Source organism: Silene latifolia, chromosome Y, assembly GCF_048544455.1.
Source record: "Silene latifolia isolate original U9 population chromosome Y, ASM4854445v1, whole genome shotgun sequence".
Classification (NCBI taxonomy): domain Eukaryota; kingdom Viridiplantae; phylum Streptophyta; class Magnoliopsida; order Caryophyllales; family Caryophyllaceae; genus Silene; species Silene latifolia.
In genome coordinates, this window is record NC_133538.1 from 56,420,301 (window position 1) to 56,492,389 (window position 72,089).

Below are 72,089 nucleotides of genomic sequence, written 5' to 3' on the forward strand. Positions count from 1 at the left end.
TGGTACTAATAGATGTGTTCACAAGACTTCTCATAGTCTTAGGATCATCACACCTATGTAGGTGGCTCAAGTGCTTCTCAATAGCACTTCTAGCATGAGCCATTAAGGACATATGTCCAACCTTGTGTCTGATTCATCAAGTGCATCTCAAAAGCACCACCATTTAAGGCTATGAATCAAATAATGCCATAGGAATGGAAACTTTAGGCCTAGTCACTCTTGACTTAAGGACTTAATCCCCATTCCCCTCGACGTTTCAATGACTAGTCTCCTAGTCAATCCTTTAGTAAAGGGATCAGCCAGATTACTTTCGGACTTCACATTGTCCAAAGTGATCACTCCATTATCAAGGAGTTGTCTAACTGCAACGTGCCTGATTCGAATGTGCCGTTTCTTCGCATTATAGACAATATTCTTAGCAGCACCAATAGCTGCTTGTGAGTCACAATGTAAGGAGACCGGTGTTTGCCGACCTCCCCACACTGGTACATCTGCTAATAGGTTTTTCAACCAATCAGCCTCTTGTCCTGCCAACTCAAGAGCTATGAACTCCCGACTCCATGGTAGAGCGTGCAATACAAGTCTGTTTAGTAGACTTCCACGATATAGCAACTCCACCCATGGTGAAGACATAACCACTAGTAGAACAGATCTCATCGTTACCTGAAACCCAATTTGCATCACAATATCCTTCTAACACAGCAGGAAATTTAGTATAATGCAAGCAAAGGTCAACTTTTCCTTTTAGGTATTTTAGTAAACGACGAAGAGCATTCCAATGTTCACTGCTAGGGTTATGGGTATAACGACTCAATCTACTAACTGCATATGCAATATCTGGTCGAGTACAGTTCATAAGAATATCACACTACCTAATATTTTAGCATAATCTTCTTGGGATACACTCTTACCCAAGTTTTTACATAAATGTATATTGGCATCGTAGGGTGTCCTACCAGGCATATCATCAAAGCAGTTAAACTTTTTCAACACTTTTTCCACATAGTGAGATTGACTTAAAGAAATTCCATTAGAGTTTCGAATAACCTTAACTCCTAGGATTACATCAGCTTCTCCTAAGTCCTTCATCTCAAATTGTGATGACAAAAATTCTTTGGTTTTAATTATTACCTCCAAATTATTACCAAGTATTAACATGTCATCAACATAAAGGCATATAAGCACACAATCAGATTCTATTACTTTTGAATAAACACATGAATCAGAATTGTTAACCATATAGCCATTACTTATCAAAGTGTTGTTAAATTTCTCATACCACTGTTTAGGTGCTTGTTTCAGACCATATAGTGAGTTATTCAGTTTACACACCTTATTCTCTTGACCCTTTACCACAAACCCTTCAGGTTGCGACATATAGATCTCTTCCCTTAGCTCACCATTCAAAAAGACAGTTTTGACATCCATCTGATGTATAAAAAGGTTATGAATAGCAGCTAAAGCGACAAGAGTTCTAATAGTCGATATTTTGGTCACAGGTGAATAAGTATCAAAATAATCAATATCTTTCTTTTGTGTAAACCCTCTAACCACAAGTCTAGCTTTGAACCTTTCTATTGTACCGTCAGATCTCAGTTTCTTTTTAAAGATCCATTTACTCGTAATGGGTTTACTACCTTTAGGTAAATCAGTCAACTCCCAAGTCTGATTAAACACAATAGAATCAAGTTCACTTTTAATAGCATCTTTCCAAAAGTTAGCATCAATGTATTTCATTGCCTCACTATACGTTTTTGGGTCATCTTCTATTAAAAAAGCTAAAACAAATTCATCACTAGCACAAACAGTGTATCCATGTTCAGACAGCAAAGTTGAAACAAAATCAGTTCCAAAGTTCTTTGGAGATCTAGGTCTCTTAGTCCTTCTAGGTTCAACAACATGATCAATAGAAGTGCTACTACTACCATGTGAAGAGATATCAATAGATGTAACAGGTAAACTAGGAGGTGAATCAACATTCTTCTGTAATGGAAAAACATGGTCAAAAAACACAGCGTCTCTAGCCTCAGATATAGTACGATCACTCAAAGACATGAATCTATAAGCAGAACTGTTTTGAGCATAACCTATAAAAACACAATCATAGGTCTTTGGTCCAACGGTAGGTCTCCTAAAGTCTGGTAAACCCACTTTAGCCAAACACCCCCATACCTTAAGGTAACTTAGGTTAGGAGGATAGCCCTTCCAAATTTCGTAGGGTGTCTTGTCAAGTTTCTTATGAGGTACACGGTTAAGAATGTGACAAGCCGATAGAATTTCTTCCCCCCACATATCGTCAGATAGGCCAGAACTTAAAAGCATAACATTCATCATCTCTTTTAAGGTTCTATTTTTTCGTTCAGCTATACCATTAGATTGAGGTAAGTAAGGTGGACTAGTCTCATGTATTAAACCATTAGCATCACAAAAGTCGGCTAGATAACTAGATTTATACTCACCACCTCTATCAGACCTTACCCTTTTAATTTTTCTGTCGAGTTGATTTTCGACTTCATTTTTAAAGTTTATAAACGATTGTTCTGCTTCACCTTTAGTCTTAAGCAAATATACTCGGGTGTATCTCGAACAGTCGTCTATAAAGGTGACATAATAATTCTTTCCACCTCTACTTGCAACATTTTTGAAGTCAGCTAGGTCGGTGTGAATTAGCTCAAGAAGACTCGTATTCCTAGTGTTAACTGGTCTACTAGGTTTCTTTGTGAATTTAGCTTCTACACAGCTAGCACATTTAGAGAATTCTTGACTCGTCAAACTTGGAATTAAACTCATAGTTTTAAGTTTTTTAATATAGTCAATATTCACATGACCTAATCTACCATGCCAAACATCAATAGACTCAGCGATATAAGACGAAGTAGATGCAATATTATTAAAACCAGAATCATTGTTCAATACAAAAAGACCCCCAGAAAGATAACCCTTGCCCACAAATTCCCCATTACGCGACATTACAACCTTGTCAGCCTCAAAAACAAGTTTCAAACCAGCTTTGTTCAATAAGGCACCAGACACGAGGTTTTGACGCAATGAGGGTACAAACAAAACATTAGTAAGAGCAAGTGTTTTCCCCGAGGTGAGTTTGAGAAAGATCTTGCCTTTGCCTGTGATGATTGCAGATGAAGAATTACCCATGTAGACACATTCCCCATCAGCTACTTCCTCGAACTCAGCAAATAACCCCTTATCAGCACAGAGGTGTCTAGAAGCACCAGTATCCAAGACCCATTCAGCAACATTACCCACCAGATTAGCTTCCACAACCACAGTAGCAATGACATCGTCAGTCACAGCAACATTAGCTTCAGCAGTTTTATTTTCAGTGCACTGGTAGGCTTTGTGACCAGGTTTTTCACAGACGTAGCAAACAATGGGACCCTTTGGTTTCTGAATCTTAACAACTGGTTTGGTATGCTTCCCTGGACTATTCTTCTTAGCCGGACCCTGGTTCTTACCCTGACCAACCTTGGCCTTACCCTTACCCTTGAACTTCTCAGCATCGGACGGACCACCAGACTCAACCAGATTAACTTTAACAAAAAAATGAAGCATTCACGAAAGACTAATAGGTTGGTCTTTAAGGCGATTTGCCTCTTCGGTCCTCATGTGTCCTACTAGTTCTTGGAGAGACAGTCTTTTTCTTATGCTTAAGGTGGTTCCTATAGTCGGACCGGAGGGAGGAAATTTCTCTAGCAGTACATTAGCCACAAAAGTGTCATCTAATTTCATACCCTCATTCACGACATCAGCACATAGGTTCTCGTAGACATGAACTTGTTCCATGATGGGTTTCCCGTCAGCCATCTGAAATTCCAGCCACTTACCCACAACATATTTCTTTTTCCCCGCATCATCAGCCTCATACTTGGCCTCTAAGGACTCCCATATCAGTTTGGAAGACTTATGAACCATAAATAGGTAAAAAAGGGTATCAATCATGTTGTTTAGAAGCTGGCATCTAACAAGTTTATTGTCCTTATCAAATTACTTAATATCTTCTTCGTTTGACTTAATAGCAGATTTAGCAGGGGGTATTCTCTACAGTCTCAGTAGCAGCCGCCTCTTTAACAGGAGCAGGTGGATCACTAAACAGCACATAATCAATTTCTAGTTGTTCGAAAAACATCAGCAGTTTCTGTGACCAACGCTTATAGTTATGACCGTCTAGTTTTTCCAATTTAGTCAAATCAGGAAGAGTTTTGGACAGAACAGATGACATTGTTACAGCAAGACAAATAGTTTTAAAATTGTTATTCGGGTAGAGCAGTAACAATGTAAAAGAGATTAGAAATACCGAACGAGATTAGTAGTGACGTGGACGAGAACCAATGTCTTGAAAACTATTTCCGGACCGACCGGTGTGGCGATCAGCAGATGACCGGTAGTTCCCCAAGGATTACACTACTGCTGCCTTCCAGAAACGCCCACTCGAGACTGGAGAAGCCTGGAACGATTTTATCTTTACCCAGAAATATTGAGAGAAGAAGAAAGGAGAGAACGGAGAAGAGTGTATGATTGTTGTGTTTTTAGAAGCTGCTGAAGACTCGAATTTATAGCAAAAGAGGAGCAGTTACAGGAGTAAGACCCTCCCCACTAACAGTCAGGTTGACTAACTTATTCAACACAGCTAACAATAAAAACACAGCCCAATACGTAACTTGGTTCCAGCCCAAAAAGATAGGCACAGCCCGCCGCAGGCGATTGCCAAATCTCAAATCCCGAATCCGGATTTGGGCCGGGCCGGGACGGGCTCGGGCACGTGTGCGAGCTGAATTAAGCACCTCGCAAAGCTTCCACAAAAGCCTCCCATGACCGAGTAGTGATATGGTAAGGAGTGTGCACATATATAAACATATGAAACACTCTTTTCCTCACCAATGTGGGACAATTGGAAAATAGAACTTGCCAAACAAAGCCCCTCTTTCCAACAGCTGCAACAGCAGCTTCATGGAAGATGATTCTAATCAATTTTGTGCGGCGTAGGACTAAACATTACAAATTTATATAATAGTATCCGAGACAAGAGCCGTTCTGTTAAATTCTTGCAAACATATGAGAGTGTTTTTAAACATTGTAATTGCTCTTTTAAACCTCTTTCATATACTTTGTCATTATTTTCCCCTAGCCCTTTTTGTTTAAAAAATATTTTTATTTATCTTTTCCTCTCAATATTAATCAAATTCAAACCAAAAGATGAATCAAATTATGAATCTTAGTTCTCGTATTAATCAAGTTATAATTATAACTTCATTAATTGAGTCTTCAATTAAATCATATTAAAGAGATGTAATTAATAAATGGTTAAAAAAATTAAGGTTTATAAAAATGAGGGTTAAAAAGCAGTAATTAATAAAAGTGGTTGGCTGTAGGGATGGCAATTATGACCCAAACCGAACCGAACCGAACCTGAATCGAACCGAAGGAAAAAATTTGATCCAAACCCACCCTTTAAAAATCCATCCCCGATCCACTATTTAAAAACCCATATCCATATCAACTATCGGAAAACCCGAACCAAATCCAAACCCGACCCATTCATACGTGAACCGATCCAATCGGATATTTTTGAAAATTTAGGCTTTATTAAACTTGAAATTTCAATTTTCTTTAATAAGATTAATTTTTTATGTAGTCAAATCAAGTTTCGGATTGGGTTTTGGATTATATGGTGGATCGGATATAGATTTGGAGCGGGTATGGGTTTGAAAAAAGTATAATGGATCGGGTATGGATTTTAAAATTTTGGATATGGATCGGGTATGGATATGGATCTGTGATCCAATAAATAAGTGAATCGGGTTTGGATCTTGCAAAACCCGATCCAATCCAACCCATTGTCATCCCTAGTTGGCTGAAAGGGGAAGAGGAAAGAGGGTCGATGTGTGGTGGTTAGGCGCGCATGGAGGCGAGGGCGAGAGGAGATGGTTGGTCTGGCGTACAAGAGGCAGCGAAGGAATGGTTAGTAGGGTGGTGTGAGGAAAGGGGTCGTGGGGTAGGGGTGTGAGTCGGTGGTGGCTGGGAAAAGTACTTTGTATATATATTCAGCAAATTTCAAAAAATTGTAGGCGTTTGGTTATCATTTTACTCAAAAAGTGATATTTTACAAAGCGAATGAAAAATGAACAAATTATTCTTTAAAAAAATATCAAGATGGGTCATTATTTGTAAAGAATGAAAAATATGAATGAATAAGTATTTGTTTTATTTTATTAAAATGTTTACAACATATAATTTGTTATTTATATCCCCTGTATACTAAGAGAATAAAAATTCTCGAAATTTTTCCTTCCAAACCACATTACTTAAATAAGGAAACAAATAAGAATTAAACTATTAAACTACTATCTTTCATTAAAATACAATCTTTTTATCAAATTAAAATAATCTAACTTAAAATAAAAGTCTAAATACAAATTGTTAATCTTTAAAATTGTATTATTAGATTTGTGAAAAAAATATCATTAAAATAATTTGAGAAAATTTACAAAATGAAATTATTAGCTTTGTGATAAAAATAATTTATTAATATACACAATTTATGACATTACTCAAATTTCTTGATTAGTTTTGCAATCCCATTTATTTTCATATCAAAATACAATGACGTGAAATTTAAGAAAAATTATCTTTTAAAAAATAAGAACTATAAATACCGTGCATTTATTGCGCGAAATCATATACTTCTCTAATACAGTAACCAAATAAGCTCACGTGGCATCTTAATTTACAAGCACAATCCTATATGGCGATTAATGAGAAACCCTTAATATACAACAAGTCAAGATTTTTTTTTAAAATAAAATAAAATTATTATTCAGTATTAACAGATTGCTAAATTAATGGGAGGAAATATGGAAATGTGCATGGAATATTCCATACTCCATTTCCATAGTCCATCACTAAATGCAATAAACGACTAAACATTATATGAGTATTAATAACAAATCCGAGAAATATGGCAATTATCTTTACAAATTATCCTTTTTATTTTATATATCTCTAAATAATTAACCCTAAAATGATATGCAAAATTTCCTCCTAAAATATAGCTCAACCAGTTCTTAAGATACACACTACAAGAATCACTATCAAATTTACATGCAACCCCAATTACCTTCTGAAGATGTTTGATCATCTTCATGATAGAAGACTGAATATGATGAGAAAGTATAGAGAGAGAAATGAGAGAATTGAGAGAGAATTGTATAAATATAAGAATTGTATTGATATTTGTATTAAGTTGTGTACATATGATCAATGTGATCCTTCTATATATACTAAACAATTCACCAACTTAACCTATGGAATAACAAACTTTTGGTTGTTAGACTATGGTCTAACTACCTCTTAACTGACTAAACTAACTCTATACTCTAACACACACACCTCCCCCCCCCCCCCTCTCTCTCTCTCTCTCAAGTTGGAGGGTATGATAAACAGACCCAACTTGTCTTGTAAAAGATTGTGCAGAGGACCAGTCAGAGCTTTGGTAAATAGATCTGCTGGTTGCTGTTTTGTTGGAATATATGACAGACTTATCAAACCATCCATAAGCTTCTCCCTGACAAAGTGACAATCTAAGTCAATATGCTTACTTCGTTCGTGGAAAACTGGATTCTTGGCAATATGTATGGCAGCTTGACTGTCACACTTGACAGGTAATGAGGCTAGATGTGGAACCTCCAGTTCAGATAATAATCTGCTCAGCCAAGCTAGTTCAACAGTGAGTCTTTGAAGTGATCTGTACTCAGCTTCTACAGTAGATAAAGAGACTGTTTGTTATTTCTTTGATTTCCATGATAGTAAACTGCACCCAAAAAGATGACAAAACCACTGACTGATTTCCTTGTATGTGAGCACCATGCTCAGTCTGCATCACAATAACCTTCCAAAGAAAAAACTTGTTTATTGTTGAACAAAATTCTCTGATAAATATCCTTGGCAATATACTTGAGAACATGTGTAGCAGCCTCCCAATGTTGCTGTCTGGGAAAAGCTATGAATTGACTCAGTAATTGTGTGGCAAAGGAAATATCAGGCCTTGAGTTGGTGAGGTAATTTAAATTGCCAGCCAATTTCTTGTATTCTGCTGGGTTGCCAAGGAGATTACCAGTTTCTTGATCAAGCTTAATGCTACTATCCAATGGACTACTGACTGTTCTGCAGTTCTCATACCCAAATTCTAATAGTAATTCTTTTGTAAATTTGGCTTGGTGCATAGCCAGACCTGTTGGTGTCTGTATGAACTACATACCCAGGAAATAATTTTTACTTCCTAGATCTTTGATTTTGAATGTGTCATCCAGGAACTTCTTCAGATCTGAAATCTCAGATGCATTATCACCTACTACTAAGATATCATCCACATAGACTGCTAAAAACACTACCTTGCCATCTGTCTTTTTAATGAAGAGAGAATAATCATTTAAAGATTGTTTGTATCCTCTTGATCTTAAAGCATGTGTCAGCTTGGCATTCTATTGCCTTGATGCCTGCTTTAATCCATAAAGTGACTTCTCCAGCTTGCAAACTAACTTTTTATCTGGTACATTTAGACCAGGAGGAACTCTCATGTAAACCTCTGCATCAAGGTCACCATGCAAAAATGCATTGTTGACATCCAATTATGTCATAGGCCAACCTTTCTTTGTTGCCACAGCAACTAAACTTCTTATTGTTGTCATTTTTACCACAGGTGAAAAGGTCTCAGTGTAATCAACCCTTTCCTTTTGTGTGTATCCTTTGACAACTAGTATGGCCTTGTACCTTTCGATTGAACCATCTGACTTGTGTTTGATTTTGAAAACCCATTTGCAGGAGATAGTCTTCTTGCCAGGTGGTAGAGGGACTAGTGACCAGGTTTTATTAGCATCAAGAGCTTGGAACTCTGCATCTATAGTTGCTTGCCATTCAGGGAATGCAACAGCCTCATCAAAGCTCCTGGGTTCCTGTTGTTGACTCATAGCAGAGGCAACCAATACTGGAGAAACAGACACAACATAGCAACATATAGAAGATGGGGATGTCTCACAAAGGGATGTTAAAGTATTGCAGTAGATCGCAGCATTGCAGTTTTTATTCTTTGAAGTACAGACATAATGCTGTAAATAGGAAGGTGGTTTATATACTCTAGTAAACTGCCTAGCTATTGTATTCTGAGAAACATTTGTTGTATTATTATTATTTGGAATGCTGGTTGTAGTGCTAGTACGATGATTAGTATTATTATTATTATTGATGTTGGGGGCATTAGTGACAGAAACTTCAGTTGTATTAAAATGTATGGCATCATTAGTACCTACAGCTGGGGACAAAGAAATGTCCTCCATAGCAACTGGTAAGAAACTAGAAGCATTCTGTTGTAAATAGGGAAAAATACTTTCATGAAATACTACATCCCTAGAATTTATGATTTCATGATTGTCAATATTAAGCAGTTTATAAGTTTTCTTGCCATAAGGATATCCTAAAAAGATGCAAGGTACAGCTCTAGGACTGAACTTATCTCTTCCAGGTTTTGTTGTTGATGCATATACTAAACAACCAAAAGTTCTTAAATGAGATAAATCAGCAGGTTTGCCGAAAAGTATTTGAAAATGTGACATATTTTTCAATCTTTTGGAAGGGATTTTATTAACAATGTACGTTGCAGTAAGAACACGTTCCCACCCAGTATTTTGTAGGTAAATTGGACTGAAATTTCAGATGTTTATGCTTTCTCTCAATTACACCATTCTGTTGTGGTGTATGAAAACAAGAAGTTTGATGTATGATACCATATCCAGAAGAAACTTAGAGGTTATTTCACTTGAACCAAGCTCAAAAGCATTATCAAACCTTATGATCTTAACCTTCTTATCAAATTGTGTTGCAACCATTTTTATGGAAGTTTGAATGAAATTAAAAGCATTACTCTTACAAGAAAGCAAATGAGTCCATGTACACCTAGTGAAGTCATCTACAATGGTTAAGAAATACTTGTAGCCATTGTATGTTGGGGTACGATAAGGTCCCCAAATATCTATATGTATTAATTCAAAAGTATGCAAAGACATAGATTCACTAATGGGAAAAGACAGTTTGTGTTGTCTTGCCTTAGCACAGATGGAACAAGCATTTATCTCAGGAATGCAAGTAGAATTAGAATTACTCACTTTTAATTACACCAGTTTGTACAAAGGTAGATGGCCTAGCCTAGTGTGCCACACTAATTCAGCAACACTGGCAGCTATAACAAAAAGGGAACTATTATTATCTCTATTGTAAGCTATGTTATTACATTGTGAATGTCCAGCAGTTTGTAATTGCGGCAGATACAAGTCATTGAAGTTTTTACCAAGGACCAAGGACTTATTGAAACAACCCTGCAAATAGCAAGTACTAGGTGTAAACCTAACTATTGAATTTAGTTGCTTGTTAAGTTTACTAACAGACAGTAAGTTAAATTGAAAACAAGGTACATATAACACATTTGTCAAAAAGAACTCAGGAGAAAAATGAATTGTTCCAACAGTGTCAATGGTAACAAGTTGGGCATTAGGTAAGGTCACATAATATGGTTTAGATATATGATGCATATCAGAGAACAATGCTTTATTAGAACATAAATGATTACTAGCATAAGAATCTAAAATCCAGGAATTCAAGAAAGCATTAGAATTAGCAGCAGGAATTAAATCAGTTGAAGATTTGTTACCTGCAAAATTATCACTTAAAGCATTAGTTGCATCATTAGCATTCAAAAAACCTTGCTTTTCAGAAGAGAAATGATTTCCAGAAGTACTTGGCATCATAGAAGAACCAGAAACCTACCCATTGTTATCTTTAGTAGAAAAGACATTCCCAGCAAAACGCCTATTTTTATTTTGCAAGTGTCTACAGTTATGGACAGTATGACCTCCCTTCTTGTAGTAATTGCAGAAATTGACTGTAGGCTTAAAGTTATTGTTCTGACCTTGAGATGGAAAAGTATTATTCCGACCCTGAGATGGGAAATTATTGTTCTGACCCTGAGAATGAAAATTGTTGCTTGATTGTCCTGCAGACTGGTTAGGACCAAAAGTCTTGTTGTTCTGAGAAAAGTTTCGATTATTTCTTTGATAACCTTTTTTCCATTTTGATTGCCCCAAGAACTGTCATTGTAATTCATGTTCTTGGTGAACATAGCAGCAGAATCAGCTTGAAAAGTGGACTAACTGTGTATCTCCCTTTGCCTTCTTCCTGAATAAGACTATTGTATATGACAGCAAGCTTTGGCAAAGGATTTTGTATCAAAAGTGTTCCTCTGATCACCTTATAAGAATCATTCAGACCCATTAAGAATTGAATAATCTTCTGATTTTCTTGGAATTTGGCTTGCTTTTCTTTGGCTCCACAATCACAGTTGCAGGTAGGGATGGCAGTGGGTCAGGGACCCGACCCAGAACCTAAGGGTCGGACCCTAATGGGTCGGGTATGGGTCTCATTTTTTCAGACCCAATGGGTATGGGTCGGGTATGGGTCTTAAGAAAATTTTTCGGGTCCGGGTCTAAGTTATGAGACCCATACCCGACCCTTAGACCCTTTATTAAAGAAAAAAAAAACAAAATTACAACTTTTCTGAATTCATACTGGCAGACTGTAGAAACCCAACTAAAGTATCTTTCTCTTCCCTCATCTCATAAAGTGATAAAACCCAACCACTGACAATACCACCACTCCACCACTGACACAAGAAAACCAGCACCACAGCACTGATATGCGACTGACAACCACCTCTCTAATAGCCGGCGACCGACAACCACCATTAACGGTAGATTAATAAACTCATAATATTAAAGTAGTATGAATTTTTTTTAATATTATAGACCTCATAACTGTTAATCTTGTTACTAAAGTGGCTGAAACTCGGACCCGCGGGTAGACCCAGACCCTACCCTTACCCATAGGGTCCGGGTATGGGTCCTCAAATTTTAGACCCTTGCGGGTCTGGGTCGGGTACGGGTCCAAATGAAAAATCTCGGGTCGGGTCCGGGTCTAGGCGGACCCTACCCGGACCCTACCCATTGCCATCCCTAGTTGCAGGTGCATCTGGGATTCATACCCATGCCTTCAACTTCATCCTAGATGGCCTTCAATTTGGTGAAATACGTGACAATGCTATTATTACCCTGACCAAAATCATTCAACTTCTTCCGGACTTCATATAGATGAGCACTATTTGATTGCCCGTATCTGTCCTCCAATTCTTCCCACGCAGCTTGAGCAAAAGTGTTGTACAAAATTGAATCTGCAATCTCACTTGAAACAGAATGAAGAATCTAAGAAAAGACGATGGCATTACATCGCTGCCAATTCTTGGAAGTAGCAGAGTTAGAAGATGGCTTTGGAATGGTTCCATCGATAAAGCCCAGTTTATTCTTCCCAGAAAGTGCGATCAACATTGATCTCTTCCAATTTCCATAACCAGATCCTTCAAAAGGTTTTGCAACGAGTTTCACACCTGAAAGATCTGTGTTATGAATATAGTGTGGATCATCAATTCAAATGGCGGAACCTGAAACCTCTGTTTCTGGCATTGTAACTTGATTGATTATATTATCAAGAAAAGATTATAAAACAGTGAAAAAGAAAGGAAAAATGATGAAGATGATCAAACTAAACTAAAGAAACATAAGCGGAAGCGTAAACTAATCACGAGACAGGATCAAATATTTGATCCCGCTCTGATACCATGAAGATGTTTGATCATCTTCATGATGGAAGACTAAATATGATGAGAAATTATAGAGAGAGAAACGAGAGAATTGAGAGAGAATTGTATGAATGATTGAATGTAAGAATTGTATTGATGTTTGTATTAAGTTGTGTACACATGATCAATGTGATCCTTCTATATATATTAAACAATACACCGACTTAACCTATGGAATAACTAACTTTTGGTTGTTAGACTATGGTCTAACTAACTCTTAACTGACTCAACTAACTCTATACTCCAACACCTGTATCGTTCACAATTCACAAAAACGTATTTTCCATGTTCACTATTCTTTTAATGTATCATCAGATAATGTGATTTTCGGATTATCGTTCTCCATATCATAAAGATAGAGATAGAGGAGAGATTTCCGTCCAATTTGTTTCCAAATAATACCGAGTAGTAAACCATTTAAATTACTCTAATCACCTTTAGTCGTTCACAATTCACAAAACCCAAACATAATTTTACCAATACAATTGTCATAGTTGTTATATTACCATTACTGGAACTGGTTGGAGGACAACACTGACGAGCCCCATCTTCTTTTTTCTATCTTTATCTTTGTGTTATTTACCAATTTGTGTCCAATAGTTAGTAATATCTTTTCTTATTTGCTACTATACTTTTTTTCTTTTTTTCTTATTTGATAAGTTATTCTTTACTTCGTATAATCATATTAGTTATGAGTATTACAATATTAGTAATTTAGTATTACTCGGTAAACTTTATCATATTGTTTTTCCTCCTATATTTTCGTGTATGTAATCTCACAGTAAATGAAATAAATTTTAAGTTTTAACTCAACTTTCATATTTTTTAATTTATCATCGAGCTTCAAATTAAAATCAGGCGGCGTTTATGCTATAACTTTAGTATAGTTAAGTGTAGGAGTTTATAGTTTTTATATTGATCTTAAATCAACCATAAATCCTGGTATGAAGATGAATATCTTTTCTCTTTATGGTTAAAAGTGGATGGATTCATGCTAATGATATACTCCCTCCTATCCAGACCAAAGGTTACAGTTGCTTTTTGGCACTATTTATGGTCGTAGGGAATCTTTGATATTATTCTTAATCTATAAGACAAAATATAGTCATGTGAGATCTTGTTTGATTTATCGTCATGAATGCTATAAGAATATCAAATTTTTATAATTTTTAATAATGTGTAACTAAAGATATGCACGTTATAAAACGTGCCTCGACAAGTGTGATAAAGCAGTAGTAACCTTTGGTCTGGATGGGAGGGAGTATATAGTGTACCGGGTTACTTTAACACACTTTATATTTAATTAGGGTTTTGAATTCTATATATAAAAGGACCACAAATAGTTTTATTAATCAATATATATATATATATATATTAATAAAGGAAGCTTTTTTCGAGCGATTACAGAGAGTCCAGCTTTTCTGAAATTGTAAATATTATTATTAATACAATAATAAGTCCTAAATTGAGGAGGAATTTATATTAGTATGGAACACATTTGTATTTGCTTTTTTGGACAAAGACGAGGAGTCTGATGAGTCCGTATGAAACGCAAGATTATCTTTCATATTATTAGAGACCTAAACGAACACGTTAACTTAAGATTGAAAGTATTTATACCCTCACAATCTCACACTTTTTTGTTCATGCACTCTTCTTGAGTTCCTGCACCATCAATGTCGGTGCGATGCAAATTATTTATAGAAGAAATATGACTCGAACCCACGACCAACCCACGACCAACACTGCTAATGGTTGACATTAATAAGGCTGCAGTATACCATGATAGCCTCTATGATCAACTACGTGAAGCTTTGTGGGGGTTTAATGTTGCAGCGTACGGTGTACCGTGATCGGCTCAATGATAGACTATATAGTTGTGAAGCTTTGTCGCGGATCATTAGACGCGTAAGCGATCTATGTATGGCCAGGTTAATTAGAAAAGAGCTTAATATAAGTCGGCAATTCAAAGAATTGTGTTGTTCAATCTTATAGATAAGATAAATAATGTATGGATTTTACTAAGATATACTCCGTAGTAATTTGTGTTTTCTTTGTTGCTTTTATTTTTGGTTTATAATGTGTTCTCACAGGAGTCCATTATTAATCTGTTCATGTGCTAAATAGCCTAAATTATATGAGTAAAACTTTTATGTACATCATTAATTCATACTCCGGAGTACATCACTACTCATGTTACATTTTTGTTTATTTTAATAGTCATTCTACACAATTTTATTTCATTTTTTTTTGGGTGAAATGTGAGAAATATTATAAATAAGATGTAAAATAATTACATGAGGCTCTATATGGTGATCACAAACAAAAATAAAACCATCATTCTATAAGACACATTCTATTAAGCCATTCTCTTTCAGCTAGTGTCATAACTGTTCTATCCCGGGCTCGAACTCTGAACCTCATCTCGTCCATGATAATGCCTGCCACACTTTCAGGACGAGTCAAAACATTCTCATACCTGCCTTTGTTTCTCTGCTGCCATACCTGATACATAAGACTCATCATCAGAGCAACCTGCACAATTTTATTTCATCTCTATGCTTTAATTGTTATTATTGTATGTAGTGTTTATTTCTAAATTCTTATAGTTAACAAGAGGTCAGACATTTCAACATATACAATTAATGTAGTGTTTATTTCTAAATTCTTATAGTTAACAAGAGGTACGACATTCCAACATATACAATGATGAAAGTAATTATGAAATAGTCCTTATTTTTCTAAAATTGTATTGCATATATAATATTATATTTAATATTAATATAGGGGGGTAATCATATTGATATTCAAAGATCGATGAGAACATCTATTGAGGTCGTAAAAGAATATCTATCATAAGATGTTAATGGTGCACCAGGTCGATCGAGTGACTATTATCGTAAATTAATAAAAAGATTATTTATTATCAATATGGGTTCTATTTGGGTAGTAGGATAAAAAAACGTATGAAGTTAAAGAACTAGACTTTAGTGGAAAAGGCGAAAAAAGATCAACCGGGAGTTCCCTCTACGCTAAGCGGCGTAAGCAGTCGACATTCCATAAGTTCTTTCGACCAAGATCATGGGTAATTTGTTGAGTAAGCTCTTATAAGAGTTAAACTTTATTTTTTAGCAATTTTTTAATTTTAAAAAAATCTAACAACTTTAGATCTGATGAAGAAATATAGAATTGGAAGAAAATATGATAGACTATTTGATATTGAACACGAGAAGATAACTTTCTTTACAAGTAGAATACCACAAGAAGTGGCATATAATCATATAGATCACACTTTACCATTTTTCTGAGTATTATATCATTACATAATTGAACATTATAAATACACTTTTGAGCGATATACTTAATAATTAAAATAAAATGGAATGGAATAATATATAGTGTATGATGATGATGGAGATAGGAAATTGATTTACTTTTATATTTGCGGTATAATTAAGTAACACCAACTTATTTTGTACGTAGTTTACAATATATATTTGACACAAACACTAAATTCTCACTGTAAATTAAACTCTATATACAATTTACAAAAGTCTATTTAGGACTAAACTCTTCTCTGAATAATGGTGTCTCAAATAAATTTGTTGGGACACCTATTACAATTTGAGATAAATATGGTACAATGGTTGATATTAACAGTAAAATGAGTATGATTGTTATGAAAACATGTATAAAATGACGAGTTGGGATCCTCATTTCTCTCTCACATAATAATTTTATATTGTTTTTATCATTTCGTACTCTTTTTCCTTTATTTTCTGTGAAGAAAGTTGAACTGTTAGATCTCCGCAAAATAAAATCTACTCCGTTGAGAGAAAATGGATCCTTCATTGGAGAGGATCCTAACTGCAAAATGACGTAGTTATAAGTAGTCATATAGAGATAGCGTCAACAATAAAAAGGGTACGAAAAGTAGGGCTGTTCATTCACGGTTGGTTAACCGAACCGCACCGTCTCGTGACGTTAATCGACTATACGGTTCGGCTAAAAGTCGAACCTTAACCGAACCTTTTCATACGGTTTATTTCGGTTTGGTGAACCTTTCATAACGGTTTGGTTTAGCGGTGAACCGTAAACCGTGAATCATTTGTTAATGATTCCACAAAAACAGAATAAGGAGCTTTTAAATTGGTTTAATTCAAAACACCATAAACTTTCTTGTGCAAGAATCGACTTTTGGGCAATCAACATAAATAAACATCGACAATAAATGGAAATTAAAGCTAAAGAATCGACTAAAAGAATAATCAAATTAATACATGAATTAAAATAAAACATTGACAGTAAAAAATAGAATTAAAGCATGATATAAAACATCTAATGAAAGCCAACATTCGAGCATATGAAAATCGACCCAAGTAAACTAAATTAAAACTGAAAGTAAAGTTAAAATGAAATAAAAAATCGACAATCAAGAACACTTGCAAGTTTTGTCGAGATTGAATAGCAGTGGAAAGAAGCGGTGCAGCGAGAGGAGGTAGGAGACGGTGGAAGAGGAGGTAGAATGAGGCGGCAGAAAGAGGAATTGGAGGTTAGGGTTTTTATTTTAGGTTTATGAGAAACTGAGAAATGGGAAAATTGAGAATGTGTATGACTTATGAGTTATGAGGGAGGGTGGGCTTTGCCGCTTTGGGCTTTCACTTTTCAGTTTTTAGTATTTTTTTTGTAAAAAAAAAGTATGTTTACACGGTTCGGTTCGGTTCACCGTGATTTTTTTTTTGCGAACCGAAACCGAACCGCTCACACTCAATATAACCGGTTCGGTTAACCGAACTGTTAAAGGCAAATCGGTTCGGCGAACCGAACCTGAAAATCATGCGGTTTTTCGGTTTTGCGGTGCGGTTTTTACGGTTCGGTTTTTTATGAACACCCCTAACGAAAAGTATATAGAGGGGTATGGAGATAATGGTCTTTTAATAGTTATTGAGAGACCGTGTCTCCCATGACTTTGTGTTTCATGAGATATACGAACAATAATGATTACTATAGTACACTAATTTCAAGAGATATTCGGAAAATAAAATGTCGAGCTTAAAGAAAAATTTAACGAAATAGTCTTATACTGATCTTATTACTAGGCATGTGCACTCAAAGTATTTATTAGATCATATCATAAGAAATTACAAAATGGCCCTTGCATCGCACGGGCATTAAATCTAGTATATATATATATAAAAGAGGTTTTTTTCAGGCAATTCTAGAGACTCCAACTTTTTAAACTTACCTAATTAATTTTTATTTAAAATAATATTATGTATAATTATCCCAATATTTATGCAAATTCTATCTACATACGATTTTATTACTTTTTATTTAAAATAAAAATTCTATCTAATATTTGTGCAAATTCTATCTAATGTTTGTGCAAATTCTATCTAATAGAGTTTTATAAGTTATGTACCACTAGAAAATCATAAACTTATATGGCTATATATACCATCAAAAGATGGAATTCATATTTGCAACTGAGCAGGCTAACACCCGGTGATTATTATGGGACGGGTTCCCTCATATACTCCACATACCCAAAGTTTTCGATGAAGAACCTCAACCCGATGTATGTGGGCTGCTCTGTATACAGGCTATAACCAAAAAAAGTACAAAGAGACGAAAGGCTAATCTCCATGTTACAAGGAACTGAAGGAAGCGATTCACATAAACCTTCAACACAACAGCTTAAGCTTCAAGAGCTAGCTGGATTTCTTGCGTTTTTTACCGGAAGTTTTCTTTGAGCTAACATCTGTATCCTGTTTCGAGGATGAGCCACTTAATTTAGCTTCAATAGCCGAGCACCATAGAGCACGTTCCACGTCAGATGCTGTAAATGGCTCATCTTCTGAACTCAGTTCCTGAGATGAGTACAATTAAATCAACCCATATGCAAGTAACAGGCAAAGAAAATATTTAAATACTCGTGTTTTTAGATATAGAATTCTGCAAAGCACTGTTGAGGGAAAAACAATGGAGTCTGTTTAACTCGTAGAATGATGTAGAGATTACGGTTAGGCAAGAAAGAAAATAATAATCCAGCATTCTGCTATCGTGCTAAACTAATGAACTTCATGCGTCCAACAGCGACTACACAATCAGTGAATAATATGACTGAGAGGCGGAGAATCAACAGAGTGCAACAGTGATGTATCAGTAAATAAACAACAGTGGCCTTAAGGTCTAACATCTAAGCTAGGCTTAATCTGTTCTCCTTGAGATTATTGCAGTAGCAAACAAAAAAGTGTGTCTTGATACATTTTCACTTAGCCAGTTTAAAATGCATCACTTAGGGTGTGTTTGGATAGGAAAAAAGGAGGGAAAGGGAGGGGAGGGGGAAGGAGGGAAGGGGAAGGAAGGGAAAGGAAGGGGAGGGGGAATGGAGTGTGGGTGTTTGGATACAATTTTCCTCCCAATCTTGCCTATTGTGGAGAGATTTTGATTAGGCTTGGAGGAGGGAAATTGAATCCCTCCATTTCCCTCCACCCTCATTTGCTATCCAAACAAGGGATTTTAAATCCCCTACTCTCCCTCCCTTTCTTTTCACTCCAAATCACTCAATCCAAACACACCCTTAAAGTACATTTATCGGAAAAGTAACAACTCCGATTAGGAGACATGAGTAGTGAAATTTCAGCTTGTAGAAACCAGATTGCTCTGTGGTGAATAAATAACATATAAGTACATACAACTAAGATTGATGAAAGAGATAAAGCTGAGGTTTTAGGTTAGGGGTGAGATTATGAGAAAGCAACACACAATATTTTTTTCCGGAGCGAAAAAGAATGAAAAGGACGAATTACAGGTTTGTTTAAAACTGTTCTACCATTTCTACACAATAGAGAGTCTGAGATTCCATCTATTCCTCATGTTCATTTGCTGAGAAGATCTTGCTGCTGTTTGATCTATTTGAAAAAGAAAATTGCTAGACACTGATAATTGAAGAAATATCCGACTCGTTTCATGAAACAAATCGAAGATAGTTCGAGTCACAGTTATTAAATAGACATTCTGGATGGCCAAAAATTCTGCTCTATATAACTCCAAGCAGAAGAATTTTCGAATGAAAAAGGACTTCTCGCTACATAGATGCATAGTTTCATTTGTGAACGCAGATAGAAATAGAGCACCAACAAGTTATTTTAACATACTATTACCATCGTCACGAATTTTTTTCAACCATTACAGGAAGTTGATACAATGTCACATCTAATAGATCCTCCAAGAAATTATGATATACCCATATATGAAATCAAATGGATTTTTGCAAGAATGGAACCATCAACACTATGAAGTACATCAAAATTTTACACTAAACAATCATGGAAGTTCGTCAAAACAAAACCTATAATTTCACTGAGCATGGTTTGGGAATTCAAACCTTTGCCTTCTCCTGCAATTTGCTAGCAAGCAGTAGATATTGCTTCAACGAGTAATCTTTAGAATGACCAAGCACCGCTTCCATAGCCTATAATAAAAATTTGAACACATTTTTTTTATTTTTTTATGAGCAAATACCCACATTTCACATCTACCATTTGAAAATAATACTCCTTTTTGTGGCTGATTGCATTAAATACATCGTAGGATCAATTTGATGCATATTTATCGAGAGACTAATTCTTGCGTACCGGTTAGCTAATATGAGTGTTGATGAAGCTACAAAACTAGATATGAAGATTGATACAAATTTGAGTAATTTCACTTAGAAACTTAATCAAAATAGAATAAAAAAAAAGTATATACACATCCGAGACCATTAAATAAGGAAAACTAAATTGTTACTCAAGATGGGGTGGGTAAGTTACACGTTGTAACTAACAAAACAAAACACAATACAAAAACAAAAGTTTCATAGTTTTACTTAAATAAGGTAACTTTGACCTTTACTCTTGGTAGCTTTTGCTACCTGCAATTCTGCAACCAAAGTAATATACTCATGTTTAGTAATTAAAAATGCATGTTTAGTAACTAAATTGAACAATATAATTAATAAAAGCATGAGATATGGAACATATATGAATATGAAAAATAATAATGTAAAAAAATAAAAAAAACAACGTTCAAAAGGGTAAGGTATAGAGGGTTTGTACATTTGGGTGATAAGCAAAGTATTCAATGAAAGTTTCATTTATAATAACTATGTGGTGTTTTACGTACGGATAACTAACTTAATTTACAAATTAATAAGATAATTTTTTGAAAAGAAAGAAACTTTATTGGAAGGTGTTCAAATTAATAGAATAGGAAGATTTATACGGAGTACCTTATTTGAGTAATTGAAATACAACTTTTACGTATAATTCAAAATGATATTAAAAGGTCTAAACAATTAGAGAAAGGACAAATTTGAAACCCGTGCAACGCACGGGCACAAAATCTAGTAACTAATAAATACACACGAAGTAAATTAAACTATTATATCTTAAATATGATTCAAATATTTTGATTTTAAAATTTTAAAACAGACCCGTAAATTTCACGGGTTTAAAACTAGTCTAAATTAGTACTCTATATCTTAGAAATAGAAGCAGAAGTTAGAAGTACCAACTTAATGCTTCTACTTTTGAGAGTTAGAAAATAATTATAGGCTTTTTAAAAATAATTTTTAATTAGCAAAATTTATGTGAGGCAAAGTTTAAAAATAGTTTTTTAACTTCTAAAGACTAGGCCAAACACAAACTTAATCTTCCACATATAAGACATTTTTCGCACTCAAGCCTCTTGAATTTTGGGCAACATATAAAAGAACGACTACGTTTCTTTTACTTTCATACAGTCTATAAGTTAATTTTTCCTCACAAATACTGTTCCCAGCTTAAGTCAAGAAGTTGAGAAAATTTATCATTCCAAACACCTTTTAATTGACCTTTTCACCAAAAAAAAAAACACCTTTTAATTGACTTTCTATTTGACAAATCTGTTGTTACGGTTAACCCGATTCATGTATTATCCTTTTGTTTTACAATAAGTCTTGCTTGTGACGGGTCGGATCTTGCGACGGGTATTTTGTGAGTGGAAATGGGTAGAGGGGACAAGGTGGGCACCCACCCCATGTGCTCCTTCTCTCACCTCCTATGGGTTTTTTGTGAGACAATATGGTACCCGTCTCTTATTTGTGACGGATACCCTCCGTCACAAATAAGAATTTGTGTTTGTTTTAGTGATGATGTTGTATCAGCTCCCCATTCCTGAGTCAAAAAAATTACTATTTACTATGTTGCAAGTAAAGCTAACCTTTACTACTGCACGAAACAAAAACAAAAAAATGCATCGTATAAACTGCCATTTTCTATGGAGTAAATATCTCTCCAACTCCAGCGGAATCATAGGTTTTCCAGGTAAAAACAGCTATTACCACACTCATGTACAAAATAATTCACTCGAGTTCAAAACATGATAACATGAATAAGTATATCAAGGGTAAATATTATATTACGACACCAATGCAGCTCCTGCTTCAGAAATTTCATTCATCAACATCCTTTACTATGAGAAGCACAATATAATTACTTAAAAACATTCAAACTGGCTTGCAAGCTTAGCAAATGGGTGATCAGTGTGATGGCTTTTGGGCTTGGAACTTTGTTGGGCAGGCGGCAGCCATAGTACGCAACCGACCAGCAATCTCCGTGAACGACGGTCGAGCACCAGGATTTGGAGCCCAGCACTGCTCCATCAGGGTTCTCCACTCAGCGTCACAGAAACCAGGAATAGGGGGCCTCAATGTGTTGTTCACTATTCCCCCTGCATTGTGAGATCAAAGCTTTAGTTACAAGACAGCTAGGCAATGATCACAACATTTTGTCTATTTTTATTTTTTTTATTTTTGATCCCTTCCAAAATAATTGACTCCTTTCTATATCTAATACGGAGTAAAATAAGCAAATGAACTTTCAGTACAATCCTTTTTTTTCCTGGAAGGAGTCATACAATGCTTAATTACAAACTCAATAACATAGAAACTCCATCTCGTTGATACCTAGATCGGAAACAGTAAGGATCATGCAGTATCTCTATATGTAAATTCTTTGAATTTCAGGTGAATTAATGTTATTTCATCACTGGGATGTACAATTATTATTATTGTACACTGTACACACAGTAATATCATTTATTGTATGAGAGGTTGTTTCTGACCACACTTGCAACTTAAGAAAGTTTTCAAAAGGTAAAGTAATATCCTTCCAACTTAAGAAAGTTTTCAAAAGGTAAAATAATACCTTCATTATCCCTCACCTCCATCCCTCTCCCCTCCTAAAATTGCATCAAAACAATCCCTTAATGGACAAGAAACACATGAATTTACTGTCCACTGTCTATCTTGGAGTCATGATTTACCCAGAATAACTAGAAGAAAGGTAAGTAGGTAAATCAAATGTTTTTATTCAAGGGCAAAGGCTGTCTTAATGTTATTTGGTTACAATGAAGACAGCCCATGATTCGATTTGTTGGAAAAGGTTATACTATAGGCAATTCGTCATCTCCTAAAATATTATACAAGACCTGGCAATATGGGATCAAGTTCTTTCTGTTTGGGCCTAATTTGGATAGATTTATTTCAGGCGTCGGTGCGGGTCAAGTCAATTTCAGGTCGGTTGTCAATGTGTTCATAAGAAGCGTACAGCCAATAGTCCGGGTCAAGTCAATTCCGGGTTGGTTGCCAATGTGTTCATAAGAAGCTGACAGCTAATATAAGTCAAACCAATTCATTTTAGATCCGATTTGATGTTGGCTATCGGGTCAAAATCAAGTTACTAATATTAGTGTAAATATAGATTCAGATGTCTCGGTTCTGGTCTGTCTTTTCAGTTTATACTTTATACATATCAGTACAAGATTGAAGCTTAGAAAATATCAAGTCATACCTATTATGGCACCATAATGCATGTTGGCATATGGTTCTTCCCCAGTAAGGATCTCCCATAGTACGATGCCGAATGAGAATACATCGACCTGAAAACTCCAACACGGTGTCGGTCAACCACCACATACTAAGTCAAGTGCGAGCAGAGTGTAGTGCAAGCATGTGAGGAAGCCCCGACACGCTCTACTCACTATATAAAAATCACTTTAGACGGAGAATATAGGCACAACATTACCTTCTCAGAAACTTTACTGCTACTTCCATTTAGGAGCTCAGGTGCCATCCATGGTAGCGTTCCTCTTACACCACCAGAAACCAGTGTGTTTCTCTTTATTTTTGATAAACCAAAATCACCAACCTAAAAATAAAATATCATTAAATAAACTAAAAGACATAACTACAGAAAGTAAACTATAATTCAGCAAAAAAAACACAGTACAAAAAAGAATTACCTTGCAAATAGGACGTGAAGGATCTTTCAAATTTACAAGCAAATTGTCACACTTCAAATCGAAGTGCACAATATTTTTTGAATGCAAATATTCCATTCCAAATGCAGCATCCATAGCAATTATCAGACGTTTGCGACGGTCGAGATGTCTAAATATTAATTCACAGCAAAAGAAGAATTTGTGAACGAGATTGGAGAGACCACTAACAGAAAATTAAAGACAAACTATAATAACCATAATCATCTGAAGAGGAAGCATAAAACATCAATAATTAATATAGAAGTCGAATGTGGGAAGCAACAAACAGCACCAAAAATTGAAACACATTAAGTGTGCAGAAAATGAAATTGAATATTCAACATAGCACAATTTTAAAAAGTTATATTAAGCTCACTCGCACAGGCAAATGCGACGAGACCATTAAAAAGTTGTCTTCATATCGCAAGAAGCTTCAAGGTTAATTCTGGTCATTTGAGGTGTAAAATCCTATGGCAATGTTCAATATACTAACTCATGTACTTGATAGTTGATACTGGTGAGAACTTCTCTTCAGCAGACTATATACATTTAAAGAAAATTGGAATCTGTTATCCCCTATATACTAAAGAATAACAATTTTCCAAAGTTTTCCCTCCAAAAAGCATCTAGCTAAAAAAACAAAAAGACTTCTTTCATTAAGTTATTATCATTTCCTCAAAATATAATATTTTAATCAAATTATAATATTTTCATTAAAATCTAAATTATATATAATCTTATAAATTGTAAAATTCTAAATCTTTTATTACTATAATTATATATTAGAGAATGACTTGACACATACTTCGTATAAACAAACTATAAACTGGTATTATTAGCTCCGTCACAAAAAAATAAATTCATTAAAATAATTTGAGAAAATTCATAAATTGAAGTCATTGGTTTTATGGTACAAAATGTTTAAAATGTTAATCTAGAAAATTCTTGTATCATTAACTAAGTGAAGTATACAAAGAAGAGTAAAGAGAAGTCTAGAATAATCTAGGAAATAACTATGAGCATATAGCATTGAGATTAATCTAGAAAGTTCATGTTGTATATTGCTAGGAATAATCTATTATAATCCTCCAAGTTAGGACTAGTATAAATTGCCATGAAGGCCTCATTTAGAGTGTGTAGCCATGTCTCCAAACATGGAGCTAATAGGTCTCACCAATACCGTCTCCCCCAAATACCATGTAATATCAAACACATTCAGCATATAAATAAAAATCATCCATGTTGAGAATATCGGGCTCACAATACTTCCGCTGCCAAAATTCCAACACAAAAAATATTTTCGTTGAAGTGCACATTTTATAACTTTACTAAATTGTCTTGATGTTCAACAACAACAACAACAACAACAACAACATTACCCCAGTGCCTCAATGGCTCCCGCAAATTGCGGGGTAAGCGGGGGTCGGATGTACGCAGCCTTACCCTTGTGTTAGCAACACAAAGAGGCTGTTTCCGAATGAATTGTCTTGATGTTCACAGTTCAATTTTTCTTTTTTTATCTCATTGAAATACAATGAAGCGTATGACAAATTAATGACGAGTCGATTCAAAATATATATAAATAATATACTAAAAAGTAAAACCTCTATATATACCGCACATGCATTGTGCGGTATCTACACTAGTTCCCAAATTAAAAGGTAAATTAACTGTAAATTACCTGTCTTTCCTGAGTAAGACATGCCTCAAAGAACCATCAACCATAAACTCTGCAACTGTTGCTAAAGTTCCTCCAGGTCCATCTTGCACAACACCATAAAATGCCACCACATTTGGATGGTGAAGCTTTGAGAGAATTTCGGCTTCATGCCAAAACTCTGCGGTCTATGATAATTAAAAATGTAAATCAGCATGGAATATCTAGCATCTAGCTTAGCGAAGAAAAAAAGCTCATGAAGAGTTGGTAAAATCCATTTAGTACCTCAATTTTTAACATTATTTTCTTTTTGTATCTTTTGTTTCGAGAAGAAATATATTCCCTCCGTTTTGTTTTATGTCATTATAGAAAATACACACAAATTAAGAAAAAAATATAGAGAACCCCAATATATGATTACATTACTATATAGACATAAAAACACATTCTAGTACCCTGCAATCCAGCATCTACTTGTTTCAACTAATAATCCCAAACGTGGACTCTTCAAATCTGGGGCGATGCTAAAGGATATGGGTATGAATGTACCCGAAAATTATCTTTATGACACTTCCCGTAGTGGAGATAGAAAGGAAAGAGCTTGCATGCAAATTATAGAAGAAGAGAACGGTATTTAAAAGCATACAGTATGCCTTTTGACTATATGTAAAGCCTTATTTCCCATTGTCCCAAACATGTCTTTATTTCACTTTAATTACTGTAAGCAATTCAAATTTTTAATTTTTTTTTTCTGTCGAGGCGTGTACCCATACTCATATCCTCATTTGAAGACAGGGTCCCTAAGTCTTAAAATTGGAGACATTGCGAGAAATACATGTCGATTTACCTGTGTGGGTAGCATAACTTCCAAGACCTTACCAAGTACCAATAGCAAAAACCTTTACTATGTTTGCCAGGGGCGGTGGATGATATCTAGATATGAGTAAATGTCTTTGTTTAGAAATTACCCTTTCAATCATTCTTCAAAGATCAAATGGCATGTAGAACGCAATTGAAAGGGTGAAGAGATAATATAGCTTGCATTCTTGCAGACACAATTATATGACGATTACTATAGGGAAACAAAGCGTAATCAGTCCAAAAGTAGTTAATAACTTATGCTTAGCGCTTACCAATCTTTCTTGTTCAGACGATCGGCCAGTGAAACAACTTTTCTTTATTCGCTTGATAGCAACATCTGTTCCCCTCCATTTTCCATGATATACAGTGCCAAAAGTTCCAGAACCCAGTTCCCTAAGCTCCTCAAGATCTTCATTTTTTATAATCTGCACCCAGGTCATGTTAAAAATCTAAGACAGAAAAGCCATATACAAGGAAAACTTTCAGTATGTAGAGCATAAAAAGGGAATGCATGCAATATGGAGTGAGATGTATCAAATGAGAAAGGACATACTTCAGGTCAAGTCTTCAATGCTAATACTATTTTATTGGCGCCCTTCTGAACCAGTGTTACCAAATTCATTACATTCCCTATGCTGTACAATTTACATAAATTCTACCGATTTAGATTTTCCAAACTTTATTTGGGATGAATCTAATGCATCCAATTCTACCTGATGTGTACTGAAATGAATCTAATACATCCAACCAATTTCGGCATATTTTTACTTATGAAATAGTTAAGAAGCAGAAAAGTTGACTAATTTCAACTTCATTCTTCCACGATGTTCCTTTCCGTCCCCTTTCTGTAATTTTTTTCCATCCCAAGCCTTTTGAACCTTCCTAAGTGTTCTGCTTTACATTCTAATTCCTTCTTCTTAAAACCTTTTTGCGGCTGAAATTCTCTCCTTCTCATATTGCGAAGTGCCCTTGCTCTATTCTTTTGGCTCAGCAAATTGGAGCAAGGGATGTCCCAATGTCAATTCTTTGCAATTGCTTTCCCAGTTGATGTTAACTACCAAGAGTAGAACTCATCCTACTCCTGCCACTTCTTCTTGGAAGCACCAATAAACATGGTTAAGCGGGTCAGATCACTTTTAGGTCAAGTCATTCTAGGTTTGTTGTTATTGGACATTTTCAGAACAGCCATTTTTGGGCCGGGTAATTCGGAGCTTTGGGTCACTTCGAGCTATATTTATATAAGTTTGAGTTCATTGATAAACCGTATTCAATATTATACTTTAAAAGAAAAATAGAAAATCTTCTCCAAAGCTCCTACTTAGTACTTACATGAAATTTCCAACAAACCTCCTACCATAAGTTAGGTTTTGAGCAAATAAGAAGACATTTTTTCCACGATTATCAATCATGAATGGACTTTCTCTCATACCAAAAGTTAGTTTTAGGTGTAGGGAAAAAAAAAGATCATTTATGATTTATATTTGCTGAAAATCATCTTTTTCAAGCTAAAAATTGCCTTTATGTATGGGAAGGAAATGTTCATACAAGGTAGGAGTTTAGAAAAATTTAGGTAGGAGTTTTGAAAATGAGGTACCATAGGATGTTGCTTATCAATTGACTCTAAAGGGTTTTATTTCAAATCAGTCATTCCCGATTGTTTTGGGTTGTGGGTTCGGTTGGGTTTGGATTTCAATTTGGGTCGGATAATTTTTGTCAAGTTCAGTCTAAGCAGAAACTTTGAGTCTTCTCAGTTTCGCTGTAGGATCTGATCAAGGTATATCTATCTGTGAAGGCACGAGTTCTTTTGTAGAGTTGGACTCGAAAGAAGAAATCTTAGGCCATTCAGTGTCCCAGCGATTAGTTATGATGAGAATATTCACAGAGATCTACCATTAACTTGAAGAGCTTCATTTTACCAAAACTGGGGTTGGTAGTCCAAACTATAGGGGTCAAGTGCAGAAAAATGTCCTTCTATAACACAAAAATACGCTGCAGGAGGGTTGGTAACACCTTGAGCCTCTACCTATAATCCTATAAAGCAGGTATCCCAGCTCACATTGATGTGCGACAAGGAGACCAAAGACTAGTCTTGTTTACATAAGCTCTCATGGTAAAATAACAAAAACTGATCTAGAATCTGGTGTTAGAATAATCAAAATGAAAAGGGCGGAGATATTGCAAGAAATACAGCAATGAAAAATGGGTAGGTATGGCTAGGTTTAGAAAAGTTTCTACTTTCTATTAAGCAACAAACTTATAGATATTCATCTAACATCTTATTATAAAGAAACTTTATAGTCTTGTACTAATCACAAAATTTAGGAGGCGAAATTTGTCAGTAAGCATCTCTAATACTCTAGTAAATATCATTAAACTATCCCTCATAACATGCAATTACTTCCTCCATTCTTTACAGCTGTTTTTTCATGTTTGCTCTTGCTTTAGATTTTCATCTCCAACACCAGACCCAGGACACGCCAAACAACCTCTAAACCAACACCCCACCAGACTCACCTTAACCGCACCTTGCACTATTGGTAATGACAACATTAGGTGATGGTTTTTGGTTGGGATCAATTTATGTGGCTTGGAGCAGGGTCAAGTTTGGCTAACAGTAGTTTCATGGTGATTGTGGTGCATCGGTGGGTGATCTGGGACTGGACCATCTAAGGGTCTGCCGATCGTGGCGGATGGTGGTGGGTTGTTGGTGGTAAGTAAAGGCTAGGAAGGAGGGGGGAGATGGGTTAGGGATAAGTATAGGAGTGTATATTTGAAACTTTATGACTTAAAACTTGCTAAGATAGGAAAGGTAATTAAGTGAAATGTCAGAAAATTTAATATGTAAGGAATCAAGTGATGTGGATGCAGTGCATGTAATTTGCATGACTCATACCTGCAAGGTAGTAATATCGAAGTCCACACGAGTAGCATCCAGAGGAGGCAGACCAACATGCTTTATGTCTTGTTTTGCATCCTAATAAACAAAATTAATGTTGAATATTGGAATTAATACATCTCAGAATGCAGTTCGAAAAAAATGATTTCAAAGATTCCAACACCTGTTCGATAGAATTACCTCATAGTCTGAGAACGCACCACCAATACCATCAAATTGGAGGACTTCACTGTATTTTGCATGCATGGATGGATTATAGTCTAAAGTAGAAGCCACAGGATTAGCTGCAACAGCACCGGATAATTCTCTTTCACTGTATTCAACAAAAATGCGGGGCCCAACATGACTGGAGGGAATTTCATCTGTTGTTAATGTAGTGAATTGGTAGGCCCCTGTAGTTTCTCCGGTCAGCCCAGATGAATAGCCAGGATGATCTTGATCAATCAAAGATACATCTTTACGGAAATCATCTTTGGCCAGATTCTGAAAGAAAGACCAGTGTTTTGGATCACGATTCTCAATGTTCATGCTCAAACCAGGCCCATCTTGCTGCAGATGGTGAAAACTAGAGGACTCCTCGGAAAGGATAGCTTTTGAGAATATGTCTGTTAGCAGATCTCGTGGAAAGCGGTCATTTATATCAATAAGGATATCAGGTCTGGTAACCCGAGTATCAGTACTAGTAGCTGTTTGGCTGACATTATCACCCCAATTGAACCCAGGGAGTGTAGAAGCATGATCTTGTTGCTTGCCATGAGACTGTTGGGTAACATCCATAAGGGAATTTCCAGCTTCAACTAATCCACCAACCATTTGTCTCTTAGGCTCATCATTTTGGTGAGTTGTTTCTGAATTGCATTCAACGGTTTGGCTATCATCAAGTGAGTCTTTCTGATCATCAAGACTTGAAGTAGCTTGCTTTGGCACATTGTCCCTGTCTACCGAGAAATTAAAAGCTTCGTCCTCAAGTAATTTAGGGCCATTAGATAAGGCTGGCTGAGTAGGCACATTGTTTTCTGGTTGTCCTGCTGAAGAACGTGAATGAGACATGAGGAACTGAGAGTTTAGGGAGTCATCAGACTTTGTCAGCCTGTTCAGTAGCTCTCCTTGTTCCCTGGGAATATTCATTGATAAATAAGGCCTAGGAGGAGCAGGAAGCTCATCATGGTTTATATCAAATGAATTAGGTTCAGAGTGAGCATGTTCATGAGGGCCGGGATTGTCAAAAGGGTTGGCATTTTCAGGGTTCTTTGCATCTGAACCTCGTGGTACAAGCAGAGGATCAGAAGCCAAGGGTATTACTCGTTCCTGGCGCCTCTTTCCAGCCTTTGGAGGCAATTCTGGATAATCTTTCACTGACGTAATATTATGAGTGGTCCCAGATGCTTCTTCAGTAGGAAGAATACCCTTTCCATCAGCAAGATAGGGCTGCAAGAACATTGTCAGAATTATAAAATTGGCTTTTGATTTAATGCTTAGCGTGTTATGTAACAACAAAAACCATTATCCATCATTTCCTGTTTTCAGCATTGTTGAAGTAATAAACATGATTTTAAATATGGGTTGTGACACCTTGTCGTGACCGTTTTATCAAGGTTTTGAAGATTACCATAACTTCCATTTGTGAGCAGTATATGCCGCAACAACCGCGACCAGGACATGATGACTGATTCTCAAGTGACAAACCTAAATTACCTTGGGTAAAAGAAACATTTAATTTGGACATACCTGATCTTCTGTTGTTTTCTTGTGCTGTGTTGATACACCAGGCAATGATGTGGCAGCAATATTTTCTTCACGAGGCAGCTGCTCTGAGGGATGAACATCATGACCAGCAAGTTGTTGATACCCTTTCGATTCCTCATTTGGAATGACATGTCCTTGAAAAGGATGAGGATGGAGAAGGTAAATGTTGCCAGAACCCGGTAGAATTGGCTGAGAGGATTGCACCCCTACTGATGAAATTAGCCCCCCTGGGAGAGATGAACTGCCCGCCGCAATTGATCCTGCTGCTATATTAGCAATATCCTTGCTAGTATTCTGTCTTGTTAAAGCATCCAAATCATTTGCTGAAGAGCTCGCTAAGTCGTGCATGCCTGAACGGTTTCTAACCCCCATGCTCATGCAATTGACAGCAACAACATATTGAAACTCCGAATCAACATCGCCTCCACTCAAACTATAGTGAGCTTCCTCCAAGTCACTCGACGTAAACAAAAATAAACGGAGTTTCTTTGAGCCTTCTCCATCCCCTAAGACATTACATTCTTCCATCATGTTTTGCAAATCTTCATCACTAGACACGGAAACAAGGGCATCTAGTTCTTCCCCCGGAAGTTGATATTTGATAGTGTAGGGGCCTTCTAATAATTCGGACGTTTTCTGTTTAAGTTCTTGCCAGGAAATATCCTTACTTATCCTAATAATGCGCGTTTCTCCTCCAGCATACCTGAGCTTCCCATCACTTGGCCGCGGTAAAACTTTACCTCCGAAACTACATAGAACTTTTAATTTGGTTGAAAAGCCGTCAGAGGTTGTGGACGATGCATAACCATGAAAAGCCCTGCTGCTTCCATGTACAGAAGAGTTCTGACGCATCGACTGTACTGATCCATGGTTACTTTTAGCTTCATGCCCATATAAGGTTTTCCTTTCAAGCTCTTTTGGAGGTTTGTCAACCAATGTAAGCATAGATATATCAGAGCCAGACTCAAATTCTGTACGAGTTATGCCTAAGATACCCTTGAGATCCATATAACCAGGGGCATTGTGTGGATCATTGACAGGCTTGGGGACGACAGGTTTGCGAGGAAGAGCCCGATCTCTCATAAATTCAAGGGCAAACTCCTCTCCCGTCTGTATAGAAAAATTATGGACTGGCTTAACTTGTGACGGAATACCCTCAGGAGGCCTGATGTTCATATTTATGCAGTTAGTAGCGTCCTGCATAAACCTCTCAGAGACGGGGTGAAGTTGTTCATTTCCGGGTGGGATGTAATTGTTGTAATATTGATTATATTCATTGGGATGATCCATTGAGCACTTCTCCTACCATAACATATCCATATCCATTGGCCGTCACAGCATTGTACCACGGAGACTGTAACAGATCACAACTGACTCAGTCATATCGGTCCGCCCTCGAAAATAATACAACCAATTTTTCTAATTAAGTAAACATAAAGATTCAACCTTTACCCAAAATTAATCAAACCCAGTAAAAATAAACACCTAATAAAACACACAAGCTTCTTAATCCTATGAAAAAAACACACTTTTTATTTATTTATTTACTCAATAAAAACAAGTAAAATCCCAGTAGGGTGCTTTCAGCTGGCATTCCAAAAGAAATTAAAAACAAAACAGTAAATGGAGAAGTAAATGAAAAACTCACAGTAATTAAGCAGAAGGGGGATCTGCAATAGATTGGGAGTATTGATTAGGAGGGGAGTTTATGGGAAGGAGTGGTTGATTTAAGAAGAAAATGAAGAAGAAGAATGAATGAGGGAAGATGATATGATAAAATAGGATGGAATACTCGGGGTCGTTTTGTGGGAGTGCGGGGTTCAAATTTCATACCTTCCAAAATATGTTTTGGTTCATTAGAAAAATAAACATGAAGGAATGGAGTTTGAATCCATGGAAAGGGGGGTGGGTATGAGATTTCAAGGGGTGGGGTTGGGGTGGGATGAGAATTGATCAGGAAAATACCCCAACCAAACACTACAATGACTAGAATCCATTTCATTCCAAATCCTTCAACCAAACACCCCCTAATACTATAGTAAAGAACGAATTCTCTCTTTATGACTCTACTATTCTATAAGACTATGACTTTTCGGCTTTCTCTCGTATGTGCTTGTAGCCTTTTAATTCAAGGATTTTTTTTGTCAAACACAACCTTTAAAAAAAACTTTTGGTAAAACACTGCCTTTAAAAAAAAGTTTGTAAAACACAACCTTTACAAACCAAAAAGTTGCGAAACATTACTTTTTGGCCGAATTCCGTCGGTTTAATTCATATCCGGTGTCGTAATAGTCCGCACGTGTCATGTATGTTGGACTTTTTCTGTTATTTTTGTTCCCCCGCCCCCCTTCTTAATTTTTCCTCCATTTATCCAACAAACCCTTTATATTAATTCCCCGAGGAGGATTCAGAGGATAATCGCAAGGAATTGGGGTTGTTTATGAATTGGATTATTCAACTGTAAAAATTTGGGATTGTATAAGGTGATTTAGATCTAAAATTAAAAAGTAAAGAGAGAGTGAAATAAAGTGGAGGGAGGAGTTTGGTCATCAAACATTCACATGTGATAGAGTTTTTTTTTTCTTTTTTTTTTCTTTTTGAGAGATGATTCAGTAATTACACAAATTCTCATTTGTGAGAGACAGTATCCGTCACAAGCTTGTGACGAGTCAAATAATACCCACTGTTGGAGCTTGTGTCCTCCGCAAATTAGTGTGATAACATTTGTAAATCTCTTACAGGTTCACAAGAGTATACTTCGTATATTTAATCAGTTGATTAACGTTTACCTAATAACGGTTGGCTTGCTAGAAAGTTTGACGTTATTATCATACAGATGGCGGTGATCAACTGGTCCCTAAAGGTCACACCTATAGGATGTGTTTGAGAGATGTGGTTATAGAAATATAATCACATTGATACCTAATATGACTAAACAGTTAGTCAATGTGTTGATGAGACAATTATTTAATGAAGATTAAATAATATTAGTTGAGACGAATTAACTGTGAATTCGTAAATTAAATATAATAAGTTATATTTAATTAAATATATGTAATGTTAGCTTGGACGAATTAATCTGTTAATTCGTAATTAAATGTAATCGGTTATATTTAATATCAACAAGTTGAATGTGTCATAGTGGTAATAGTGAGGGTACACAAACCAAGAGGTTTATTTTTCATTTTTGCCTCCTCTCTCATCGGAAAAATACAAAGAAAACCTAAAAATTATTTTAATTTTTGGATCGATTCTAGCAAAATCAAGGGCATTTCTCGGAGCATCTTGGGTGCAACTGATAGGAGAATATCTATTTTGATATTGTTCATAGGCCGTATTTGCTAGGACCGAAGGTTAATTCTGAATCATTTACTTTTGTTTATGTATTTTAATTTATGACTAGTGATCGTCATCATTAAATTCGTTATAATCCTTCATTTTAAGGGAAGTATACAGATAATTTCCCACAAGTGGTATCAGAGAAAAGGCCACGAATTTTAATTTTAATGATTTTCATAAAAATTGTATGTAAACTTTTAGGGTTTTCGAAAAAAATTTTAGGGCACGGCTGTTTTTTTTTTGTTAATGCCGATTGAAAAAAAAATGTTTGCAGCCGGTGTTTGTTCTTTTTGATGCGAGATTTCCATTTTTATTTTTCATAATGTTGTTTTAATCAGTTAAAATTATCATATGAAGAATTGGTAGATGTTTGATTTGATGCAGATTAAGTTAAAACATAAATGGAATCGTCATGTTTGATTTAATGCAGATTAAGTTGAAATTAAAAAGGCATTAGGGTCCTAATTTAAAAACCGTGAAATTTTTTTTTGTTGTTTCTGTACTGTTCACGGATGAACAGTATTAAAAAAAAAATTGCTGTTTTTTTTTTTTTTGCTCTCGGTTTTTCTAAGACGGTTTTTCTAAGAAAAACCGATTAAAGTTTTTTCGCGGTTGTTTTGTTTATGCCGTTTTGGAAAAGCATCCGAAAAAAAAAAAAAAATTTGTTGTTACTGTTCACGTGCTACTGTTCACAGGAGACAGGATTTTAAAAAAAAAAAAATTTGTTTCGGTTTTTACAGATAAACCGTGTATAAAATAAGAAACATGCTTGTTTTGTTTTTCTTTGTTTATGCCGAGACCAAATAAAAAAAGGATTTTGTTTTTGTTTTGATTTTGGCCAATTAGTTATTGTGAAACGGTTCACAATTAAAAGATACCGAATTATTTTAAAGCAGTTTAAAATTTTGACGGATTGAATTCATATTACAAGTTTAATATGGATTAAGATTGAAATTAATGTGATTAATTGAGGAATTGTCACTTAATTTGATTTAAATAGGTGGTTTGGATAAATTAATCAACATAATTAAGGAATTGTGTCATGTATGTTTAATTTATTTTAGTTGATGCATTATATTTTATTTTTGTTGAATGAATCGATTGAATGAATTTAATTTACGTATTTTTGCAATCAGTTGTAATACTTAGTGTGGCCTTAGTCAAATTATGTTTTCGTAATGAAGGAAACATAATTTTTAATGTAGTTATGAGATCTCGAATCTCCTTTATTTTTCTTTAGTTTTTGGGTTTTGAAATTAGAATGTAATAAATAGGTTTATTATGTAAATTTTATTTATTGTATTTTTCAAAAGAAGACTAAAGATGGAGATTGGAGCTCACTCCCGCTACATGGATCAAGATGGAACATCAAGACAAGCTTCTCGGGTCCAAGGAGGATTCCAAACTTGTATTTATTGTTCATTTTGATAGGATATGCCACACTAGGACTTTTACTGTTTTTACGTTTTTCATTCTTATTGTTTTTCATTCACATGTTAGTTTATGCATCATATTCCGCCTAAAACCAAACCACCTACTAATAAAATGCATGAAAATTGACTCATATAGGTTGTATGTTAGTTTTCATGGACATACAGATGTCACTGTCTTTAAGCCATCGCCTTAGTTTATTCATTCTCGCATGCTAGATATTAGTTCACTTAAAATGAATTAAAATAAAGTTGATGGGATCTTCCTCTAAAACGGAAATTGAGATTAGTCTTTATAACGGCAAACAACTATGAATCCCTTCTTCGTCGGTAGGCATAATATGACCCCTTCTACGTTGGGTAAGTAGTTGTGTTGACTTAGTTTACCTCAACATCATAGTCCGAAGAGTTTCTCGTGATTATGATGGACTAAAGATAGAATTTACAGAAATTTATCGACCAAGAATTCTAACGGTAGAATTAGCTAAAAGGTTAGCTTATCAATTTACAGAGAATTGAGTCTTGGGATCATTTATATAATTCTTGAGGGAGGTCAATTGTATAAATGTTTTGAGTCTTCGCGTTATGACAGTAGTTCATTAGACTTAAAAATATAAACGATGCACATGCTTATTATTTTTATTCTTCTTCTCGCAGATGTAGAACACGATTATTTTTCATAATCTTTTTACAACGAAATGGCTGGAAATAACGCAATCCCAATGCCTAGTGCCACACTTGATCGCGCGTCTGAAAGTATTTATGGACCAGATGAATCGGTTCACACGTCTCGAAAATTGATGGGTCCAACTTTGCAGATCGGGAGGCGGCACTACGGAATGCGGCATTGCGACGGTAAGCTCAAGTACTTAACTGAGCCAATACCGGTCAACCCAGGCCCCAATGCAGGAGTCAACGAGTCACTCGCTTATAGTGACTTCGTTATGGAAGCGGGTGCGATAAAGAACGTACTCATCTTTGCAATGGAAACCAATTTGCAGAGACGCTTCATTGCCCAAAGTGCAAACAAGATTTTCACTACGCTCACTAACGAGTTCTCAAAAGCACCGAGAATCGTTACATATGAGCATACCCTGCGCTTCTTTGATGCGAAACTCCGAAAGAAGGGCCAACCGGTTAGTCCACACATTCTTCACATGATTGAGAATGTCGAGAAGGCTGGAGGCACCGAATTGTAAAATCGGTGAGAGCATTGTCATTGACCGAATGCTTCATTCTCTTCACGATGGTTTTGCCCTTTTCAGGACGAACTACTACATGAATGACTTGAAAAAGAGTCCTCATGAGCTACACTCCCTTCTCGTACAGACCGAGAAGGATATGAAATTGAGTGGGAGCATGAAGCTGGATGTTCTCACGATTCACAACAAGGGTACAGGTAAGGGCAAGGCTCATGGCGACCTAGCTGTAGGTAAGCCAAAGTTCAAGAAGCCGGGAAACGGTAAGAGTGCGCCTGGTGAGACTAGTGGCTCACAGGGCAAGGCAAGAGCAAGGGCGGTGACATAGAGTGCCACCATTGTCACAAGACTGGACATTGGAGGAGGAACTGTCCCGTCTACCATGAGGACATCAAAGCGAGGCGCGTCGTTCTGTTGGTATGTCATCTTATATTCATATGATTGAGATTAACCATGCAAGTTTTAGAACTTGGGTACTTGATACTGGTTGTGGTTCTCATCTGTGTAATCATTTGCAGGGCCTAAAGAACATCATACCTCTCGAAAAAGGTGATGTGGACCTGCGAGTCGGGAATGGAGCACGAGTTGCTGCTGTCTCGAAGGGAACATATGTAATCCAACTCCCTAGTGGTTTTGAGTTATTTTTAAATAACTGTTACTATGTACCCAGTTTGTCTAAGAACATTATTTCTGTTTCCGTACTTGCTAAAGACGGTTTTGCATTTTCAATAAAGGATAATAGCTGTATTTTCTCTTTCAATGAAATGATTTATGGCAAAGCAGTTTCCATGAATGGAATTTATATCTTAGACCAAACCACAGAAGTATTACACGTGAATAATAAGAAAATAAAGGTTGGTGACAAAGATCAAACCTATCTATGACATTGTCGAATGGGACACATAAATGAGAAACGCGTGAAGAAACTCGTCGATAATGGGACTATTCCCGCATTCGATTTTTCTACATATGGCACGTGTGAATCATGTCTCATTGGCAAGATGACTCGAATTTCCTTCAAAGGGGTTGGAATGCGCGCTAGTGACCTATTAGGACTCATACATACGGACGTATGTGGACCTATGTCAATTACCGCTAGAGATGGCTATAGATATTTTATCACTTTCATGGACGATTTGAGTAGATACGGATATGTCTACTTAATGAAGCATAAAAGCGAGTCCTTTGAGAAATTCAAGGAATACCAAAACAGGGTACATAACCAACTGGGTAGAAAGATTAAAGCATTCCGTTCAGATCGGGGTGGCGAATTTCTTTCAAATGAGTTTGATCAACACCTGAAAGACTGTGGAATCGTTCTGCAGTTAACTCCACCTGGAACACCTCAATTAAATGGTGTGTCTGAACGGAGAAATAGAACCTTACTTGATATGGTTCGATCCATGATGAGTCACACGGTAGTGCCTGATTCATTATGGGGTTTTGCTCTTTTTGTCACTGCTCTTATACTTAACCGAAAGTCCGTCTAAAGTCATCGACAAGACTCCATATGAAATGTGGAAGGGAACGGTCCCTAACTTGTCCTTTATTCGGGTTTGGGGATGCGAGGCTTATGTCAAGTGGAGACACGAGGATAAGCTCGGCCCGCGATCGGTCAAGACATACTTTATAGGTTATCCAAAAGGAACATTTGGTCATTACTTCTATTCGCCTACCGAACATCGAGTTTTTGTTGCGGCTAGTGCAACGTTCTTAGAGAAAGAATTTCTCGAGAACAAGACAAGTAATAGAACCTTCGAGCTGTCGGAGATTCCAGAACCAACAACCGAGGAACGGATGGAGGAAGTTGTTCCTCCAACTATTGATACGGTTAATATTCCTGAGGAACCTAGGAGGTCGGGTAGAGTCTCTCATCCTCCGGACAGATACATTGGTATGGTCGAGGAGAATGACGTTTTACTCCTAGAGAGTAATGAACCCGTTACCTATAAAGGTGCTATGACTGTTATTCGACTCAAAGCTATGGCTCGAAGCCATGCAATCCGAGATGGACTCCATGTATGAGAATGACGTGTGGGATCTAGTTGATTTACCTAATAAGGTAAAACCTCTACAGTGCAAATGGCTTTAAAAGATAAAGCGTTCTGTAGACGCGCAACCAGATACCTATAAGGCACGACTTATGGCAAAAGGTTTCACTCAAGTGCACGGATTTCACTATGATGAGATTTTTGCACCTGTAGTCATGCTACGTTCCATTCGGATAATCTTAGCGATTGCCGCTTTTCATGATTATGAAATTTGGCAAATGGATGTGAAAACCGCCTTCTTAAACGGTTATTTGGAGGAAGAGTTGTATATGGTGCAACCCGAAGGTTTCATAGATCCTGAACATCCTAAGAAAGTATGCAAGCTTAAGCGTTCCATTTATGGACTTAAGAAAGCTTCTCGGAGTTGGAATCATCGTTTCGACCAGGTGATAAAAGAGTATGGTTTCACTCGATCGGTCGAGGAACCATGCTTATATATAGAGTCGAGTGGGAGCAAGATTGTATTCTTGATATTGTATGTCGATGACATACTCTTGATTGGGAATGACATTCCTCTCCTATCTTTGGTTAAAGAATGGTTGAAGAACCATTTCCAGATGAAAGATCTGGGTGAGGCACAGCGCATTTTGGGAATCCGTATCTACCGAGATAGATCACGACAGACGTTATCACTTAGTCAGGAGTCTTATTTGGATGAGATTCTTGAGAAGTTCAGCATGACCAACTCCAAGAAGGGGAACCTTCCAATGACGACGGGATGCGATTGAGCAAGTCTCGATCACCCACGGCGCTGAAGGGATTGAGCGCATGAGTCGTGTTCATTATGCATCTGCAATAGGATCGTTCATGTATGCCATGATATGCACACGTCCGGCGTGGCATATGCATTAGTATGACGAGTCGGTACCAAAAGACTCAGGTGAAACATCTTTGGATAGTGTTAAAAACATCCCGATACCTACGGAGGACTAAGGATAGGGTATTGACTTATGGAGGCGATACTAAGCTATGCGCAATCGATTCCGCAGATGCTAGCTTCCAAACGGATCGAGATGATTCAAAATCTCGGTCCGGGTTCGTCTTCACTCTTAATGGTGTCACGGTCACCGGAAGAGTTCCAAACAGTGTTGTAGCATTCTACTACTCGAATCCGAGTACTATGCCGCTTCGGAGGCAGCAAAGGAAGCGATATAGATGCGTCAATTATTACAAGGACTTATAGTAGTTCCTAGTTCGAATGACCCGATCACCTTCTATTGTGACAATAGAGGTGCCATCTTCCAGGCTAAGGAGCCAAAGTGTAGCAACAAATCTAGACATGTACATCGGAAAGCTCACCTGATCCGTGATTACGTGGAGCAAGAGAAGATAGTGATAGACAAGATTGCGACGGATGATAACATCACGGATCCTCTCACTAAACCGTTGAATTATGATAAGCATGTATGACACGTTAATTTCATGGGAATTAAACGTGTTCCTGAGTTGTAGTACTTGATTATGGATTTGATACATTATCTTTTTCATATACTATTTATAACTTCATCGTTTTATTATAATATTTTGTTTTTCATGTGGATTGTACTGACAACATTGAACGCCACAAAGTGAACTGAATTACATTATATTTGTTTTGGTCCGTAATCGCCAATGTGAGCTGATAACTCCGGCTATTATATTGTGCAGTCGATTGATGGTGGGTTCAACGAGCCATAAGTCAAACAGTTGACTGATCGATCACAGATGCGAGATTATAACGATACCTCGTAGGACAACTTTTTTGTGACAACGTAATGGAGTCCTAAATGTTTAATAACATTCGGTGCCAGGTCGTGGATAGGACATCCATTGTGTTCCTAGAGTCGATTCTTTTGACTATCGACTGTCTCTTGAGATTAAGGCAGCTTTTTGGGTGACTTTGGTTTCTTTCTCACGGTCTGCCCCGTGAATCGGAGGCTAAGTAGTTTTTTTCGGGTCATTTCATACTTGTGCTTACATCTGCAGGATTCGAGTTGAGGAAAATATCCAACCCTTATCGGTATAGTTTTTCTCAGGGCCACTCGAGGAGTTGTAACTTAAATGCATGGCCATGCTCGAATGTTGATTCGTTTATCAGTTAAGTTACTCTCTAGTCGGGGAAACCACTCTTGATGATGATCGCTTGTAAAATATGACCTTTGTGAATACGGATTTGCAAATTGTTTTACATTGAGTGGGAGAAATTTTAGGATATGAGAATCGGTTATCGCACATACACTTGTGAGGACAAGTGGGAGTTTGTTGGAGCTTGTGTCCTCCACAAATTAGTGTGATAACATTTGTAAATCTCTTACAGGTTCACAAGGGTATACTTCGTATATTTAATCAGTTGATTAACGTTTACCTAATAACGGTTGGCTTGCTAGTAAGTTTGACGTTATTATCATACAGATGACGGTGATCAACTGGTCCCTAAAGGTCACACCTATAGGATGTGTTTGAGAGATGTGGTTATAGAAATATAATCACATTGATGCCTAATATAACTAAACAGTTAGTCAATGTGTTGATGAGACAATTATTTAATGAAGATTAAATAATATTAGTTGAGACGAATTAATTAAGCGTGAATTAAGTAAATTAAATATAATAAGTTATATTTAATTAAATGTATGTAATGTTAGCTTGGACGAATTAATCTGTTAATTCGTAATTAAATGTAATCGGTTATATTTAATATCAACAAGTTGAATGTGTCATAGTGGTAATAGTGAGGGTACACAAACCAAGAGGTCATGGGTTTGATCCTCACTAGATGACAATTTAACACATCTTATACATTTTTGGAATAATCAAAACTAAGGAAAGAATACTCCTTATTTCGGTTATGGGCCGAGAAAAATAGAAAAGAAAAGCCTACCCTAATTCATTCCTATACACGGTTTATAGGTGAGTGAGGGAGAGGATTTTCTGACTTAATTCATTTTTCATTTTTGCCTCCTCTCTCATCGGAAAAACACAAAGAAAACCTAAAAATTATTTTAATTTTTGGATCCATTCTAGCAAAATCAAGGGCATTTCTCGGAGCATCTTGGGTGCAACTGATAGGAGAATATCTATTTTGATATTGTTCTTAGGCCGTATTTGCTAGGACCGAAGGTTAATTCTGAATCCTTTACTTTTGTTTATGTATTTTAATTTATGACTAGTGATCATCATCATTAAATTCGTTATAATCCTTCATTTTAAGGGAAGTATACAGATAATTTCCCACACCCACATGAGTAGATAAAGACAAATGATTTGTAAATCCCTGGACACTCTATTTTCTCTTATCTACCTATGTGAGCGATATTTGACCCGTCATAAGTTTGTGAGGGATATATCCGTCACAAGGAGACTTGTTGGAGTAATTAATAGTGAGTCATCAATGGATTTTTATTAATTGGGTCAAACTCCGGCTTAAAAGTAGTGTTTCGCAACTTTTTGGTTTTTAAATGTTGTGTTTTACAAACATTTTTTTAAAGGTAGTGTTTCGCAAAGAGCTTTTTTTAAAGGTTGTATTTGACAAAAAATCATTAATTCAATTCCATTTTTTTTAGGGTTATTTCATGAGAATAATCCAACCTAAGGCTCTTCTTCTCATATTAATCCATACTACGGTTTAACTGAGAAAAATCTAATCTTTGACATCATTTAACTTATATTGAACTGAGCCCATATTTGACCTGTTAAAACCAGTTTCCCAACAGGTCATTATTATTTTTGTTTCCTTTTTCTTTTCCTGGTTTCCTTCTTTATCCTTTCTTCATCCTTCATTATCTCTCCTAATTCTTCATTTCTTAATCATTCTTATCTCTTCTTCTTCACTTTTCTTTGTTAATTCCCTCTCAATCTTCTTAATCATCAGCTACACAAGTGATTAACTTGATCAATCCAAACGCAGCAGGGTATAACCAAGCCATTGAGCATCGCTAAGAAGAGGGCGATGATTCCGGCAAGGAGGAAAGCGAGATGAATACTGATTAATGGAGGAGAGTCTAGTTGTTTCATGGATATTGATTCGTACCTGGTGGTCGTGCCACGGTGCTCTGGTGGTGAGAAAATCAGGACAAAGGTCGTTGATTTGTGGTTCCCAATGGTGCGTCAATGGTAGGCTCGAGCCATGATTGCTCGAATTGAAGGAACGACGATGGTGACTAATTCCGGAATCAAGGCGGACTGCTGGTGGTGACAAGAAGGAACGATTGCAGTGCGGAGGTGCACGACGGTGTTGGTGGTTGAATCAGCTGCTATCTACTTCCCCCAATTAATTAGGTAGTTAAGGATGTTGTTGTACATTCACGGTTGCATCATTAGTCAGTAATTGAACAAATTATTAGCTTGGTTAATACTTTGATATGGGTTTGTTGTAGTGATATAAGGATGTCGTTGCACATTCACTACATTGTATAAAAAAATTTGAAGCTGAACTTTTTAATTGGGACTTGGGAGAAACCATGGCTCCTTCAATTAATTGGGAGAAAACCGAGTGCTTGCTGTAGTTTGGAAAAAGTAATTGGGGAAAATAATTTAAGGGGGAAAATCAAATTGAGGAAAATAATTTAGAGGTGGGTAAATCAATTTGGGGGAAAATAATTTAGGGTTTTTGATTGATTAAGGGGATGAAGATGGTTGAGTGATGCTTTTGTTTCTCATAAAAATGAAAGGTAACCGGCGGTGCAAGTATCCCTTCCAAGAGAGCAGTATAAGTTAAATGATGTCAAAGTTAAAAATTTTCCTAGTTAAACAATAGCATGGATTAATATAAGAAGAGAAGCCTTACCTTGGATTATTCCCGTGAAATAACCCTTTTTTTTATCGAGGGTAGGTATGGAAATGGGTTGGATTGGATCGAGTTTTGCAAGATCCAAACCCGATCCGCTTACTTATTGGATCATAAATCCATATCCATACCCGATCCATATCCAAAATTTTAAAATCCATACCCGATCCATTATACTTTTTTCAAACCCATACCCGCTCCAAATCCATATCCGATCCACCATATAATCCCAAACCCAATCCGAAACTTGATTTGACTACATAAAAAATTAATCTTATTAAAGAAAATTGAAATTTTAAGTTTAATAAAGCCTAAATTTTCAAAAATATCTGATTGGATCGGGTTCGCGTATGAATGGATCGGGTTTGAATTTGGTTCGGGTTTTCTAATAGTGGATTTGAATATGAGTTTTTAAATAGTGGATCGGGGATGGATTTTTAAAGGTGGGTTTGGATCGGATTTTTTCCTTCGGTTCGATTCGGGTTCGGTTCGGTTTGGGCCATAATTGCCATCCCTAATCGAGGGGTAGGTAACGGATTTACAGATATTTATTTAAGCCCTAGAACTAGAATACAAATGAACCTTCTTTGGACAGGCCTACTATCCCACCCTCGTCAAATGGGCCGGCTGGATGGGTTACGAATTTTGGTTATTTTGACTACCGGTAAAGTATGAATTTGTTATGCATATGAATGTCCATTTGTTAGAAGGTTTTAGAATAGAGTGTGTTATGGGAACTCATAACTCTATTGTATGTGTATATATACCTCCTCATGATGGAATAAAAGATAGATATGTCTCCCTTATTGGTTATTTTGAGTACGGGTAAAATACAAATCGGGTATATTTTGAGTTTAGAAAGACGAATTTATAAATATACATGACTATATTTATATGGTAACCATTTCAGTAATCATGTGGTGAAACTATGCTGTAAAACAACGTACTTGGACATTCAGGAGCTCTCTTAGTATGGTTGTAATACCTCGTAATTTCTAAGCATGTACTCGACCGAGTAGGCAGTTCACTCGACCGATTGTAGCTCACTCAACCGAGTGAGTGACCGAGTGTCATCTGGGGAGTTTATGAATGTTTCTGAAACAGGGTCACTTGACCGAGTGGACCGAGTGCCCTGTCGCTTTCCATTGTTTTACACGAGAAGTGGTAGGTGGCCTTATCATTTTTAAGCATCATATTTTCAGATTTCTCTTGACCCATACCGCTCTCTACCTTATCTTTTACTCTCCAAAACCTCTCATAAACATTACTCACCTTATCCACAAGATTCAACACACATCTTTGAATATTTACTTCCTAAATCCTTGTTCTTGCCATTTATTCATATTGCGGTAAGATTATATTTACTCTTTTCCTCTTTGTCTTTAATTAGTAAACCCTAATTTGATTAGTATGTGATTTTAAGGAATTAATTAGGGTTATGACTAATTAAATGGGTAATTAGAGGTTAATTAGTATTGTTATTATTGTAGTATGTTGTAGTAATAGTTAGCTATGGATTATGTAGGAGGAGACTTCATTAAGGAGCACTTCTAGCCTCTTAGCTTGAAGCTTGTGGAAGACTAGCAAGAGGTAGGGTTTCCCTACTTAGCTTTGGTGATATGAATGTTTATTTGTGCATTGTTTGGCATTAGTAACATAGTAGATGCATTATAACATGAGTAGTGGTAATTAGGGTTTGATGGTATGTTATTGTTTGGCAATATTCATACATGTGGAAATTTGGGTAAGTATAGCTAGTCTCACATTGTTGGGTAGATTGCATTATAACATGTACATGAGGCATTGGTACAAAAATGGTGAGTTAATGATGAATTGAGCATTATTATCATGTCATAAGTTGTGTTGTTTGAGAAACATACTACTTGTTTGTGATTGTCAATCTATGTGGTGTTGTTTGTTGGAGAACATGTTGGTATTTGGCATTGGTTGTGATACGCGGTTGTTGAGGAGACGTAAGACGGTTGGGATATCGTCTTACGCTTGAGTCGCCTCTTAGATCTTCCCACTCCAAGAGGGATGTGCACATTAAGGACTTGAGTTTGGAGGGACTCGTGTGGTTGAGACAAGACGTCTGGCAGAGGATCTGAGTCGCTCTCGGGCCCAATACCACAGACGTGTTCTGAGTACCTAGTTGTGAGATACGGGTGTGTCCTTGACATCGGTGTGTTGGAGGTGGAGCCATGAGGTATTGTGTGTTATTGTTATTGACATTCATTTGCATAATCCTGTAGGTTATCGTAGTAGCATGACATAGGTGAACATTTGTATTGTTAAAGCTAACCTTGTGTTTTAAAATGTCTGTGGTGAACCATATGGTGATTTTCGCCCATATGGCGAGCAATGTTTGACAGGTAGGACTTGCATATATTAGCTCGGAGGCTTTGAGGAGCGGTCTTCAATTTTAGCGAGTCATCACTTTTGTTATTCTAGATTTTTGACATTTAGACTCTATTCTATTCATGACGGTTTGTATTATTAGGGTGGCCTTGTGCACCCCTTAACATGTAGTAACTTGATCCGACTTAGCTACTTATCAATCTTATGTTATGGACTTAAACTACTAGCCTTAAATTGCTTTATATTCGTTTTTTCGCACTACAAACTTGGGAAACCAAGTCTTGTGGCACTCTCATGGGTTGGGGTTGCCTTGAGGAAGGATCCCGACTTATGGGGGTGTTACAAAGTGGTATCAGAGCGACGGTTTTGGAGCCTAAACCTATAAATCAATGAACATAGGAGTGTCAATTAAAATGATCCCGGTTTGAGTCGTTAGGAGCTAGTGACAAGCTTGGGAGATGCCCCAAGATTGTGCTCTTGCCCTCACAACCCGAGTCGATCACAACGCGAGGGGGTGTATGGGACGTTCTTTGGTGTTTCATATAGATGTTGCATATCTTTGGCTTGTGCTTGAAAGTTGAATCCATGTTGGTAGTTCATGATATGATCCTAAGAGTAGTAATGATAAACTTTATGAGAACTATGTGAATGCTTGTGTATGAATATGTTAGTGTGGTAGATATGTCTACAATAGAAGAAAAGCGTTACTCACACGATATATACATCGTTTTACGTGTGTCTCATGTCGTATCTATGTTATCTTTCTCCGTGATTGCATTTAGAAACATGTGAAATAGGGTTACATGTGGACTTATGTGAGTCGGGATGGGTGCATGATCCTTTAACGGGGTGTACTCGGTCAAGTGGAGAGGATACTCAGCCGAGTACCCATACCACTCGACCGAGTGGACAGTTTTCCAGATTCTGGAAAACTCCTGATGTTGAAGGACTCGATCGAGTTGAGGACCCACACGACCGAGTGGGCTACCTGGTGAATTTTGGAAACCTCCTGGAAGTTTAGGCACTCGACCGAGTGGACCTGTATGTTGGTCAATATTGTTTCTCTTATGGTGAGACATATATTGACGTTTGCTATGCTTATTGAAGAGATAAGATGCCAAGAGCTCGTGCAAGGACTCCATCACCACCACCCCGTAGGTCCGAGGAGGAGGTGGATCGGATTGTTGAACAAAATAAAGCTCTCACCAAAGCTCTTCGAAATCTCACTAGAGAGAGGGACGCGTGACATGGCTGTCGCAACCCTATCAAAAATAACCAACTGGTCTCTAACTAATACAGCTAAGGAAGTCGGGATCGTATCCACAGGAAAGCTATTTGCAGTCTACCTGTTAATTCAAGTCTGTCTGAGTCACAAATTGGGGGTTTGAAATTGATTTGTATATTAACTAAGGTAAAGCAGAGAAGATAAATGATAAGTAGTAATTTAGCATCATTTTACTCATACTTTTATTGCAGCATATATTATGCAAGATTATGACTAATTTGAGTAGTTTGTAAACAAGACAAATAGGAACAAATAAACTGAAAGTTTAAGCACTAAAACAATGATAAACAAGGAGGAAGTTTATGTTTTTGTGAGACGATTTTCTGGTTGTATATGAACAAAATAAAATGCAGCAAATATAAAGATATTAACAAGCTTAAGCATCGACAAAGGCAAGCTTAACTCATCTTCTTAATCAAGCCACAAAGGTCTAGATTAAGGTTCTCCACGAAGGAAGATTAACACCCACGAAGGAATGAAGTTTTGTTTTGCACAAAGCAAGTTTTTCATATATCAAAATCTGTTCTTTACAATCGAGAATGAGGCCTTTATATAGGCAAGCATAAGTAGAAAATCTTAAGGATAGAAGTGTCATCAAAGGATGACCTAGCATCATCCAAGGGCTAAAAATTAAAACAGTACAATGCTTTTAATATTAAATAAACCAAAATAAAACTTGGAGAGCAAGGTGAGATGTCATTGGTTGTTTTAAGGCCTCCCCTTTTGTCCTCAAGTGTAGGAGAGTCGGTGAGTTTCATTTGGCAGCTCAAGGTTTCTGAAATGAGGTGTAGGATTCAGTATTTGTCGAGGTCAAGGACAGGTGCAGCTGTAATAGTAGAAGAAAGAGCAACAGTCCAAAAACAGGACCACTATGATGTCGCTTTCACATGCTCAGGTTATGTTGGTTGCATTTATCACTTCAAAAAGGCCTTCTTTCACCTAACCTTTGATTTATACCTTCTAAGGGTCATCATATGATCATTTACCATCCTTTAATGTGCACCTTAAGGCTTACAAGATAGTCTGAAAAGCCCTTGTTGCATACATGTGTCAGTCAGGCCGTTCCAATAGCATTCTGGACATGGACCTATCTTGCAGATTCTATATCTCGCTCCTTAGGATGAATTAGAATGCCCCATAGGTACCAAATGAAAGCTAAACGAGTTAACTTTCACCTCAAATAAGAATCACTTGAAAACATTATCTGAATCTCGGGATATGATAGCTTGAGTACTAGTAGGTCAGGCCTAGAATGATCAACATTCAGCCGTGTTCTAGCAGGAAATTTGAGGCTTCATATCTCTCTGATCAGGTTGAACCAATATGTGAGCCATATACCAAAAGAAATCTAATTGAGTTAGCTACCACCCCCAAAACGAATTACCCCAAGGTGTTTCCTGGTTTGGGAGATATGATCCGTTTAGTACTGACAGGCCAGAACTGCTGCAACTGAAACAAGAAATCGTTCCAATCTTTGAGAGCTTACTGAGAAAAATCCACATGATTAAACTTTACCATTCCAAGTCCATGAGAAAATTGACATTCTCAAGATTTTATACATATAAAGAGCATAATTTTTGACCAAGTAAAACTCAAGATATGGAGCAAACCAAATGACCATAATTCTGCAATCAAAACAGAAATGCTATGTTTTAATGTTCTTTGCTTAAGTAATTTCTTCCTTGGATTGTCATTAGCATTTTCCCTTTAATTGATCACAAAAATGACATGCCCATATTTTAACTCCTGTTGCATTTATCTTATATTCCGACTCTATTTTGCGTGCTTAAATGGTTAAAAAGCTCATTTATTAACTAATTTATAATAATTAGTCGTTTTAGTTATAATTAATAATTAATTGTATTTTTATATAATATTAGTATTATAATTACTTTATTAATGTTATATAGGTGAGATGGAAAGCAAGGCGAAAATTGAAAAGGGACGGGTCAAAGCTTGAAGTCAAAGAGGAGAGGAAATAAAGGTCAACCTTTGACCTTTCACCATCATCAGCTCAACTCCATCCCCGCATCATTCATCCCCTGTTTTTTTTCCTCCATTCACGCAGTTACCATCAGAAATCACCATTGCTGCTCACCTCATCACCATCCATCAACCATTTGCAACAGCAGCTCAAACCGACTCCATAACCCGTCATTACCATCACTTTACCACATTCAACTGCCACCATCCATGACATCATCATTCATCATCACCCCGTTACACCTCACGCCCCCATCAACACTTCACCATTCATTTTCACGAGCAACCATATCAGTCACCATCTTGACTCGGTTTCGAATAACCCGAATGCATATACCACCATCAACCACCACGTATCTCAACTTGCTCCTCCCTACATTCCCCCGTGTCCATCATCAATACCACGCACCCATTCATTCACCAACATCAACCGAAAACCCGAGTCCTTCAGCAAATCCACCACCATTTATTCACCCGCACCATCAGCATTCACCGTCACCAATGTCCACCATTAATAACCACCTTCACCATCAATCACGCCGACAAGCAGCAACAACACAACATTCACCCACCTTCTCCTCCATAAACCGTATCACCATCCAACCATCTGCTCAGCTCAATCCGACTCCACACTTCATCACGACTACAACCTACACCCGTGAGTTTCCACCACCATGGCAGCAGCATCAGCCGCACATTCGTCCACCGGAGCAGCGTTGAACCACCAGCAGCAGCAACAACCCCCCATTACCACCATCAAATTCAAGCATCACTGGACTTGGGATCGAAACTGAACTAATTGGAATTCAATGTTACTCCATGCCGGTTCACCGGCAACAACTCCTCCAACCGGCTGGGAATACATCATAGATTCTTTTCTTTTTCTCGAAATCTCGCTACCGGTATAGGCCTCGGCAACCGACTTACCGGCACACAACACCATTTCAACGTTCTCGCATCACTTTTGTGCTCCTCTACCGGTAGCCAACTCACCGGCACGCAACACCCAACAACACTACTCCTTCCCCTTGCTTCAAATGTCTCGCTGCCGGTGCCTACCTCGACCGCCGGTGGACCGACAGGGCTCCCTCTGCTTCCGACTTTTACCTTTTGTCAATTGTGTCGATGTTTTGTTTGTTTTTTGTTTTTCGGGGGGGGGAATTAGTATTATTATTAGATTATTATTATTATTATTATTATTATTATTATTATTATTATTATTATTTATTATTAAGAGTATTATTATTATCATATTATTATTAGTTGTGTTATTATTAGATTAGTATAAAAATACACCTCTCATTAGATTACCAGACCTTAGATTATTTTAGACACCTTAGTTTACCTTAGATTATTCTCCTCTCACATTAGAATTGAGGACACACCTCACATTAGAATATAATTATTCTAGCAATTAGATTAGAAATTAGTCTCTCGTATTCTCTCATTATTATAACAAGAACCCTAATATTTCTCCCTTTAATTTTCCTTAATCAAAGTTGTAATCTTTCTTCATTATTAATTCAATTACTCTTTAGTTTATGCAAGATTTACAATTCTCATTAGTTTACATATAAATTAGTGGGTTGTATTTGGAAGACAAGAAGAGATTCATCTTTCTTATTTCAACTAAGTTTCCACCTTTAATTAATGTTGGTATAATACTTCTCTTAATTTCACTTCCTTTCATTTGTTTACATGCTTATTGTTTGTTTAATCACTTGTCTTTATATTATGCTTCCTCTTGTTATTTACTTGTTGAATTGTTCATCTTTTGCTTCCATTTTCATTAGCATGTGTGAGTAGTGTTCTACTAGGGTGAAGGGGGACCTATTGTGGACTATTGGGGGTTAATTGTTGGATTGAATTAGTGGAAACCATTGAGTAGTTGGTTTAGAGTAGTTGTGCACACCAAGTGTTTGTGGAATTGCTAGAATGAGGATTCTAGCCTTTCTCTATTTGTTGACTTGTTAAGGCGAGAGCCTTGACTTGTGGAAGTATGCACAATTACTCGGTCTTGGTTAATCTAAGCGAGGGCTTAAATTCCCTTGGCCTAGGGACCGACTCACACCGAGAGGTGGAGCCTTCCCCGACCCTACTTCTTGGTAACCATTGATTTAGGCTCACTAGTTGACCCTTGTCTACACTAGCAAACCCAACACCCTAGTTTCTTAGTTTCTTGAGTTAATTCGTCTCATTTATTTGCTTGCTAGTTAACTCTCTTATCTTAATTCGTAGTTTAACATTAGTTTAATGAATCATTTAATACTTTCTAGAACTAAACTAGAAACTCGATAATTAATCTAAGAGCCAAGCACCGTTTCCGTGGATCGACCTCCTTACCCTACTATATTCATTAGTTTGGTATTGAGTTTTACAAATATTGTTTGCATACCGAGGAGCACGACAAACCCAGTATCAAAATGGCGCCGTTGCCGGGGACAACGATATTGGATTAGATTAATTGTTTGTTTCTAGGCTTAGTTTGTTTATTTGTTTGTTTTTCCATCTTTGTCCTAGTGCATTCTTTGCATTAGGACCATTTGATCTCTTTTTGAGTGTATGTAAAGGTGCAACACCGATTCTCTTTTCCGTCTTGATCGAGAGATTGAGAAGTCTTTCCGGGTAAGATGATGGTTAGCACTATCGGCTCTAAGGAGATCTCCACCATTCAACCAAACCATTCACCAAACCACTCTCCAAATCACTCACCCACCCATTCACGACATTCAAACTCACCTAGCCCACCAAATACACCAAGAATCAACTTCATTGACAAAGAGATAACGGACTAACCAATGGGTTACTACCATAGACCGAATCCTAATCGGTCTTACTCGGCAATTAATTATGGAGTTCTCGCTCCTAATAATTTTGAGCTCCGTCATCATACAATCTCCTTTATTCAACAAGATATTTTTCATGGCTTGAAGAGTGAAGATGCTCATGAACATCTTGTCTTATTCAAGGAAAAAGCGAGTATGATCAAGTATGATGGCATCACGGAAGAGCAAATTCTTCTTATGCTCTTTCCTCTTTCCTTGAAGGATGATGCTAGAAAATGGTTGAATTCTCATGAACCGGGTACTTTCACTACTTGGGAAAGCTTGTCAAGGGCTTTTATCAACAAATTTTACCCTCCTTCAAAAACCGCTAGAATAAGACATGAAATCCAAACCTTCAAGCAAAAGCATCGTGAAACTTTAAGTGAAGCATGAGAAAGATTTAGAGACCTTCTTACCTCTTGCCCACATCATGGAATCCCCAAGTGAATGACAACCCAAATTTTCTTCAAAACCCTCGAGCAAAGGTTTGGGGATATGATTGTCAAAGAGTGAAGTACCTTCAAAGCTAGAATTGGAAAACAAGGTCAAGTTGGATGAATTGTCAAAGAAATTTGATAGCTTTTTGGTGGAGAGAAAGCATGAAAATGGTTATCATGAAGAAAGACCAAATCACCCCAAGGTCCACTATGTTCAAGAGCCTAGGTCACCACCAAGGACCTACTCTCAACCAAGTTCTCCTCCTAGAAACTATCAACAATATGCTCCTACTTGTGAGAATTGTGGTGGTATTGGGCATTCTTATGACATTTGTTCATCATTTCCACAACAAAACAACCAAACATACAATCCACCTCACCAAAACTTCCAACAACAAATTCCATATCCACCTTCGCAAGAGCAATTTCAATGACCTTACCAACCTCCACTCATTGAACCTCCAAATGCCAACTCTCTCATTGAGAATATGTTGAAAGAAATGGATACGAGAACCCAACAAAGAGAAGCCAATTATGATCAACAATTCAAGAATTTGAGAACCGAACTCACCAATATCCAAGCTCACCAAAGGACATTTGATTCTCACATACCCAATCAATGGACTTCTAACATTCAAAGAAGCCCACGCTCTTTGCCAATTCAAGGGCATCAACAAGTCCACTCGGTTACCTTTCTCTCTTGTTCTTGAGCTTTCCCTTATGGAAGAACAAAGATCCAAGTGTAGGATCTCTCCCTAAGCTTTATACCCAAGGATTTCTCTTAATTTAATTAATATTACAAGAACTAGTATAATATTAATTAGGTAGAAAATTGAACCAAAATATTTATAAAACACTTGTATGTTTCGGTTTTTGGGGAGGAAGAAGATGGGAGTTTTTATCTCTCTAAAACTCTTATTTTAGATTGTGAAAAGAATGAATGATACACACATAACATTATAGTGTATATGTAAAAATAAGAGGAAAAACCAAGTGGTTTTTCCTCTCTAAAAAACCGGCCAAGAGGAGGTGGAGAGGAGCCAATGCATGGACTCATTTGTCTTCACAATGCACCATAGGGTTGCATGGCTAGATTAATAGGTAATCATTGTGTTTACCATTAACTTAATAAAACACAATATTATCCTAATCCACCTCCTTATTTCGGCACAATGGGATAATATGGAATCCATATTATTTTTGTCAATTGTCAATATGTCACATGTCTTATGTCACATAAATTTGTTATGTAATTTTTAACATATTAAAAATCAACGTATTAATAAGAATACGTCACATACAAAAATCGACTTAGTAATTTCACAATTACTTGTGCCAAAATATTTTACCAATTTATAAATCACAACATATTGTATTTATAATAATTCATTCAATTTTGATTGTTTCTTTAAATAATAATTTCATCCGAGTAATGATACAATTCAATTACTCAGACCGTATCTCATTTAATCACATTTCAATTTGATACGTAAATTTTTCTTCCAAAATCGTCCGTCAATTTTCAAGTAATTTAATTAACTCGTAACATTATACGATTAATTAAATAATCAATTAAGGGTGTTGCCCTATAGGTATGACCTAGGGGGTCAACTGATCACCACCGTCGCACGACAGTAATGTCAAACTCTAGTCGACCAACCATTACCGATATATGTTGACCGGTTGATGAAAAATATTACTTCCCAATTGTATTCTATATAATGAGACTTAAACATGTGATCATCATGATCAACAGTCGTGATCGCATTATTGTCGGAGGACACATATTCCAACAATCTCCCACTTGTCCTCGACAAGTTTGCGTCACCAATTCTCTTGTCCTATTACTATCTCCCACTCAATGCAAGGTGTCTTTCAGGTCGTACTTGCAAGTGATCATATCAAGAGTGGTTTCCTCGATCTGGAGAATAACTGATTGACCGGACTTATCTATCATAGATACTTTCCGAGCGTGGCCACGCATTTCCAGTTCATTACTCCTCGAGTGGCCCTGAGATATTGTTATAACCCTGACTAGGGATGGACAATTCCTATCGCACTCATTCCCTTCGACTAGCCACAGCCATCATAACCCAAAATATGCCCATTTGACCCCATTTACGAAGGTCGTAGTAACACAAATCAAAGTTAATCTGAAACTGTGCCATCTTAGGAGAATAGTCTTTAGTCAAAAGAATCGACTCATTTGAATACTATAGTATCTCTCGCCACGACCAGGCTATATAAATTTGCTAGAACTCTATAAGCGGTCATTAGGCCCGACAAAATGTTCCTAACAGTCTGCCTATGTGATCGACTAGTCATCTCACATGACTTTATGGCACTTGAACTTGCCATCAATCGCATCACACTCTAGTCACTTCAAGACGTCACCTCATATAAGTAACTATGGGCAAAAACAATGTTAATCCATGTTCACTTTAACGGGGTTCAATTGTCTCTACAACCCGTTTGGATATAACAATGTACAAGGTGAGTTAATAATAACTCAAACGACAAATGTCGACATCACACTCGGGTAGTCAATATCATATTACAACCTTGTGATGTATATCATCAGTGTAAACACTTATTGATTGCAACAGAAGTTTAACATCCCATGTGTCCATGTGTTCAAACTTCTTACACTTGCAATTTCCTTCACATTCATGTTCTCTCTCATAGCATGAATCTTACCAAGTACACATCAAGGTTCCCGACCTTGGTTTCGGTTCTTTAATCTTGAAAGAACTTTCTTATCGACTATCACATAGCGAACGAATTTGTGATGAATGATATAACTTGTACTGATCAAGTACTCCATCCACACACAATGCACTAGGTATATGTTTTGTAGAATCTTGTAACAATTGACAAGATTATTTAGCTTAACACTTCTCACAAGTCCTAGCTTGACTAGGAAAGATTGATTTTTGAATAACCTCTTATTCAACCAAGCATTTTTCCAAAAACTTCTCATTTCTCTTTCTAGGCTTGAAAGAATTTGGGATTCCCATAAATCCTCATATGTGCTCGGATTTTCTACAATATGTGCAACCTCTTAACACACAATGGAACATACCGTCAAACACCAAATCGCTCATCGATTCTACTTGAGAATTCATGACGTTTCTATTATGGCTCACAAATAAATCATCATGCTCTTATGCATATGATTTATAATTGGACATGTACATGATTATTCTAATGGCGGAAACATTAGTTACAAATAATCATGGGATCAACCATTCATAGATTCAATGAACGACCATGACTGCTAATGGCAATTCCATTTTCATCTACATGAATAACCTATGTTAATGTTGATACGATGTGCATCTCTTAATACTAACCCAACATCCCTTGATGTAATTGGATTCATCATAGTCCATTTTCATCCAGAATTGAAAACTCAAAAGCTTCTTTATGAAAGAAGGTATTAGCTCGTCATTCTTTAATGAGTAATGAGTTTTATACATTCAAGGATGATAGCTCCCACTAAATTCCATGTCTTCACATGAGAATTTCCTAACTCCCACTCAATTCTACATATTTCGAAATTGACTTCTCAATCGAAACTCTTATTGAGAATTGAAATATAAATTGCATTGCCAAGTTATTAGGATAAAACCATATATGTTCCCATCATATCCTTTCAAAATACCTATTTTGAAGAGGTCTCATCTTAACCTTACGGAAAGAGATTTTAAATCTCCAACACACTCATGTCATAATGATGTGTAGTAATGTCATTATTCAAATATAAACAATATCTAGAATACGTCCTTCACAATTACCCTTTTGGAAGGAGGTTTAACCATTTCATAGGGAGGTTAAGCAATGATATTTGCGTGGTTAAAACTTTGGCCATTGAAGATATCGGTATATCAATCTTTGCAACTCGATCATAACTAGTATGTTACTTTGATTCATTTAGGCTCTTAAGTAAATCTCAAGGTTGAAACTATTGGTCAAATATTTTATAAACTAAGTCAAAAACTTGTTAAGACTTTACATTAGTCATTTTTCTTCCAAAACTTTCTTTTGGTCTCCTCGTGTAGTTATCTTGAGAATAATCTCTTATGATAACTGTACTTGGTCTCTTTAGTCATATCGAACTAACTTGAGACCATAGATCTCATCTATTCGGCATACTATGTAAATAGATATACCTTCATTCAAATCATTTTCTCTTGCGAAGATCTTCACTTACACAAGTACACAATTTTATCTTGTCTTGTGTGTTGTGTCCTCATATTTCTCCCACTCTATCTTTAGAATAAATACACTATATATTCAAAGATAGCATATGAGACACAAATTAATGATGTTGAAGTATAAGGAAAACTATCTCATAGATAGACTAATAGTTATTGATATCATATGTGGACTTGGTGATTGACATTCCTTTATGAGAGTTCATAGACTCAAAATCGCTTTATAAATGATCATACACAAGCCTTAAGCATGCGGACATATAATGAAACCCGTCATTATAGATGATCATACACATACCCGTCATTAGATCACTTTAAGTGACTAATGTTATGTTTCAAAGTGCAAGCATTTAAAGATGAATTTTTAGAACATAAAAGGATAAATGATAAAACGGGTGACTTGGGTTGCAAACCAAGTCACCATCATCCAAAATACAAACCATTATCCAAAATACCTTTCCATGTCGAACACGGAAACTTAAAGTTCTAAAAATCCAAAACACAACTTAAAATAAGACAATGAAAAGCAAAGCTCCATAAAAGCTATCCTTAGCTTCTCCATGGTTTCTCATGCTTGCTTTTCCTTTCCTTTGTCTTTGCTTGGTGGAGGTCCTATTTACAATAAAAAGGGAGATACATTATCATAACTTTGCATCATATTACCATAGTTGAATTTGAAACATAAAAGAAGGATAGTCATTTACCTACTGGAGTGATCTTTCCAGCTTTGATATCACCAAGGTATTTGGAACAATTTCTTTTCCAATGTCCCATGCCATTACAATAATGGCACTTATCAAGAGGACCCTTCTTGACTTTGGAGGTGCTAGCTTCACAAGACTTAGCTTTGGTGAATGTGGGAGCTTGCTTCTTGCCCTTTCTCCCATTCTTCTTGAACTTCCCCTTACTCTTAGTGCTTATATTAAGCACATCCTTGGGAGGGTTCACATTTAACCCCATGTCCCTCTCGGCTTGCACAAGTAACTTGTGCAACTCCTCAAGAGACACGTCCTTGTCTTGCATGTTAAAATTCACCCGGAATTGCACATATGCCTTGACTTTGGACAAGGAGTGTAGAATCCTATCTACGATGAGTTCTTTGGGGATTTCAACCTTTTGAATTTTCAAGGTCTCAACAAGCTCCATGAGTTTGAGCACATGAGGGCTAACCTTTTGGCCCTCTTTGAAGTCGAGATCAAAGAATGCCGCGGCCGCCTCATATTGGACGATCCGCGGAGTTTGTGAAAACATGGTCACAAGTTTGGAGTAAATCTCATTAGCATTGCCCATTTTAAAGGCTCTCCTTTGGAGGTCCGCCTCCATCGCAAATATTAAGACATTTTTCATTGCGGCGGACTCCTTTTGGTAAGCCTCATATGCTTCCCTAGTGGCCGCGGTGGACCTAGTGGAGGGTTCGGGTGGAGAGGCCTCGGTAAGGTAACGAAGCTTGTCGTCACCTTCGGCGGCTAATTTGAGTTGGGCATCCCATTCGGAGAAATTTGACCCATTCTTTTCAAGTTTACATCGATCCATAAAGGATCGGAGCCAAGACGAACTAGCGAGTGGTGTAGCATTAGGAGTTGGTGTTAATGTTGCCATTTGTTATGAAAAAGAAGTGGTCTACAAAATAAAAATATATAAGGAGTAAAACAAATGTCGTTTTAATAATACTTGTAAAATGTATGATTTAAACAAGTTTTATGCATTTTTCTAGTGACTTCTACCCAACTAGATAAATGATTCCAAGACCCAAATTCATATTGACTTAGGCACGGTATGGCCGATGAAACCTTTATCAATATAACTCGGTGGATTAACGTTTTAATCGATTCTACTTTTAGAACTCTTGGTCGATAAAATTACTCTAATATTTATCTATAGCCCGGAACACATGCAACTACGGTCGCGAATACTTCCGTTGAGCTCAATCCAAATTTCGAATAAATGTGTCCATGATCCAAGTCCACATCAACTTGGGCACGGTATGGCCGATGAAACCCTCATTAACATGAACTCGGTGGATTAACATTCATCACCCACTTCCCCTACGTAACAAGGTTTGTACCCCGGTAGGGCCGAGTGCACTCCCTCGCGAAATAGGTTTTCATGGTTTCTACTATTTGGTAAGGCTATGTCTCAATTGTTTGTTTTAGCGAGAGGTCATGTCAATTTATTATCTATCACGTTTTAAGTGAACTAAAGCGGTGAACTACGATAATTCGAATTGACACGGTCGATAAACTCGATAAAATAAGGATGCATGTTTTAGTTATGGCGATTTAGCTATGCATGCGACATAAAATAAAATGCAAGCATAAAGATAAATAAATCCTAGTATGGCCTTTCCTAAAATAGAAAAACTATTTAACTATTACATATTCGGAAACCAACTCCATTGGTCCCTTGAACTTCGGTTGTGGCACGCATCTCGAGGTAACACCGTCTTTATGTATCGCCATTCTTGAAGAAATCCGTCTTTTGGAACTCCGGAATGAATAAAATTACATAACAAATTACATAATTTCCTATTATACATTTGTAACTAAAATAAAATAAATCTATTAAATTACAAAACGGTGATACGAGATCACAATAAAAATTACAACCGAATCGGTATTCCCATACATTTCGGGAAATACCAATTAAAATCTAAGGCCATACAAAGTAAAATTACATAATTCAAAATTACATAAATTAAAATTATGATAATCATAAAGAAAATGCAGCATTATAATATGTATGAACATGCTCAATTTTAATGCTAAATCGCCTTTAAATAGCCAATATCGTATATTACTCGATTTTTACGGATTTGCGTGATTTCAACATTTTATAATCACAAAAATACATAAACTCATATTTATGCATAAGTTAATTACCCTAACCTCTTAGGACTCAAAATTTAGTCTTCACTAATAATTTGACCATAATTAACCCATATTTACAAAATTGTTCATAAATGGACCAAAAATTACAAAAATAAGCTATTAAACTTCAAATAAATCAAAAAAATTTCAAATAAATTTGAAATTTGAAATTTAAACTCATGAACATTCTGGAAAAATTCCATGACACTCATAATTTTCAAAATCTTAGGTTAAAAATTTCGAAAATTTACCGGAAAAACAATGTTGCGGTTTATCGATTTTTTAATAAAATAATCATAAAAACATGGAAAAATTATTTTCATTAACTTTTCAATTTTAGATCTGAAAAAGATAATAAAATGCAACATTAGACGTTTTTCTTAAGTCATAGATTATGTTTTATTAATTTTCCACTAATAATGTCACTATTTATGCTATTTTTCTTCAAAAATCCATAAATCATGCAAAAAGACTTCTTTATAGCCAATTATTTTACACACATCTTGTAAAATTGCATGTGACAACATATTAATTTTCTATGACCATATTCGAAATTTAACTCATATTAACCTATTTTTCACCTAAATCCGAATTTAATAATGAAAAATTCATTTTTCGAGCATAACAAGTCCAAAAATTATGAAAATTTACAGGTTTTCTCAAAATAATATATGTGACAACATATAAAAAAACCAACTGAAAATTCGAAGTATAGCTAATTTTAGACCAAAAATGACATTTTTACTCATAAAATCACATTTAAATGCCATTATTGTAAATTATGAACAATAAAAATCCGAAAAATTAACCAAAATATCCTAAAACATTTTAGGACCAGAAATATTAACATGCATGGATTAATTTCGTGATATCTCATAATAACACAAATTTTACAAGTTTTATTTGTTATTCTTATAACTCGGAAAAACTTTTAACCGATTTGCATGCAAACAACCGTGGCTCTTGATACCGATTGAAAGAAATGTAGATTCATATACATACTAACATACTCATATATGTCGAAATTAATTTGTCATAAAATTAAATGTGGATTTTATGCATGCAAACAAGATAAAAATAGAGGAGAAATCATGTCCTTACATTGAAGATTTCGGTTATATTGGGCACAAGAGAGATCACCTTTCTCTCTTGTTCTTGAGCTTTCCCTTATGGAAGAACAAAGATCCAAGTGTAGGATCTCTCCCTAAGCTTTATACCCAAGGCTTTCTCTTAATTTAATTAATATTACAAGAACTAGTATAATATTAATTAGGTAGAAAATTGAACCAAAATATTTATAAAACACTTGCATATTTCGGTTTTGGGGAGGAAGAAGATGGGAGTTTTTATCTCTCTAAAACTCTTATTTTAGATTGTGAAAAGAATGAATGATACACACATAACATTATAGTGTATATGTAAAAATAAGAGGAAAAACCAAGTGGTTTTTCCTCTCTAAAAACCGGCCAAGAGGAGGTGGAGAGGAGCCAATGCATGGACTCATTTGTCTTCACAATGCACCATAGGGTTGCATGGCTAGATTAATAGGTAATCATTGTGTTTACCATTAACTTAATAAAACACAATATTATCCTAATCCACCTCCTTATTTCGGCACAATGGGATAATATGGAATCCATATTATTTTTGTCAATTGTCAATATGTCACATGTCTTATGTCACATAAATTTGTTATGTAATTTTTAACATATTAAAAATCAACGTATTAATAAGAATACGTCACATACAAAAATCGACTTAGTAATTTCACAATTACTTGTGCCAAAATATTTTACCAATTTATAAATCACAACAGATTGTATTTATAATAATTCATTCAATTTTGATTGTTTCTTTAAACAATAATTTCATCCGAGTAATGATACAATTCAATTACTCAGACCGTATCTCATTTAATCACATTTCAATTTGATACGTAAATTTTTCTTCCAAAATCGTCCGTCAATTTTCAAGTAATTTAATTAACTCGTAACATTATACGATTAATTAAATAATCAATTAAGAGTGTTGCCCTATAGGTATGACCTAGGGGGTCAACTGATCACCACCGTCGCACGACAGTAATGTCAAACTCTAGTCAGCCAACCATTACCGATATATGTTGACCAGTTGACAGTAACAATATTACTTCCCAATTGTATTCTATATAATGAGACTTAAACATGTGATCATCATGATCAACAGTCGTGATCGCATTATTGTCGGAGGACACATATTCCAACAAGCAACAATGACAAGATTGGTGAGTAAAGAAGGTGTGTAATTGAAAATGATGAGAATTTCGTTGTGGAAGAAATTGTGGCGGAAAAGGTTATTAACAAAGAAAAAGAAAAGGAAGCCAAAACGAATGAAGGCACCTCCAAGCCTATGTTTGAGAGTATTTGCTCGGTGAATGTCATTGAAGATGTCTTTGAGAATAAGAGTAGTGATGAAAATTGGGAATCCTTGATTGGTCATGGACCAAACGATTATGATGGACTTGTCCCTCCCATTTGGGACACTTATGAAGACCCCTTGCAAAATGATAAGTGTGGGGAGGGAAGTTATGATGAACTAGGTTCCTCTATTTGGGATGTTCATGAAGATGAGGAAAACCTCCAAATTCTATCTCGTTCCAAAATCTTTGAAAAATAAGTGCTTGTCAATGACAAGTGTGGGGAGGAAGAAAGGAATTGGGAAATGGAGGTTGATGAGCTTGAGCTTGCCATACTTGGAGAGTTGAGGAGCTATGAGAAAAACTATGACGTTTGTAGTTTTGACTCTAGCTTGGAAGAAATTGAAGCTCTCATCTTTGGAAATGGTTCGGTTTAATTTGAGAGTCAAACAAATGAGGACATAAATGATAGCATCTTGAACCTCAAAGATGAGAAGTTGACTCATCCACCTCCTATTTTCCACCATTTCCCTTCCTTTGATGATAATGAGGAGATTTCCTCAATATATGAAGTTCATGAGATGCCTCTCCCCTCGCCTCCTAGCTACCACTTCAACATGAAGAGCCCGCAAGATGGTACAAGAAAGGGCAAGAGAAAGAATAAGAAGAAGTGTTGGAAAAGAGGTCGGTTGAGATATGCTATAGCTTGGAGTTACTCGTGCTTATTTGAGACTTTCGCTAGAGCCTTTGATAGACTTCTCTGTGCCTTGAGTGACATGGATCATGCTACTTGGAGATTCAAGCAACAAAATTTTGATGAGAGGGTTTGTGGAGTCCCTTAAGAACCACCAAATTGTATATATTCTCTTCCCTTATTACTTATACTTTACTTGCATTTTAGTTTCCTCTCTACATTTGTTCCATTGAGGACAATGTCACATTTTAAGTGTGGGGAGGGGATTCATTATATAAAAACAGTAAAAAATTTGAAAAATTTAAAAAATCACACAAAAACATGTATTTTATTTTCAAAAATTTAAAATCCAAAAATACACATTTAATTTTTGAAAATATCAAAAATACAAAAACATATTTTTAATTTTGAAAAATTTGAAAAATACAAAAATATGTTCTTTAATTTTCCATTCTCTCCCTACTTTAGTCCCATCGAGGACGATGTGCATCTTAAGTGTGGGGAGGGAAATATCCACCTTGTGAATATTTGTAAATATTTGTTTATACTTATTAATTTGAGAAAATTACAAAAAATACCTAAAAATTGAAAAATTTCAAAAATACCAAAAATATTGCATTGTTTATATTATATATATTGCATTTGTCCTAACCTTTTTTATTGACAACACATGCGAGCATCAGAGAAGACGTTTGGTAAAATTCTTCCAATCCTTTCTCCTTTCTCCTTCCTTTTCTTTTTGTATATATAAGCATGGAGGAGGACGAGATATGTGATGTGGGTGTTCCCTTTGGGAACCGTTTTGGATATGCTTGTGTTGTTGGTGTGTTGTTAGGACTAGATATTGTGTGCATTTAGACTAGAAATGTATATATGTGTTCACTCTTGCATTCACGTAGCTTGTTCATATGTTTAGTTGCATTTCATACACGTTGCATCTTGTTTGTAAATAGTTGCTTAGAGGGTCTAAATGTGGAGGGTATATGTCATCAGTGATGATAATTGTTTTGCCCGTGTCATTCCCCCTCGATAGCTTGTGCCTTTTGATGACACATGGTTAGGATTTTTGCTTGCAAAAACCTGGAAGTCTAGCGTAACAACCGAGTTGCGACCACCCTGTGAGACCATATTGGACCCGAGACTCGACCTACGACCGACATAGCTACTCAAATGTGAGGATAGAGCCTCCATATAGCCGGTCCATCAAACCGGTCCCGTTTAGGTCATGAGAGTAGTTCTCCTTACGTGGTATGTTATGCCAAAACGCATAAGTATGGAGCTCATTCCTTGATTCCGTAGAAGTGTTGATGTGCATATTGAGACGATTTTGTTCAATAAAGTAACCTCATAATAGCCAAATAAGCCTTTGTTATGGCCTTGAGTCAATTGTTTCCTTTTGTTAACCCATTTTGAGCCTAAACCTTACCGTTTCTATTGCCAACAAAATAACTACATCCCATAAACAACACACCTTGGTTGAGTAGTTCGTCATCGTGGTTCTTTTGTGGAGTATATTTGGGTTGAAATTTTAACTCTCCTTGAGGTGTATGATCTTAATGCCATATGAGTAAAATGCAACGTTGGCTACTTTTGCTTAATAAGAGGTGAACAAGTCATGAAAAATGCAAGAAACAAAATCAAATAGAAAAGAGAAAAATGAAATGGAAAACAAAAAGAAAAGAATGTTGTATTTGTGTTCAATAAAGGGTTGATGGACTTGCAATTGATCTTGTCTCGAAAAGGCATGAATGACTTTTGGAAATGGCAATCTTTGCCAAATTTTGTGGAAGAATTCTCTTGCAATGGTATGGTTTAGTGAATTGGTTAGATGTGGCGACTACTCGATCCTTAGCCCCACATGTCCTAAAATGGTGCTTGCACCGAACCCTTTTCACCTAACCCAACCTCCATTACAACCCGGTTGTCTCTCTTATATGTGCATCATTTTGACATTTCTCTGGCGGATATTGGATGGAGTACCATATTAGATTGCGGGCATGCTTCGCAAGTCGAGTTAGGGGAGTGATTTTGGTTACTTTTTGTCACAAAAATCACCTGGTTCTTTAATGAGTGTCTAGTGAAACCCGTGAGAGTCGGTCTTGTGTCTCCTTTGGTCAAAGGTTTGATATGGAGTCGAATCTTGTGTGTGTCGTGTCATTCTTGGGAGTATAGTGAAGTACTTCCCCTTTCCCGCAAAGAATTTGTTTCTTAGGCACCCCGTGTTGTCAATGTTGTCTACTTGGGCTAGAACTAGGGGAGTCGAAACTTTGGTAAGACCCGGAGATGACGTTCTTCATTCATGACTCTCTTTGTTCGGCTTTTGAAAATAAAACGGCCGCTTAGATGAGGAAAGCGGTTTGACTTTTATGATGCATCTTATGTGCTATTTCGTGCTTAAATGTTTGGATGTGTCCAATTTTCCGTAAGCCCTCACTTGCCTTGCGTCGGAATGCATACCTCATTATGTTTCGGTGTGAGTTGAAGGGACGGAGAAGGCCCGTTAATTGCCTCTCATAGGATATTATTAGTTTAGCTAGTCTCTTATATTATGGGTCACGGTTTAGTTAAAATGAGCTTACTCGAGGACGAGTAAGGTTTAAGTGTGGGGAGATTTGATAAGTAGTAATTTAGCGTCATTTTACTCATACTTTTATCTTATATTCCGACTTGATTTTACGTGCTTAAATGGTTAAAAAGCTCATTTATTAACTAATTTATAATAATTAGTCGTTTTAGTTATAATTAATAATTAATTGTATTTTTATATAATATTAGTATTATAATTACTTTATTAATGTTATATAGGTGAGACGGAAAGCAAGGCAAAAATTGAAGTGGGACGAGTCAAAGCTTGAAGTCAAAGAGGAGAGGAAATAAAGGTCAACCTTTGACCTTTCACCATCATCATCAACTCAACTCCATCCCCGCATCATTCATCCTCTGTTTTTTTTCCTCCATTCACGCAGTTACCATCAGAAATCACCATTGCTGCTCACTTCATCACCATCCATCAACCATTTGCAGCAGCAGCTGAAACCGACTCCATAACCCGTCATCACCATCACTTTACCACATTCAACTGTCACTATCCGCGACATCATCATTCATCATCACCCCATTACACCTCACGCCCCCATCAACACTTCACCATTCATTTTCACGAGCATCCATATCAGTCACCATCGTGACTCGGTTTCGAATAACTCGAATGCATATACCACCATCTACCACCACGTATCTCAACCTGCTCCTCCCTATATTCCCCCGTGTCCATCATCAATACCACGCACCCATTCATTCACCAACATCAACTAAAACCCGAGTCCTGCAGCAGCTTCACCACCATTTATTCACCCGCACCATCAGCATTCACCGTCACCAATGTCCACCATTAATAACCACCTTCGCCATCAATCACGCCCACAAACAGCAACAACACAACATTCATCCACCTTGTCCTCCATAAACCGTATCACCATCCAACCATCTGCTCAGCTCAACCCGACTCCAGCCTTCATCATGACTACAACCTACACCCGTCAGTTTCCACCACCATGGCAGCAGCATCAACCGCACATTCGTCCATCGGAGCAGCGTGGAACCACCAGCAGCAGCAACAATCCCCCATTACCACCATCAAATTCAAGCATCACTGGACTCAGGATCGAAACTGAACTAATTGTAAATCAATGTTACTCCATGCCGGTTCATCAGCAACAGCTCCTCCAACCGGCTCGGAATACATCACATATTCCTTTCTTTTTCTCGAAATCTCGCTACTGGTATAGGCCTCGGCAACCGACTTACCGGCACACAACATCATTTCAACGTTCTCGCATCACTTTTGTGCTCCTCTACCGGTTGCCCGGTAGCCGCCTCATTGGCACGCAACACCCAACAACACTACTCCTTCCCCTTGCTTCAACTGTCTCGCTGCCGGTGCCTACCCCGGCCGCCGGTGGACCGACATGGCTCCCTCTGCTTATGTCTTTTACCTTTTGTCAATTGTTTCGATGTTTTGTTTGTTTGTGTCAATTGTGTCGATTTGCTTTTTTTTGGGGGGGGAATAGTATTATTATTAGATTGTTATTAATATTAATATTATTATTTATATTATTATTATTATTTATTAAGATTATTATTATTATCATATTATTATTAGATTAGTATAAAAAGACACCTCTCATTAGATTACCAGACCTTAGATTATTTTAGACACCTTAGTTTACCTTAGATTATTCTCCTTTCACATTAGAATTGAGGACACACCTCACATTGGAATGTAGATATTCTAGCAATTAGATTAAAAATTAGTCTCTCTTAATCTCTCATTATTATAACAAGAATCCTAATATTTCTCCCTTTAATTTTCCTTAATAAAAGTTGTAATCTTTCTTCATTATTAATTCAGTTAATCTTTAGTTTATGCAAGATTTACAATTCTTATTAGTTTACATATAAATTAGTGGGTTGTATTTGGAAGACAAGAAGAGATTCATTTCCTTATTTCAACCAAGTTTCCACCTTTAATTAATGTTGGTATAATCCTTCTCTTAATTTCATTTCCTTTCATTTGTTTACATGCTTATTGTTTGTTTAATCACTTGTCTCTATATTATGCTTCCTCTTGTTATTTACTTGTTGAATTGTTCATCTTTTGCTTCCATTTTCATTAGCATGTATGAGTAGTGTTCTACTAGGGTGAAGGGGGACCTATTGTGGACTCTTGGGGGTTAATTGTTGGCTTGAATTAGTGGAAACCATTGAGTAGTTGGTTTAGAGTAGTTGTGCACACCAAGTGTTTGTGGAATTGCTAGATTGAGGATTCTAGCCTTTCTCTATTTGTTGACTTGTTAAGGCGAGAGCCTTGACTTGTGGAAGTATGCACAATTACTCGGTCTTGGTTAATCTAAGCGAGGGCTTGACTTCCCTTGGCCTAGGGACCGACTCACACCGAGAGGTGAAGCCTTCCCCGACCCTACTTCTTGGTAACCATTGATTTAGGCTCACTAGTTGACCCTTGTCTACATTAGCAAACCCAACACCCTAGTTTCTTAGTTTCTTGAGTTAATTCGTCTCATTTATTTGCTTGCTAGTTAGCTCTCTTATCTTAATTCGTAGTTTTATTATTAGTTTAATGAATCATTTAATTCTTGCTAGAACTAAACTAAAAACTCGATAATTAATCTAAGAGCCAAGCACCGTCTCTGTGGATCGACATCCTTACCCTACTACATTCATTAGTTTGGTATTGAGTTTTACAAAATTGTTTGCATACCGAGGAGCACGACAAACTCGGTATCAATAAACTAAGCGAAATAAATAAGTAAAGCAAATATAGAGAGAAACGGCTAGGATGGTCGGTTCACCGCGGTCTGCAATGGTCTAAGGTAAAGTCAACGGTTAGCAATAAATGGTCTGAAGGGTACTGAACATGTCCTCTCGGTCCACTATTCGCCCTAGAATTCTAATATAGCTCTCGCCCTAATTAGAGTGTCCTATTGTTCATAGCAAGTCTTCGTCTTTTCCAATCACTCGATCCAGGTCAAGGTTTAACAAGATGGTCAATTAATTACGTGCACTTAATTAATCAAACCGCTATCAGATGCCACGATTAACAATTCAGATGGAGTAAACTGCTAAACCCAATAACCTAACATAATACCATCATACAACCGCGGATCCTCTAAATCCTAGCATAAGAAGTTTACCTACGCATAATTGAACTAACTAATTCACAATAATAATAATAATCGAATTAAACATGATGACGAAACGTAAATAATAATTGAACATAAAACTTGCAACTAATAAAGAAGAAGAAGAAATAAGCAATAAGAATAAATTGAAGGACGAAGAACAATTGAAATTACCGAAACTGAAAGAGAGGAATTAGAAATTTAGATCCAAAAACAAAGAAGCAAAAATAACGTTGCAGATAATTTAGCAATGTAAAAGATGCCCTAATAAAGTTCTCTGTTTTGCTTTATATAGAAATAGCTGAGAATTATTAATTAAACGACTAATGGGCCGAATTAACGAGTTAAGCAAACACGGCATGGCATGAAAATAGTCGATCAACTAAAATTCCAGTCGATCGACTAATTCTCTGAGCCAAACCAGTCGATCGACCATTATAGGCAGTCGATCGACGTTTCTGGGAGAACAGCTGCGTCCATCATCACTTTATCATGTTTCCTTACATCTTCACGCATTCCAAGATGATCATTCCCAAGCTCAACTTCACTAGTAACCAAAATGCAACTTCAGGGATGGGTTTTGGCCCTTTTATACTCCTTCGGGTTCAAAACTGCAGTAAATGCAAAACAACACAAAGTAGCCAATTCTTGGAAGGATAGTAGCTTACGCTACTCAAAATAGCCTAGAAATGCGTGCAAATGAACATAATAAACGTATGAAATGGGCACGCATCAAACCTCCTCAAACCAAACTCTTGCTTGTCCCCAAGCAAGCAAAGACTAAAGATATAAACAAATAATGGAACGGTGGACAAGCTCAGAGCTAACTATGCTTCACATGCCCAAACCAATTTAATGCAAGTAGCCAAAACCAATGTACATAATCGATTGCAAATGATTTATACATATGAAACAACTTACTGAACCTTCAACCTTGCAAGACTCGTATATATCGGACTCTCACGGGTCGCTCATCACTCGTTAAAGAACATGGTGAGTATATAGTGTAAGATAGAAGGAAATATAGCCACTCACCTAACTGCAACCTATAAGAACATTTTTTTTTGGTGAAGGGTAAGTATATATAAATCAAAGAATAAAAGTATACAATGTTTAGATCACTTATACAATCATCAGCTTTTCAACACAGAGAACCAAAAAACTAGCTTACAAAGACAAAACTAAGAAATAGAAGAGATCCACTGTTGATCATGTGGTTTGAGTAATCTCTTATTCCTAGCTTTCCATCGTTCCATAACTTCCTTCCAAATATGTTGAACAAGTACCATGGGTTGGATAACCCGTTGAAGAAGAAGCCTAGCCTTGTTCCTAGCAGACCATACAACATAAATAAGCCCAACATAACAAGCACCTGTAAAAAGTTTCTGCAAAACACTACAGCGTGATCTGGCAGAAAACCAACTGACCATATCATGCTCAGAAAAATTGATTCGAAGTTTCAGTTTCATTAGAGCCAAGCATTTCCTAGTGAATTCACACCCCTTGAAAATATGATCATGTGTCTCAGGCTCTTTCCCACATAAACAGCAAAGGACATCCTGGCAAATCCCCATTTGAACCAGCCTATCTCTAGTGAGGAGACGCTTTTGCAAGCTTGCCCAGTAGATAAAGGAGGTCCTAGGTACATTGAGGGGGTTACAGCAAATGAATCTCCAAAGAACCTTTGGCCTAGAGCCTTGAAGCCATTTGTAGCCTGAAGCAATGGTGTAAGATGAAGGCCTATGTTGCCATACATTACCAGAATAGCCAGATTTAAACAAGTCCTTAACCTGGACTATTTTCTTCCATGACCAGCTGCAGTCCAAAGGAGCATTATAGTCAGCCCAGGCACACCCTTTCATATAAACGTGGTTAACCCATTTAACCCACAGATGATCTTGCTTTGTGGCTAGCCAGCTGATATATCTTCCCAAAAGAGCTTTGTTCCAAAGTTTAGCATTCAAAACACCCAACCCCCTTCCTCTTTAGGAGTACAACATTTCTCCCAAGAAACATTTGGGGCTCTAAGGTAGGAATCTTTATCCCCCATAAGAAGTTTCTACAAATAGCCTCCACTTTACACTAATAATGCCAGATGGAAGGAGGAAAATAGAAGCCCAATAAGAATGTATAGTAGATATGACAGACTTCACAAGAGTTAGTCTACCTGCATAAGAAAGTTGCCTTGCACCAAGGGACCTGATACGTGCAACTATCCTTTCTATCAGCTTGCCCCCTTCAAACTTGGAAAGTTTTTTGGAAGAGATGGGCACACCAAGATACTTGAAAGGAAGAGAACCCACTTTAAAGCCAGATATACTGATGATGTCTTCAATGATATCTCCCTTAACACCATTAAAGTAGATATTGGTCTTGTCTTTGTTCAGATGTAAACCAGAAGCAGAGGAAAAGGTAGAAATACCCCTTAAGAGCCACATGATAGAAGAAGCATTACCCTTACAAAACATTAAAAGATCATCCGCAAATAAAAGGTAATTGAGTTTGATCTTTCCACACATGGGATGATATCTAAAATCTTCCTGTTGAGCTACCACATTGAGGATTCTTGATAAATAATCCATACAGAGAGTAAACAAAAGAGGGGACAGGGGGTCCCCTTGTCTTAGACCTCTTTTACCATGAAAGAAACCAAAGGATTGGCCATTAATATTAAGGGTGTAAGAGGGGGTGGAGACACAAACCATAATGAGATGGATAAAATCAGGAGGGAATTTGAGAAAAGTTAACATTTGATGGATGAAGTCCCACTCAACAGTATCATAAGCCTTCCTAAGGTCAATTTTAATCAGGCATCTAAGAGATGCAGCCTTTCTGTTGTAGAGTCTAACAAGGTCTTGACTAATTAAAACATTGTCCACAATATTTCTCCCTTTAATAAACCCCCCTTGACTCCTATCAACAATATGGGGAAGCACCTCACTCAATCTAGCACACAAAATTTTAACAATACACTTGTAAAGAGTATTGCAGCATGCAATAGGTCTGTACTCCAGGACACTAACAGGGTTCTTAATCTTTGGGATAAGAGTCAGAGTTGTGGTGTTTACCTGTTTCAAAAGATTTCCAGTAGACAGGAAGTCCATAATAGCACCAGTAACATCCTTGCCTATAATGTTCCAGGAATCCTTGTAAAATTGGCTAGTGAATCCATCTGGACCAGAAGATTTAGAAGCAGGGATAGAAAACATGGTATTCTTAATCTCCTTAGGGGTGACAGGCTTATGAAGAAGAGACTTGAGATGGTCATTAATCACAGGACCAGTCCTG

At 36.6% G+C, this 72,089-nt stretch overlaps 2 protein-coding genes and 1 non-coding gene across 3 annotated transcripts; all 3 read right to left on the bottom strand.

Moving 5' to 3' along the window:
- Window positions 1–22,029: 22,029 nt before the first annotated feature.
- Window positions 22,030–33,144, bottom strand: LOC141634455 (RAF-like serine/threonine-protein kinase 20). Its single transcript, XM_074446626.1, has 10 exons — window positions 32,906–33,144; window positions 31,240–32,611; window positions 29,692–30,939; window positions 29,509–29,589; window positions 26,888–27,040; window positions 25,779–25,942; window positions 24,080–24,227; window positions 23,863–23,985; window positions 23,629–23,716; window positions 22,030–22,507 (listed from the first exon to the last, which is right to left on the bottom strand). The coding sequence occupies exons 2-10, from the start codon at window positions 32,545–32,547 to the stop codon at window positions 22,317–22,319; spliced, it is 3,504 nt and encodes a 1,167-aa protein (XP_074302727.1). The 5' UTR covers window positions 32,548–32,611; window positions 32,906–33,144; the 3' UTR covers window positions 22,030–22,316.
- A 19,678-nt stretch (window positions 33,145–52,822) lies between these two features.
- Window positions 52,823–52,929, bottom strand: LOC141635285 (small nucleolar RNA R71). The gene has a single exon (XR_012539984.1). It is a non-coding gene; the product is annotated as a small nucleolar RNA R71 (small nucleolar RNA).
- A 17,053-nt stretch (window positions 52,930–69,982) lies between these two features.
- On the bottom strand, window positions 69,983–70,663 carry LOC141628103 (uncharacterized). Its single transcript, XM_074441284.1, has one exon. It carries the CDS (start codon window positions 70,661–70,663, stop codon window positions 69,983–69,985), a length of 681 nt encoding a protein of 226 aa, XP_074297385.1.
- Between the last annotated feature and the right edge of the window lie 1,426 nt (window positions 70,664–72,089).

Bases quoted from the DNA above. Each gene is read 5' to 3' on its own strand.
- LOC141634455 (XM_074446626.1), bottom strand. From the start codon at position 32,547: ATGGATCATCCCAATGAATATAATCAATATTACAACAATTACATCCCA. The intron at 27,041-29,508 runs GTATGAGTCATG...ACCTGGGTGCAG, and splicing joins TCGATATTACTACCTTGCAG to ATTATAAAAAATGAAGATCT. The intron at 23,717-23,862 runs GTAATGTTGTGC...TGGAGTTTTCAG, and splicing joins GCAGTAAAGTTTCTGAGAAG to GTCGATGTATTCTCATTCGG.
- LOC141628103 (XM_074441284.1), bottom strand. From the start codon at position 70,663: ATGAAAGGGTGTGCCTGGGCTGACTATAATGCTCCTTTGGACTGCAGC.